At 37.8% G+C, this 72,089-nt stretch overlaps 1 long non-coding RNA gene across 1 annotated transcript; it reads left to right on the top strand.

Moving 5' to 3' along the window:
- The first annotated feature begins 8,385 nt into the window (after positions 1-8,385).
- On the top strand, positions 8,386-46,020 carry LOC122801885. The gene is made up of 3 exons (XR_006364814.1): positions 8,386-8,477; positions 8,716-8,792; positions 45,905-46,020. It is a non-coding gene; the product is annotated as an uncharacterized LOC122801885 (long non-coding RNA).
- The last annotated feature ends 26,069 nt before the right edge of the window (positions 46,021-72,089 follow it).

The raw sequence follows: 72,089 nt of genomic DNA on the forward strand, positions 1-72,089 counted from the left end.
GTAAAAGCTTTAACAAAATACTATGAACGGGTAATTGACAAAGAGGTGAATATAGTTTTGGGGTTGGTCATAGAAGTTAAACCATTTGAGGCTAAACCTTTTTTTGTTAAAAATCTTACCAAAGTTGCTTCTGACCTCAATAATTTAGAAGTACAACTGAAATCAAAGAAAATTAAAAAATTCAATAGAGACCAATCCGATTATTAGGGGAGCAACCCCTTTAGTACAATAAAACATGTTAAATTTCGTTCACAACCTAGTCATCCTTCCAAAAGGAAGAGACCAAAGTCAATATTGAGAAACCGTACCTCTGATACAGGCTCATCTCTGGATGAATTTTCATCCTGTTTTGAGAATGACTCACAGACTGCATCAGGGTCACCTTCTCCAAAAAGAACTTTGTCAAGTGTCCCTTTAGGCACAAATACCAAAGAGGGGGTAGGAAGCATAAAGCAAATAAACAGTATCCAGGGCCTGCTCAAATTGGCAGTGCAGAATTAGGGGTTTCATTTAATCAAAATGTCTTAAATTTATCAGACTATGTTTTAACACCAACTGAACTGAGTGTTCTCAATAAAGGACTAACATTTGTACCAGGCTTTTTTGTTCCTGAAGATTCTTTTGCACAAGATGTTGTGTCCTTTTGTAGACTGCTTAATTTAAGATTATTCTTTGGTCCAAATGACAATAATCGTGTTTTTGATAAATTTGTTTATCACAAATCACAATTCTCGCCTCCTATGCATCCTGTTGTTTTGCAATTTCAGAACAATATTCTCAAAGATCTACATTATGTTAGGTCAGATTCTCGTTTGAAATCTAATAATATTTCTATTCAAGAAAAATATGCTATACAAGATTTACAGAATAATCACAATATTGTCATTATTTCAGCTGACAAGGGTGGAGCTGTTGTGATCTTGAATTGGCTCTACTATGATCAAGAAGCCAAAAGACAACTATCAGACAGGAAATATTATGCTGAGATGGTTATCAATCCCACCATGAAGTTTAAAAAAGAAATTGAGGAGTTTTTGTTGCATGCCAGGGAAGCGTCTATCATTGATAATGAGGTTATACATCAACTTTTGGTTCAGGATCCTATGAACCAATACATTTACTTTTTGCCTAAGATTCACAAAGATCCCATTCATCCCCCAGGGAGGTCCATTGTGTCAGGTAGGGGCTACATTACCGAACCTTTGTCCCTTTTTCTCACCAAACAAATCAAACCTTTGCTGTCTTTGATACGCTCACGTTTACGTGACACAACTAATTTTTTACAAATTATTTCGGAAACACAACTTGAACGAGAATGGCGTATGTGTACCTTTGATGTTAGTGCCCTTTACACCAATATTCCTCAGTCTGGTGGTCTTGAGCCATTGTCTTACTGGCTGAATATTTCAGGTTTATATTCAATTGAATACAATGAATTTTCGCTTGATATGGCTGCTCATGTATTAACAAACAATGTCTTTTTTTATCAAGAAACTTGTTATTGGCAGACCAAAGGAACGGCTACGGGGTCATCATTTGCCCCCATTTATGCCGATTTATTTATGGCTCATGTTGAACAAGATCTTATTTACAATAATCACAATAATATTTATCTGAATCAATTGGACATCTGGAGATGCTACCTTGATGACTATTGGTCAGTATGGAGAGGGGAACTTGATGAATTGTTTGAATTTTTGGCATATTTAAACAATAATAAATGGGGTCTTCAGTTCACATTACATTATGATATTAATACTATTACTTTCTTGGATGTTTTAGTTACCAGATTACCTGATAATACCTTAGGGACTAAGGTTTATAGAAAACATCCAGAATATAATACCATTCTACATGCTTCAAGTTTCCACCCACCACATATTGCCAAGAATATACCCAAGTCACAATTTATCAGAATGAAAAGGATTTGTTCCAATGAGTCCTCATATCAGGAACAAAGTAGAGATCTCACCAATAGATTCAGAAGTAGGGGTTACAAAATGGGCCATGTTTTCGATGCCAGTAATAAGGTTGGTAAAATGAGCAGGGATGAGTTATTGTCCTACAAGGAACAGGACAACATGGTTTCACAACCAATCAGGTTTACCACTACTTTTGGTAGGAATTCTGATAACCTCATACAGAGTATACACAGGCATTGGAACATCTTGCAATATGATCATGAAATATCTGATATTATTCCTAACAAATGCCTTTTTTCTTTTAGAAAAGGCAGGAATTTAAGTAGTTGCTTTAATCATTATAAACATACGCATAAGCATGGCAATTTAGAACCGATCCAGACTACACTCACAGGTAGTATTCCTTTAGGCTGTTACCCCTGTGGTCATTGTGTTAGCTGTAACAAAATATGCAAAACAAAGCAATTTTCTAGCAAAAATTATCTTATAGTGTATGATATTAGGTTTTTTGCTAATTGCAGTTCAGATTGGGTTATTTACCTGGCTACATGCACATGTGGGGCATTTTATGTGGGACAAATGTCCAGACCATTAAGACTTAGGATCTCAGAACACATCAGTAATATTAAGAAGGGCAGAGTACATAATGCTCTATTCAAACATCAGGTAGTTCATCCAACTGCTAACTTTTTATTCACCATAATTGACATTATTAAGGGTAATAAACAAAATAAAACTGGCTGGCATTCTCTACTTAGTTCCAAAGAGAAAAAATGGATCATTAAGTTAGGTGGTTTATTTCCACCAGGATTAAATGAGCAGTTTTAGGCGTAACCAATCACATACTTTTGTTGGGTATTTAAATGACAGTTTTGGATTTATTTGTTTTACATTGAAAAAGGCTGTGTGTATTAACCAGCCAAAACCGGTCTGTGTGCTTTTGCTGTCTTTACTGGATGGATTTTATTCTACAATAAATGGATTTATTCACCAGGATTCTGTCTGCTGGCTTTCTTTGAATTTATGAGGATCTGTGATGTCATAAGGGATTTAATCCCCCTTAAAGTAGACAAAGACCGCTATGAACTACTGCTGGTCTGTGTGAGAATGAATGACCTGAAGCACTCTGTTCTGGAGGACATGCAGGAAGATATGTTGGAACTTACTATGCATATTTTAGAGGCAGAAAAGATTGTACTCTTGAATAGTATCCTGCCTTCACCTAGAATGATGCCGAGATACTGAGACAATATAATTAGCTTTAAAAACTGGTAAGTTATTGGTGTCCAGTACTCATTGGCCTGGGATGAGTTTGTAGACAGATTTCCTGTTTCACCAGGTGTGGTTTACACTTCTATTCCCAGAGTTTCTGCATACTATCTAAAACTTCTTCTGTCTCCATAGTGACTTCTTAGGCAGAGTCTCCTTATGGGATATTTCAACATAACAAACTCAGACTCAGATCTGGACAGCATTATAGTGGCAATAAAAGTTAGCAGCTTAAACGCATTCATATTTGACTAGTTGTTTGAATATGGTATAAATGCAATAAGAATATTCTCTCCATACTGGGGTTTAGCATTTATCACACTTTAATGCCCTCAGTTAAGTGTGGAGGAGGATCTGTATTTGTCAGAAATACTATCACTTTATGTCAGATTACCCATGTCACCAATTTGTAGGTCCTAGACATCCAAATCTTTCATAACAAATCCAACTATTACTTCATGGCTCACAATAGAGTGCAATCAATGTCCCCCAAAGATCATAGAAATGATCTTAGCACCATTGTGGTGTTAAATATCAAATCAAATTAGATATGCTCAGCTTTTCCTAGATTTTATTAATACCAATGCACTTGAGGAAATTGTAAAACTACCCAATAGAGGCTGTAATAATCTTTTTCTTGTCTTTTCCCAGCTATTTCATGCCTGACCCAACCCCACATCTCCTCAGCCCTGGTTAATTTGAATTAGAAAACAGTCACCTTTCTGTCTGGCCTACTGGTACCAGAGCATTACTAAATAAGACCATTGTTGGGAACTTCTCCAGGGCAAGACTACTTCAGTTTGTAAAAGGTCTAGGCAAAATCCCCTACCATCCTTTGCAAATGGACCCAACTGAGAAGGCTTACGTATTCACTTCTGACTTTTACCAGCACCTAAACAGCTGCATAGCAATATCAGTCCCCATCCATTCTAAATATAATAGTGAATTCAGGAATAACCCTCTCTAGTGGAATGTATGTATTAATAAATTGCACAATGAAGGAAAAATAATGAAAAGTTGTAAACTATCCCCACAACCTTACCTCAAGACCACATTTAAACATGCCAGCAAGTAATTAAGAGCACTATTAGAAAATGTAAAGCAGAGTATGAACTTGAGGTCACTACAGATACCATAAGAAACTACAATTCTTTCCTTACTTATGTCAGGAAATTAGGGAATAATGCTCAGTAATGCATTTTAATCCCAAGGATATAATGAATATAGCAGCAGAAAAAAAAATTTTCTAACTTTACCCCACTTATTCACATTGTTGCCCAACTATTTGTGAAACTTTAGTTTCCCTGAAATTGGTTTGGAAGAAGTATCAGAATCTATATCAAAGACTAAAAAGCAATATTTCCATGAGACCATACATCACAGAAGGCTGCATATTTTCCATCGCTAAGTATGCACTATCCAAGCCTCTACTTAAACAGTCCAACCTCAGTCTATGTACAAGGTTTGTGTCTAATGCCTGGAAAACAGCCACTGTGACTGCCTTACACAAGGCTGTCCCAGTGTGTCATAGGAGGACTTTGTAATTCTGTATATGTAACTTATCTGAGCTAGAACCCAGTCAGTTCAGTTTTATAATGGGCAGGTCCTGTCTCTTGAACCTAGTAAGCTTCTTTGAAAAAGTTACTCAGGATGTGGACAGTAGTCACTTAGTGCATACTTATCTCAACATGGCCATGGCTTTTGACACTATCTTCTATGTTGGTAATATTAAGAAATTCAACAAACTTAATGTAAACTGTTATGCTGTCCTTTGGATTTTAAGCTGGATAGCCAACAGATCCCATGTTGTGAAAATTGCTGGTACCCTCTCTGAACATAACAGTCCTCTCATCAGCAGCATTTATTTTTCAGTCACCCAAGTCAATTCCATGGGAGGGATCTATGTTTGGCTACCAAAAAAAAATATCCATGCCATGAACGGCTAAGTATCGAATGTAAAACATCGGAACATAACATTACCAAACACGGATAATTTTGAAAAATCATTAATTGAATGGCCATAGTCAGCCAACAACCAGGAAGTAATGTAATGCATAAGGTAAGTGAAGGAAACCTTTTAAATTTCCCCTTTTCCCCACTGTAGTGCAATCTCGGAATTGGTATATATATAGTTGGGGGGGGTGTGGGAAGTGAAACTCCCACCTTGGTTGGTTGCAATCTTGATGTTGGCCAACTATGGCTATTCAATGAATGATTTTCTGATGTTATTCACATTCAGTAATGTTACGTTTTGATGTTTTAATTTCACTATTTAGCTGTCTGTGGATATTTTTTTTGATAGTCAAACACAGACCCCCATGGAGAGGGGTTGAACAGATTTGATGCTGACTGCAAGCTGGGCATTATTATCATACACTGAAGTTAAACAGTTACAGCAAGGGCTAAAATAGGTACATACCCTACGAATCAAAACTAGTTTTAAACTAAATGTAAAAAAGTGCAGCATAGCAGCTTCAGCAGAAAAGCTATTCACATCTCATATGTTACAGATAGTACTCTCTTTGAACAGGCAGTGTTAGTTATGTGGATAGCCCTCTCAGTTCCACCATAGTCAGGAAATCTTCTATTTGGCTTAGTTAATTTCCATGGGAATATCCTCAAGATCCAAGGAAATCAGCATACTGCTGTATTCTTCTCTTAACATCCCCATGATCATCAAACATGACATCCCTTTTGGTATTTTCAGATCCAAACATATCACTCAGCTGGAAAAGGTTCCAAAGCTTTTTAACAAAGAAAATGAAAGAAAATCCTTCAGCTATCCTGAAAGATTAGCATGATTCTCCTTATACTCAATGTCCTACCGACTGCTCTGAGGTGACCCATGTTTTCCTTTCTGAACCATGAAAGGATCAATCCTATCTGACCTCCTATAATATTGAAAAAAAAAAAGTGTATTTCAAACTCCAGAACTACAGATATAAATCTACAATAAAAATAAACACAGTTTTCTAGAGGGATAGCCTCCTAACTCAATATATTCTTAAGCATTAGAATGTGACCCCTAAAGATTAAGGTCCATAGTACTTTGGCTATCTTTAAGGCTAGTCCTGAGGACAGTATGCATAGATCCAAACTTACCCCAAAGTTATCTTGTATGGTTATGCTCAAGCTGGGAGATGAGCACTATTAAGTGCCTGCAAAGTGTGTCTACTTAAAAGTGTACATGGCTAGGCATCTTCCTGTCCCATGATCTCTTGCCTGGTATTGTTCCTACTTAAAGGTGTACATAGCTAGGCATCTTCCTGTCCTGTGATCCCTTGCGTGGTATTGTTCCTACTTAAAGGTGTACATGGCTAGGCATCTTCCTGTCCCATGATCCCTTGCCTAGTATTGTTCTGTGTTCCTACATAGCTTGGATCCTCCATGCTTCTTAAATAATGAGTCCTTTTCTATATGAATTCCTAAGCATTTACAGGTTATGACTTGTTCTATGGGCCAAAGTTTCCTATATTTGTACTACCTGTGTTTGCAGCTGCAGTAAATAAGTGTCCTTACTTACAAAACAAATTATTTTTGCTTTCTTTTTATCCAGAATGAGTCTCTTATTGATTATCCATGTCATAATGACATCAGAGCCTAACTGCAACTTGCTTATCAATGTACTTTGTATAACTGCACTGTGAACAAGCATAAATTCATCTGAATATTGCAAGTGCTCAGTCATCATTCTATAGAGAAACATTTTATTGGTATAAATTAAGAATGGGAGAAGTCCAAGGATAAGTCCCTGGGAAACTGCTTTGTAAGACTGGAGAGACTGTTAGTCTATTCTACAGCTTGACTTCTTCCTGACAAGTAGCCATTTAGTGATATGGGCTTACATCTTTCATCTGTTCACCATTGGAGCAAGATAAAATTGTCAACAAAATTGAAGACTTTGGAAAAATCTAAGAAAATTGTAGTTTGTATGAGTTTATGTAAATTAATAGCTATGCTGTCATTCGGCTTTGTAGCAGCTGTTTGGGTACTACATGTTGTTCTAAAATTCATGTGAGTTAACATAATTTAGTAGGAAGAAAGGCTCAGAGATAGTCAAGTACTACTGGCGTCAGGATCTTTGCCAGTGGGCTGAGAATTCTGATAGAGTAATATTTCTGTTTTCTCTGTTCAGCTACTCTTCAAATTATGATATTATTTGTCTTTCCTGCAGGTATCCAGAACTATTCCATGTATTTATTTATTTACTTTATTTATCGGGGTAGTACATTGATCACAACAGACCATCTGCAGACACAGCCCAGGTAAAATGGTCGTGATAATCATCACGATAATAGGCATTACAAGGTCAATACGTTTAGGAGTATATGAGGCTTGCCCCCATGTGGTGCCGGGGAGAGCTCCCCACAGAACCATTTGTTATAAAGCCTTCCATTTGGTTGCATTTTATCAGCAGGTTTAGGGAATCTGTAATGCACCATTTATGATACAAGCACCAGTTCTTAGAGACTGTTTGAATAGGTACTATACTCTTATGACAGTTTCTAGGCATGGGTATGGAAAGCTCACCACTCCTCTCATTATTGTTTTTACATTGATTCTATCAAGTCAAGCGTCTGATAACTATAATAAAATGCAGTTATCATAGCCTCAGAAACCTGAAGTAAAAGGTAGGGCTGCTGGGCAGTGAATGAATACGTACAAATGAACTGATTATTTTGAACAATTTCTAGCACTAGACTTGATAAATACCCTCTTGACTGTTGTGTATTTTCTTGTTTGATATTTCATAGTACCAGATTGTATTTATTTATTACAATAAGGTGTGTCCTATTTTTTGTTTCTTTTGTATACCTAGTAGTGGCTGAATATGGCTTGGCCTTCGTACGTGGTTCAAAACAATAAAAAAGTCAATTGATGATCTGTCAGGCTGTTCTTACGTCCTTTGCTAGAAATACAGTTTCAGCATAAAACATTCAAAATAAGATACCTTAACTTCATTTCCTTGAGTATCTGTAATGGAAACAATAGCTCTAAGGTGATACTTATCTCTCTTGCTGTGAAATTTGTATCTGTCAGCTGTACTGAACAGACCTTATTTTCCTGTGCTAGGAGTTTTAGAAGGTTATCAGATTACATTACTTGTTTTCCCTGCACACCCACATGCATGACATAAAGTCTGTAAATACTAAGGAAAAACAAAATTTTCCTCCTCATTTCTTATATATAGTAGGCGAAAGAGAGTTCAATAGGTTACTCATCTTTTTTGTCAACGATTACTGCATCTGAAGTCAGAATTCCTCTCTCTATCTTCAGTCCTTATTTGTAAGTACTTTATTCTTGGGAGAATTAAACTTCCTTTTTTACGCATGATCAGACAATGTGGACAGTAGTAGTAGTATATAAGTATTTTACTTTTGTATTTAATTGCATTTTACTGTAATTCAGTGCCGGTTATTTTCTGTAAATATTCCATCTTAGTCTAGAGAAAATATATGTAATACGGTCACCTACCAGCTCAAGTGATGTTCACATATAATACATGTACACATTTGTGCCACAGATTCCTTCCTCAAGAACAGCTCTGGACAGTTATGGAAGGACTATGTAATAGCAGTCTCATAGGAAACGAGCAGTAAGGTAGGTGTATGGTTCAAGAAAGTTATATCATACTTAAGCTAAAATTCATACTTTGTAAACACTGTGTGCAGAACTTTTTCTACATTGATTAACTACTTATGTGACATCCAAGTAAAAGGCTGTGTCATGTTGTTGCTGAGTAACAAATACATTAAAATATACTTCTGGTTCCATAAAAAGGACCTTTTTATCCATGCTAACTGATGGAGTTAAAACACAGGGGGTTATGGGACTAGTAAGTGATGCTACTATAATTCTTGTAAAACTTACAAAGCTAGAATATGTGAAACTCATTTAAACAGCTTTTTCTGAAGCATATTCAGGTGACTTTTGGAAGGCATTGCCATTTCTTACCATAATTACAACAAAATCCAAGTCCTGTTATGCAAAGCAATAGCTTACACCACAAAGGCTATTTTAACTTCAGTTGCTTAATTCAAGTACATATGTCTTTATGACATTTGTGCTATAATGGTATGGGCTTCACTGCAGACTTTTGCAAGAAACTACAAGCTGGTTGTAACCTCTAGCTCTAGGTAGACCTTTGGAATGGTCCTTCTTCTTGGTTTTCTATCATGAATCCCCCCAGGACTTGCAGCTAGGGGCTTTCCACTAACACTGAAGTAGATGGACTGGATTATAGAAAGATAAATTTATCATGCAATGCCTTCCTCTTCTCAGGAATAAACTTCTCTGCAGGTGAAGCAACACAATTCAATATCTTCCTTCATACTTAATCTGGACAACAGGAAGGGTATTCTCAAATTTACCCAAGGACTAATTGGCTTCTCCATCTTGGTGAAAGAAGAAATAACATGACAAATGGTACCAACAAGGTGGACATGCCCATTGCACTCAGCCTTGAAACTCCAATGAATCCTATGTAAGATACTGAAAGGAATATACATTATATATTGCTGAAGGTCAGAAGGATCTGTTTGGAAACAAACTCATTTCATGCTGCCCACTTCCACCTAGTATCAGAAGAAATAAAGCTATGTACAACACTGAGAGTGACTGAGCCAGAGAAACTTCCTTCCAAAAGCAGGGAGCAGAAGATCATTAACATTGGATTAACACCAGAAGGATGGTATGATACTACTGTAAAGAAATAAAAAGAGCATTAAAGAGTGTAGTCATAAAGGTTGTAGTGAAGTACCATTTCACCCTCACATGATACACATAAAATGAAAACAAGCTGTTACATCAGCTGACATATATAGTGTTAGTTAACACCTACAGTAAGTGAGCTTAAAAACACCATTCAAATACACGATGAAAAAGTTAGTAACATCAGTCTGATGAAGTGGTCAGTGTGATCGTGAAAGCGCTTACTCATTTCCAGTACTTTTTGTGATAAAGTTGTGTTTGCTACAGCCGTGGTGGTTTGGCTCAGCTTTTTCACTTGGATATTTTGTTCTATAGCTGTGAGCCTTATCCTTTGTCTGGGACTCCGGTTTTGTTTTTATCTGCACAGTTATAAATGTCTTTGCAGTGCCATTAGCTGAAGCAACTGGGAAACAAGATAGGTTTTAACTCACCCCCTTCTATGGTAACGCACTGTGTATGGTTGTTGACTAAGAAAGGAAATAAGTTTAAATGAATACATGATTGTATGTTTGTGGCTTAAACCAATGAAACTCTGCAAACATTTTTCTCTTGGATTTTTTTTTTTAATTTTATCAGTGAAATTTTAAAAATACATATTAATTGCTCTCATATCCATGCAGGTAAATATTCATTTCCAATTTGATTATGTGACCTTAGAATTAAATGCAAAATTATAATGGAAATACTTCATTTTTTTATTTAAAAAAAATCTTTTCTCCTAGTCTTCTCAGTGCTGTTATTGCTTTCCTGCATACCTCTTGTACTAAAATGCAGTGTTGCATTTTGTAGTTTTTTTTATACTTTAATACATATATTTTTTTTAAAAGCTATTCTCTTTAAAATCAGTATACACTAGTCCTCTTCACGTGCAACTGATTCTTCTGAAAAAATGAAAAACAAATCTATAGCAAAATATATAGTCACAGGAGTTCTATACTTATTTCACAGATAATCCCTTAAAACATTCACTATATAACAAACATATTATGTAGGGAATGTAATTAAAAGAAGTTACGTTTCTAAAACTCCATTGTCTATATTTACTATATTTTTTTACTGGAAAGTCATTGGTAGTGTGGAAAAAGCTGAAGTATGTAACAGATATGTGTGTGTGTGTGTGTGTGTGTGTGTGTGTGTGTGTGTGTGTGTGTGTGTGTGTGTGTGTGTGTGTGTGTGTGTGTGTGTGTGTGTGTGTGTGTGTGTGTGTGTGTGCGTGTGTGCGTGTGTGTGTGTGATACAGACTTTCAGGTCTCTCTCTGTCTCTCTCCCTATCTGTCTGTCTCTCTCAGCCCCTCTGTCTTTCTGTCTATATATTGTAAGCATACATTTATATTTACCCTGCATATTGCACACAAACAACATTTTGTGTTAGGATTAAGGTTTCTTGTAGTATACTTTCCTGGAGAGTACTTTTAATGCTCAGGCTTATATTATATGATCATTAGAGTATTTCCTACTTTGTACAAACTGTGCTTGCTGTATACTCATAGATTCATGGATTGTTAGTAGGCTAATGACCCAGGGGCCTTTCTAAGCCTGTTCAAGTTTTCTGTATAATAATGAATAAAGAATAATGACATCCTGTATTTAAATAGGACATTGACGGCCAGGCATTTATAAGCTGCCTTAGTCCATAAGGGACATGGTTGACAGGGCTGGTGTAAATTTCCTGTGCCCCATCCACTGGTCTAAGTTGCACTTAAATTGGATACTAGATGAACTCAGCTTCACATGGATGGGAGGCAGATGCCCACAGTATGGCATTTCTTATTAAAATGCAAGATTTTTAGGGTAAATGATTTCAACAAATACCAAATATTTATTTTCACTTTATTACCAAAATAAAGGATAAATGGTGTAGAATGTCCACTGCTTCAGTTGTTTCACATCATACCAAGACTTTCATTTAAATTACTGTAATTTTTTCCAGCAGAAGCAGGAATGCTAGAAATATTTTTTCTTTTCTAATATCAGGAAGTTTCAAAATGTTCATGTTTTCATAGGACAAAACAGGCCAAATTAGAGATACACAATGACAAAAGGAACCATTCAGTAGGAAGATTAATATTTACTAACAGATGTGTGTTTATACGTTGGATTGCCGGTCATGTCATTCTAGTATGCCACTGTTTTCAGTCTAGTGACAATGTCATTATTTTTCTGGATCTCACAAGAAAATGTATTTTTCTTTGAGCTGTCCCCCCAACCACTTAACCAACCAGTTGATGTAGGGAACATGCAATGAATAATGACTTTTAACAAAGCAATTCTCCTTCTGAATGGCTGCATTTTACATTTGCAACTTTTAGAATGAGCCCAGAGAAATAGCATTTTAAAAAAGAAGGCTCACACTTACGCTACTGTGGAATGAAAGACCACAAGTTTGACAGCAAAAGAGTGACGAAACATACCCTCATGCAGACAGCCCTAATTATCAGACCTTCATAATGTTAATAATGATATCAGACACTGATGAACTCCTACGGTAACAAAGTGCTATATAAGTAATGTTTCAGCAGTTTTGGGATTTGTGCAATTAGCACTGATTGATGTTACTTTTCTGCAGTAAATATATCCCACATAAAATGAATTAGATATAACATTTTCAACTCACATTCATTTGTTTTATTTAAATGTTTGTCTAGCTGAACTTGTCAATGGATGGGAAAGTTCCCTGTAAATGCTATGGGAGTCGTGTTTTCTGCAAAATTAAAATGCTGGACTCAGTCAAATTCAAATTGTGGGATTTGAAAAAAAGTGCTTTCTCAAAATTTACCAGAGAATACAGAAAACTAAATGCTTGTTTTTCTGTGCGAAAATAAAAAAAACAAGGTTTGCCTTTTTCTGCAAGTGATCCTTACAACCACTGAAGTCCCAGCTGCTCGAATTCCACGACCTCGCAGCCAGGGGTTAGAGTAGCTGTTTCCCCATCCTCCTTTCTGACGAACAGCTTCTCAGACTTGAATATGATTTCAGGGGTGCAGCTGCCACAGTGGTCAAACATCATCAAGGTCTCATAGCAGAACTGGTAGGTGGGGAAGGAAAATGGGGAGGGAAATTTTGAGTTTAGGGAGTGATTGAGAGTTAACGCAGGCTTACAGCTAGGGAGGAGAGAGAGATTTTATGTTTAGGAAGTGCTTAGGAGTTAGTGCAGAGTTAGGATTAGGGAAGTGAAGGGGGATTTTCAGATTATGGAGATTAGGATTAGGGGGAGAAGTATATTTTAGGTTTAGGGAGTGATTGAGAGTTGTTTTTAGGATTAGGTCAGGATTCTGGGAGGGATAGTTAGCTTCGTGTTAGTGCACAGGAACTGGGATGGTGGGAGTTAGTACACTTGCCAACATGAGTGAGTGGCAGCAGGGAAGTGTGCGCAAGCTAATGGTATAGTAGACCCTTTCTTCAAGCAATTCCAACCTCTAAAGTGATTATATTAAACATTAGGGAGTATGAGGTCACATAACTCAACCCACATGGGGGTGTGGAAGGGCTTGCAGCCCATATAAAATGCTAATAAAGGACAAATGTCTATTCCAGTTTTCTAATCACAGTATATGTGCAGTCACAGCAAAATAATCACTATTCTTGGGAAGACCATTTGAAACCACAATGAATCTGCAGTACCTGGTCATATTCAGCAACAGTTACTTATAATGCTTGCTTGCATAAGCACAGTACAGCCTGAATAATAAAAAAAAAATCACTAGTGCACGTGATGCTGTGTTAGCCTTCCTCCATGTTGTGTCTTTTCGGCTTATCCCTGTTAGGGGTCGCCATAGCGGAATTCCGGTCCGCTAATGTTTGGTAGTGGATTTTTACGTGCCGAGTTACCAGCCCTGACGCACAACCTTCAATGAAGGCACACCCATTCACGCATGCCTCCACACAGAAGACGCTCTAGCTGAGAATCGAACGTGACAATGTCTTGCTGTGAGGCAACAACATTACTAATGATTGGCAAGACCCACTGAAACATATACGCATTTATGTTTAAGGTGACCAGGACCAGTTACAGAAAGAAAGATATTTATAAAAACTGACATTTATCATAAGGTTGTGGCAAAATATCAAATCCTTTCTGAAAGAACATGCTAATTTAAGATGTGTCTATGGGTAGTCAGATAGTCTGAATCTCAATTTAATAATCCAGTTTTACCGCAAATAGCCTTCACAGTTAATGATTAATTTCACTAACCACAGGACCCAGTTTGCAAACTGTAGAAAAGGAAAGTATTCCTGTATTTATGTTTGTGTGTGTGTGTGTGTGTGTGTGTGTGTGTGTGTGTGTGTGTGTGTGTGTGCAGCTGCTGATGTCTGTAAAGTAAAAACAGCAAGAGAGAGAGAGAGAGAGATAGGGAGGAGATGGGTGATTGTCTCAGTACTCCAAAGCTAACACAGTGGGAGAAGCTGTCCTTTTCATCCAAACATGCACTGACCTTGGGACTGGTTATATAAAGTAGGGGATGGAGAGATTAGAGCCTTGAAGAGGGGGAGGCTACATTGCAGCACTTTTCCGGTTTAATTACTGAAAGCAGTTGTTTAGTAAGGCAACTTTTGTTTTATTGATATGAGCATTACTGAATAATTGAAATGACTCACAATAATGCCTATACTAAAGCTTTAGTCACTCAGCTCATGCTCATTCATGATTGCTAGAGTTATGTAATTCTGCTGTCGTGGAGTTTAACACAGAAGCTGAATTATGTGCCCCTTCCTTTATACTACCTACAGTTTGGTGAACTTTCAATCAGATATAAAAGTTCTGCACTGTACCATTTCTTACATAGCTGCTATGTTTATCATAATGTCTACAGTTTGTCTTAGATGGTACAAGCATATTTTAGCCAATGCTAAAGATGGCTTTTGTCAATCAAAAGCTTAAAGCATGCCAGTGATGTCATAAAACCATGCCCTATATTTCTGGAGCCTCTAGCATCTTAAACGTACATTGCTTTACTTGTTTCAGAAAATGATTAGATAAGCATTTAATCATGAATTATTTAAACGCGTACAATGAAAAAATAAAAATTATAATTACAAGTATATTACTATTAAATGTACCTGGCAGTCTAGGTTACCAGGATTATGTAAAACAAGGTCTGTTAACGTGGTAAAATCATAAAAGATTGTGATCAGGTCTACTATCATAATCCACTTATTATGTGTTCAAGACATGCATGCCAAGAAATTTACTTTGTGAGCAAAGCTTGAGAGATTAATAGTGGCATCCTTATTAAGAACATTTAATAATAGTTATGATAGGAGACCTGGTCATAATTCTTTGTATGGTATAGCACTTTATATACTATATATACTACCAGTTACAGAAAAAAAAAAAGTAAGTGTAGAAGCACACAGTATTTCACTGGCTTTGAAAGCTGATAAAGCACTTAGCTCTGCCACTGTCAAACACACAGCAGAATACCTGTCAATGTTCTGCTTAAGAATTATGGAGAAATACAAAAATAATGGAGAAACAAGGGCTCAGACCAAAGGCATTTTTTAAATATTGTTGTAATTCAGTTAAAATATTAATAGAAAAACATGTTTTGCATCAATATGTATTTCCTGAACAATGAGAAGCATGAACTCTAATGCCTGACATTATTGCCTGACTGTAATTCTCAGTGACTTGCCAGAAAATCAAAGATATTATGAGGGACAGGTGCCAAAACGCAAACACCAAACTGTTAACATTCTGAGATAGTAATCCATTTGAATACAGCGTAAATTCATCATACAATCGTGCATTATCAGAATAAAAAAAATGTGTTGCTCTTCAGTATACCGTTTGTGTCCACTGCTAATACTCAGGTAGAAATATTAAGTGCTATAGTGTCTCATAAAACTAATACGCAGCTTCAAACTACTGACAGTCATACTGAACATCAGAATTAGTTTTACCTCCATTTTCTTTCTTCCAAAGGCTTATAGAAATGTCCCTGAAGAACCCTAACTGACATATCTGATACAGAATGATCAGACTAGCAAAAATGTGCTGCAACTGGCTCGTTAATCATTTTTTCATGTAACTGTGCATCTATGGGCATTCATCCTAGTTCTGAGTGTCTGCCCTGTTTCTCCTGTATAACCTGTCTCTGGACATGTCCTACAGTGCATTAGATAACCCACACTTTTAGAACTGCATGTAAAGAAACCTTGTATTTTGAAATTTCTTTTATGTGAAGCTGTTCTGTTGGAAGATGTACAAATCATGTGACATAGTATACATTTTGGATGCTTGCAGATTTTTATGCAGTTTTGGATTGTATTTTGTTCTGGTCTAAGTATGCTTCTCACAATAGATTTGGTGATTGCTTAAATGACAACAGTGGGAGTGCTTAAAAATGTTTCTCATCTTGTCATGCTGACTGAGTATTGGTTGGAGGTCCCATACAATTTTGCAGAGTTCTTTTTAAGTTCTGGCTGATATGTTGTCACTAATGGAACTCTGTCATGGGGGTTCCTCTCTTTATATGGGAGCAGCTGTCCTCATTGTAGCTGTAGTCTTCTATCTACTGCACTATCAAACTCCCTGTCTTGAGCAAGCATGGCATCTTTCAGTTGTGTGTCAGCTGTGTCTCTCTGCCTCACTAGAACAAATGCAATGATATTGAAGTGATTGATTATAAATAGATGACTTCTTTTGAGATTGGGATGATTACTGCATCTGTGCAGATACATCTCTCTGCTTGGAAGATGGTTGTCAAAGACATGTCTGTAATGCCCCATTCTATACAATAACCTTAATATCTTAAGTAGAGTACTCCAGGCAGTGTTTAAAAGACAAGTAGATTTTGTCGAGTCCTTGGTGGAATTCCTTGAGGGAGTCAAGATTGTGTTCAGACTATGAATACATTGTTAATAAAATGAAAATGAGAGAGGAATTCATCTTCTAGGTTTGTCATGAAAAGGTTTGCAAATTGTGGAGCTAGTCTGGTGCCCCCTGCAGTGCCCACAGTCTGGACATAATGTTTTCCATTAAATTAACTAAGTTGCTCCACTGTGTCTTGAGTAATGTTGTGATGATCTGTTTTCTCTTGTAAGTAACTGAGATGGACAGCAAAACTATTGTTTTGAGGGATGTTTGTGTAAAGTGTTGCAGCATCCATTGTGGCTAAAACAGTGTTAGGCAGTAGATCACAACAAAGTGACAGAATGTGGAGAGAATGGGTGGTGGATGTTTTGAATATTCCTGTCCATTTCATTGAATAGTAGTTTCAGAATTTTCTCCACAAACCCACAGATCCCTTCTGGAAGAGCTCCTTTGCTTGATACTAATTTGGTCCTTCTAGGTTTCTTGGTTTCTGGATTTTTTTGTAGCATGTAGAAAACTCCTGGCCTAGCTTGACTTGGAATGAAGTCAGTTAGTTTGTCCTGGTCATATCAAATGACTTTAAGAGATGGATGGGATTACTTAGAAACATAGCTAGTGGGAATCTGAAACCAAACACCACCACAGATTTGCATGCCAATCTAATTGGCTGATATTTTTATTTAAGGTAGCCTGAAGCCAAACACTAACATAGGTACATATGCTAATTTGGATGGCTAATTATGTAATCTCATTGGCTAATATTTGCGTTCAGGAATTGGCCACTTCCAAAAAATTAGGTGACCACTTGCATCTTTAGATTGCTCCAAGGCTTGCTCCAATCTTCTCACGAGGATAATGTGCGCATAAATTAAGCAGCAATGACAATTTCTTGTTAGATCTGATTAAGTCAACTGATAAAACATTTCATCCTTCAAACAAAACTACTTTAATCAAAGACTAAAAGGGTAGGAAAATTTTATTCTACTGCATACTTCTGAGAAACAATAAAATAATAACTCTCATCTGCTTAGAAAAACAAGAACTGTTAAAAGATGCAGCAGCTGTTTTAGCTGCTATGCATGTTTAAAACCAGTACAAGGCTCCAGCAGCTGTTGTAACAGCTAACTTGATATAAAGCAGATACAAGGATTCAACAACTGTTTTCACAGCTAAGGACATGAAAAAATAGTGCAACATCCTATGACTGGTAAGACAGTTAAATGTTGAAAAATCTAACCAAAATCTGTTATAACAGCCAACTTGAGTTGCTACCCTGACCTGTCCCTGAAGTTTGTTTGTCCTGGAAGTTATCCGGTAAGGAGTTAATAAGGTTCCTTAGCTCTTCTGTGTACTGCTCAATTGAATCATCAGTCAGCTACCTGTAGTGAGTGTGATCAGAAAACTGTGTATTAGTTTCAGCGACTGAGTTAACAGAGTTAAGGATAACCACAGCAGAACCTTTGTATCCTTTGTGACAATCTTGGGATTGAATTTCAATGACTTTATTGCTATTCTTTCAGAGGTTTTAATGGGTCTGTCTCTGTAAATACATAATTTGATGAATCACACTTTGAGGAAAACAGTCACTATAGCTATCCAGATTTATATTAAGTTAATTTGGAGCAGTGAAGATTTAAGATTTTTTAGTACCTGTTTCTGGATTTGCTTTATATGTGATCTAATATCATTCCCACAAAATAATTCCCTAAGCCTCAGTCTGCGAAAATATTCAAGTTCTCCACAAAACTGTATTCTGTCAAGTGGTTTAGTGAGGCAAAATATAAGGCCTCTTGAAGGGATTGATATTTCAGTGGGAACCAGTATGTACTTGGGAACAGGGGTCTAGCAAGCATATTTCATTTTGTACTCACAATCTCTTAGTGCTAAACCCCCCCCCCCCCTTGGACACCTATCACATAAAAATGGAGACATCTCTCAAAATGCTGCCCCCAAGCACTTAATAAATGTAAGTAACATTTTCAGCTGTCCCCCTAAAACTATTAAAGATATTGTTTTTAGATTAGCAATATTGCATCTGTTGTTAAAGGCATTCATTTAGACAATTGTAGACATAATATCACCTAAAAATAAAGCCATGTTGATGTGATGCTCAGAAAAAAAATGTACTCAGTCGAGTACAAATAGTATGCTTAGCTACATCACTGGTTGGGAAGGTTAATGACAGAAAACTGCCCTGCTGTTATGGATTCTAGTCATGTAAGGCTGTTAGCTACCTCTTGTTTGTTTGACAAAATGGCATGTTGAAGGATGCATAGTTTCTTCTTTTGGGGCAAAGAAATTCTAACAGCCTTATTAGGTCATGTTTATTTTTTGCAGAAAGACAGGCTCTGGCTTAGCAGATATCTTTTCTAGTGAATTCTTCCTGTAAGAAATCCTTCATTGCATAAATTGCATATATTGTGTAGTTCCACAGTTTCTCAAAGGCCTACTGCAGAATTACTCTGCATACAAGAATTTTTGATATTCCTGAAGGGATTCTTTGTAAATAATACATACACACACAAACACACACACACACACACACACACACACACACACACACACACACACATGCGCACACACACATGCATACACATGCACAGACACACGCACGCACACACGCATGCACGCACACATACATGCTTTGTCTGTCTCCTCTGAGATGCAACTGTCATACTAAGCATCTAAGCTGCACATTTTCTTTCCATCCTGGCATTTTTCAGTGTCCTTTTTTTAAGCCAAGAAGAAAGAAATTATGTACTTCTCTTTCTAGGCTCAAGTGGATATCTAAGCACTGTATCTGATATCAAGAATGTATTAACTTCCAATGAAGGGCTCAAGTTAGTCTGAAAGCTTGAGTAATTACAAAACCTATGTTGGTCTAATAAAAGGTATTACATCACCTCTATGTTCCAGTGTCTTTGTACTTTCTGTTAGTGGACCAGCATGTCATCTCTTAAATTTTTTCTTCTTGCATGGTTTAGAGGTACACTTTTAAGAATTTGAAAAAAGAATATCAGCTTTAGAAGACCATCATAACACTATACTTTGAAAAGTGAGCTGAGTAAATAATTTCGCTAAATATTATAAAGAGATTTCGATTCCTGGAAGGCAGATCAAGGAGAGACAACCACATTATTAGGGGCCTTGGTAAAGACTGCCAATTAAAAAATGGAAGAAGCAATTCAAGAAATGTTTACTCAATGAGCTGGTCCAGCTAAGGCATGACCTATTTGTGTTACAGATACAGAAGACAAAGTATTATATACCTTTACAAAATGACATCTCCTATAAAAAGTTATGTGAAACTTCTCTGTGCAGCATGTTTTTTAATGTCCTTCTTGTAACCAGGAAACAAAATCTGATATCTTGAAAAGGCTTTAATATCAAAATAATTGCTTGCCTATCTTAAGAATGGAATTGATTTAATACGGCATCAGACATTCAGCTTCTCATACAACGTGGTATCAGATTCAAAATGTGGACTTGGTATGTCTGTTGTAGGAAGGTCTGCGATTTCAAAGATAATAACAAAGAACAGCTCACACAATTCTGCAAAACAAAAACATTCTAAATGGTTATTATTTATTGATCAAGGACTAATGCATATCTATCTTGCTTTCTTTTTTCTTGATGTTTACGTGTCATTTCAGTGCTGGGTGTTACACCTGTATACCTGTTTACTGCTGTTTTAAAATGTCTTTGGAATGGGAGCCAGTATGGTTTATATGTTTCATATAGGTACTCTTTTTGTGGTCACAGGTGCAATTGCTAATGCACTCCCCTCCTGGATGTGCTTACCTATACGTGGTTGTTTCTAAAGTATAATGTCAGTAAACTAGCCTTAAAAATATAGCAATAAGTCCGGAAGCAGGTGGTATTTAACTAATTTATATGCCAATTACAGCTCAGATTTTGTCTCCTGGCCATACCTTAGACATTTATGTAAAATATATTTTCTAATGAAATAAATGATTCGAGGAATAGTGTCACTAATCCCTCAGTCGGCTGTACTAATTACTCATGTTTAATCTAATATTAATGTAAAGCAGTTGTTGTATATTTCTGCACTCTTCCTTTGTGTGTGGTAAACTCACAGTGGAATGTAATGTAGTAGGGGTTGTTTGGGCTATTTTAGAATGACTGTACGTTATTACAGGTACTAGACTTTCTGAGTTCAGATTAATGCTTTAATGTGTCTTACATATTGAACCAGTCTTGCCAAAATATATTTTCATTTTCCCTTTTTTCACTTTTTTGATTACTTGGACAAGACTCTTAGCAAAGTGGATATTTTTAAATCACCACATGGAAATTATGGTGAATCTAGGGAAAGTTAAACAATTGTAAGTTGTCCTTGAGAGAGTTGGTCAAATAATGAGTGCTACTTGTGAGAATGTGCATTATGTTAAATATGTGACATTGGATGGCTAGTCTATATTTGGTAGGTAGAAATAGCATTGGTTATATCTGTCCATGTCTGTCTAATTTCTAGTTTAAAAGTAAAAGTAACCATCTAATATTGCTGGCTCCTAGGCTACTGATAAAATCATAAGTGATGGTTTAATGATTTTTGGTCAGGATATTTCTAATTTAACTCAAATATCAGGGTCATCATTGATATGGCTTGGAGGAACAGACCAGGTTGATGTCTGAAAATATTTGACACACCACTCTTGCACTTTCTATTGTCAGGGTGCTAGTCCAGCTCAACAAGAAAAAATAATAACCTGATCTCAATTTATTCATTCAAATTAGGAGTTTCAGAATTGGTTATGCCATCAGTGAATCTTTATTTCTGTAGCTAAATTACCTAGTAGACAGTTGGTTTCTGTTTTTTTGTTTACTGGGATGACATCAACATCATCAGAATACATAACTTTAATACAGAGCATGTTACGTGTGTAAGGTAGTCTCTTTTCAGTCATTGGTCACTTCAACTAATTGAATATAGATCTTAAAGTTCTCTGGCTACAGGTTTAATCTGTTGGTAATATTTAATGACTATTATATAAAACAAGTATTAAGTGGGACGTGAAACAGTTGTCTAGCAAAGCCTAGTAGTTTCAGTTTTCACTAAGGATAGTCTACTGATGGCCTGGATCAGTAAATCTTTTCAGAGTTAACACTATTTAAATGCTCTGCAAAGCTGTTTTTATCTTCATTTGGGAATCACTTGTGTCTTTTGATATATCCATATGTGTACGTGTGTGTGTGTGCATGTGCGTGTGTGCATGTGTGTATACACACACACACAAACACACACACCTGCACACACATAAAATTAACACACCTGTGGGACTTGCCCATGATAACAGAACAACACAAGACATCTTTAAAATAGTGAAGATAACTGCGTCTTGACTTTCATTCTCTTAATTTAGTAAGGGGGAGGGGGGTTTCATTCCCATAACTGTGTATGAGTTCGACAAGTTTTCCTTACTCATATTTTTATTCACCTGAATGCTGCACCATTTATTGTTAACAGATTCTTTCTAAGTACTATAGATAAATGTCTGCTGCTTACAACGGTTACTATAGTCTACAGTTACAGTTACAGAGCAGAGCTGTGGTAAAGAGGGAATAAGCAGAACTGACACTTCTTTCTAACTGTATATGTTGCACTGTGTGCTGGTCCGTCTGAGCTGAGAAGCACAGAGGAAGGCTTTAAGTGAGTCTGTTGATTGGTCAGAAGGCTATTTGCTTTGTTTAGTCAGCCTTCTCTGCCTCTATAAATTCACAATGCTTGCACTGCTGTTAGCTCATTTTCAAAGAGCTCACAGACATTTGGGGTCCACTCCACTGTTCCATGAGTGTTTGGCTTATATCCAGTGCAATCTCGGCACAGATAAGTACATTAAACTGATTCTTTGCACTTTTCCAAAATATTTAAAACTACTGCTGCTGCATTTCTAAATTAGGTACTTACGTATTATCGCAACCAGATTTTCACGGTTGCGAAATGCGCATACCACCACAGATAGGAGTACATGAAGCAATTGAAACCGTCTTTGTAAATGTGTAGTAGTGCCCCAAAACTTTACATTTACCGTAAAGTGGTGTTCAGAGTGTGTTTTGCTGGGGAATAACTTCAGATTACCTTCGGGAACAGAGACAGTGGAGAAAACCATCTTCCTGTTTTTTTTTGCATGCATTACACAGGCACGCTACACTTTTCATGGCAGCTATCATACTATCGTTTGTCTCATTTTGAACCTGCAGAAGAAATTCTTCAAAAAAGTAAAACACAGACACTCAGAAATTGTTTAACCCACACTTGCTTACTTTTAACCATTATTATATTTAGAAATTGTTAAAAAAATAAATGTCACTAAAACCATCACTACTATGTCTGTGTTTTATTCTCTGAAGGATTCCTTCCACACAGTAAATGCAATCTGTCTATCACACTGACAGCAGGCATGACGATACAAGCATGCAAAAAACGGGAAGAGGGCTTTCTCCACTGTTTTTGTTCCCAAAGGTAATCCGAAATTATTCCCCAGCAATACACACACTCTGGATGCCAAGTTACACTGTTTCTTGGCCTCATTTCTACCGAAATTAGCGAAAGTCGCAACCGCGAAAATCTGGTTGCGATAATACGTAAGTACCCCAAATTATTTACTGCATTTGTCTGCATGTTATCATTGTAAAGTGCCATTGCTTTTCACTGACATTATTGCTGTTTTCTCTGCATTGCATTCATTTTAAAAGTGTATATTCTAGCTAGCTTGTTGATTGTCCTGTTAGAATTCACTTTGGGCGAACTGTAGTATGGTTTTACATTAAGAAGGCCTGGGATTGCATTTCTAGTGACAGTAAAAAGTAGCCTGGTCTGTGTTAACTGGGAATCACATAGGAAGGCTTTAAGTGAGACTGCTTGATTTGTCATAGGGCTATTTGCTTTGTTGGTCATTTTTCTTTGCCTCTATAAATTTGGCACATTTGCATGACTCTTCTCATCTCACTGTGGTGGTTAACAGTGCCATGCATATACACTGGCACATATTTACTTATGTATGTATGTATGTATATATTTATTTATTTATCCATTGTTGATCATGTTAGCCCCATTAGGCTAACAGCCTCTTTTCATGGGAGACCCAAGATGGTATTTATACTATCGGGAAATTTGTCCAGGGCATTGGGAAACTTCTACTCTTTTCAAAGGGTGCTGTGGGATGTTTTACATTCACCTAAACTACCACCATCTCTGGGCCTCTGTTTAATATGAAGGATGGTACATTCAGGAGTGAAGCACTCCCTTAAGCTGAACTCCAGTATCGGTAATTTATTTACCTGGTGAGGGAATAAAGCCAACAGCCTTCTGCACCAAAGGTGAGTGTGCAACTTTTTGTACCACTGACACTGCTCACAGAATTGAAATTTTCTATATAAAACTACCCCTGAAATTTCTGCAGTACTTAGTTGCACAAAGCAACTAGTCTGTGCAACAAGTTTGGTATTAGATAGTCCTGATTGCAGTTTCTACTCTTACAGCAACCCAGCTAGCCAGCTTTAAGCCCATCTTGTACCATCCACTTGTAGAACACGAAACAAGGATCTGTTGTCATGGACATGAACTTCCCTGCTATTTCTGCAGCCAGCCTGGTGGATATAGGCATCCTGTGGCAATTTTGCAAGTATTTCATGTGTACTGACAACCAGTTAATTCTCAAACAAACTGATACAGTGTGTGAGAGAGATGCAGTCACATAATGTTCTCTGGAGGCAAGGCTTTCACAAACAAGCACTTATAACAGTTTGTCAGAAACATACACACTACATCCATCTCACATAGACCAGACATATAAGGCCATTTATGCTGAGGTTGTTAAATGTAATCTCCCTAAACCACAAAGACCTTCCAGACATTGCACAAACAAAAAGTATCTTCAGCAGCCTCAAAAGCATTCTGCAAATTCAACACCCAACATTACATATACAGCCACATCCAAAAGTGTCTCAGCTTCTATGCCCATAAGGCACACTGCAACAAAACCCAATATTTTGATTAGAGGGGACTCCATTGTGAGACACACAGATGTCTCACTGACTAGGCTAAGTAAGGAGAGAGTCATGGTCAGCTGTCTGTCAGGGACTGGAATCCATTAGATCATGCATGCACTTAGGTCATTGAGCCACAAGTACAAGTCATAGTCCATGTGGGTGCAAATGGCCTGAGACATACCTCCCTGGACTACATGAAGAGGGACATGACAGAGCTCTCAGACTGTGTGTCCCAGGCCAGTATGAGCTTAGGACTGATTCTACCTTCTCCAAGGATGATGCCACAATATGAACAGAAAAAAATTGACTTTACAATTGGCTTAGAGTATGGTGTTATTTGAAGGGGATACAATATCTGCCAGCATAGGATTATATGGCTGACAAACCATTCTGCTTTGCCAGAGAGTCTGTACCTGTCTCCTCTAGGATTTCAAATACTGGCTAAAACTTTGTCCACCTCAAAACTGCCTTTTTTTTAGACATTGCCAACCCTTAGAAAAGCTACTGACATGTCTGAACCAGCTAAAAATCTGAAGGTGTTACTGCTCAGTGCCAGGATTCTAAACAAGAAACTCCTCTCTCTGCAAGCTCTTCTTACCCTGGAGACTGTAGACATCTATGCAGTTACTGAAACATGGTTTAAAGCCACAGAGAGCATCCTGTCAGTGCAGAGCTGCACTGTATTCCACACATTTATGCCAACTACTACTCAGGAAGGGAAAGATAGAGGTGTTTCTATTTACACTAAAAACAAACACATCTGAAGGCTGATCCGTAAGTATTACACACTTGACCTTCTACATTCCTACCATATCCTTGCAAGCTATAGGTCCCCCCTCTATGACCTAGGAAAATCATAATAAACATTTAAATGTACTAAAGATACTCCCCATTCAACCCAATGATATACTTATGGGTAATTTTAACTACCCCAATATAAACTGGGAATCATACTTGACCCTAACATGCAGGCCCAAGATTCCTGAAGGTCGTAAAATGCAATACCCTTGGGCCACTTCATCTGCACGGCAACTAGAGGTGCAAACATCCATGACCTAGTCCTCACTAACATGGGAGAATGTTGTGCCCTCCCCAGTGTAATGTTCTAGCTGATCAGGTAAGATCATAAAGCTGTCTCCTTTGAAGTAAAGTTAAATGAAGGGACACTGGCTAACCCTAGAACTTTTAGGAATTATTCCAAGGCAAACATCCCACTACCAAGTGGCAAAATTTCAAGTGACCCAAACACTGAAAGTATTGCTGATTATGCGGAATCATTCACAGAAATATTGTACAATTATATTAACACCTGCATAGAGACACCTGTTTCTACCCAGATTAAGAACAGGATCAATACAGCAAAGGACACATGTTGGTCAAAAGTTAGGTCACTGTCCACATAAGTTCCCAAATCTGAAATAGCTGGGTCATCTCTTAGGGGTGTATTGTCAATGTGGTAGTTCCCTGGAGTAGATGACTTCCCAAAGGATACAATATTGCTTTTTTTGGAATTTATCTTCAATTCTTGATTTTGTCACCAGTTATTTATTTGGGACAAACCTCCCTGCAGGATAGCTAAGTCATTTGGGGATTCAGTGACTGCTCCTAGCTTGCAGCTATCTGCAGACTTAGTCAGCCAGAGTCCTTTGGTATTGGCTTTTACTTCAGAAAAGTAGATGCCAAATACAAGTGGTCCCAGCACAGAACTCTGTTAGAAAATCTTGATATATAACTATAAATATGGTGATATATTATTATATACAGTTTATTATTCTACTTTATTGTTAATGCAATATTTATTGCACAATTTTATTCTAATATTATATTATTATAATCTCATTCTATTATAATAATTACAATTTATACACCATGTTCAGAATCATTTTTAGAATATAGTTGCCTTTGGTAGCCACAATTTATTTTTAAGGAGGATGGAATTTGGACCCACACTCACCACTGGATAAAACAAGCCTCTAACTATTCACAGGAGATGGAATACTTTACTGTTACAGGAATTTATGAATTCTTATGATGTTCTTGACACCTAAAGTGCTTTGCATGTACATGGACAGGACTTTGCTTCTTCTCTGCTTCTCACACGTCATGGTCAAGAACAAATATCTTCCTTATCTCTAACGTGGAGATCCCAAGGTGCTTAATGCAGTGTGAAAGTAATTATCAATTAACTAATGAAAACACTGCATCTTAAGTTGTGACCAATTAATAAACCCTACTGCAAAATGGCAGGCTCAGTAGTTAAAGATTGTTTTTTGCAATTGCAAACAGGAATACCATGGAGACAAGTGACAAGTAAGTAGTAAGTATGTATGTGCCTAAATGTATGCATGTGTTACATAAAGACTCTATGAGAATGTCAGGAAGCCATAGTAAATGAGTATTGTCAGTCTTTATATCTAGCTTTACTGCTTTAAACTGAGAAGGAGTGGGTGGAGTGGAGAGTAGGAATAGGGTTAGAACAAGCATATGATCATAAGCAAGAACACGGCTGAGGCAAGAGTGGCAGTGTGGAGGAGGAGAAAGGGTATTGAACGGTATATTTTTTAGGAGCTGGTGCCCATTTTTTTTTTTTTTTTTTAGAGAAGGGTAGATAGGGAAGGATGAAAGGGAAGGCAGGGGATGGAAAGGGATAGAAAAACAAACATAAAATATAGACAGAAAAGAGTGGGAAGTGCTGTCTCAAATGAGGGTTGATAATGGATATACTAACATACAGACAGAGTGAAGAGAAGTGGTGATGGGGTGGACTGGACAGCAAACTAGGGATGGAGGGGGCACACAAGGAAGAGGAACACAAAGATGGAGGATGAAGTGGGTATCCAACACTTCTTATAACACTGCCTGGGTTACACTCGCAGAGAGGTCAGTCTTCACCATGATTACCTCCTCACTGGGCCCTGTCTGAAATGGCGGTAGTGGCAGAACCAAGCAGTGGTGTCACTCTTAAAGTTATATGAGACCCCCCTCCAGGTTGCCAGTGTGGGCTTCCAGCTGCAAGTCCACCATCTCTCCTACCACCTCTGCCAACTCCCAGAGGATGACAAATTGTGTCCCCAAAGGAAAGAATGGAACTTCCCTCCCCTGACTGACTGCCAGAGGCTGCTTATGACACCTGGTGCCAGGAAGATTGTTGGTGGGAGAATGCTGGGTTGATGATTGGGTGGGGACTTGTGCCATGGCACTGGCACAGCTGTAGAAGATGCTGCAGAAAATGTTAACATAAATGGATTGGAATAAAACAGCAACATGAAATAAAATAGTAAAATGAAGGATAGCAACAAACAGAGAGGGAGAGATAAAACAAACAAACAGAAACATGACATTAACATTTGGTCTGTTAGATATAACCACTATAAGTGTTACCTAATGTTGTACTAGCCAGGTAATTCTGCCTTAATGTAGGATGTCCACGTAGGTGAGTAGAATTACTGTCCCCATTGCCTAGATTATCTGTAGTGATATAGATGCTACAGAGGTGACAGGGGGATGTTGAAAATGTAAGAGATCATGGACAGGTGATGGGAAGTGACCTGTGGGCATGGCTGAAGGAACATACCATGTGGACTTGCACAGTAATAACACATGCAACCCACATGCAACCCAGTATCCCTGTGAGGGTACTGTGTTGTAATACAGTCAGAGAAGCAATCATACAACTGACAAAACTTTCAGCAAGTACTTTGCAATGATCATAAAGTTATTTGCTATGTACCAGGCTGTACAACATGGATGTAGCAAATAAGACAGAGGTATGCCAAGCAGAGGTATGAAGAATGTTGGCATATGGTGGAGGAAGGCATGGGAAATATCCCACCGAGGGCCTCACAACAACCACCATACCAGACTTTACTTATACCTTACAAACTATGGCAGTGGCTATAACTAAAGTTACAGAACTATTACAAATTACATGTTCCATTGACATGCATACAAACTATCATAGTGGTAGTAATAGGTAACTTGCAACACTTTAACAAAATGCAACATATGATTTACTGATATTATACAAACTCTGGCAGTGATCACAGCTAAACTGCAATACTGTAACTAAATACTACAAAGGTTTATATGTACTTACTAGGCTATTAATCTATGAGGATTGTTAGAAGCCTAGCCGTGCATTCCCAAAAAAGTTTAAAGTTCTTGTATTATAAGTATGAGTAAGCGAGAGTCCTTGTATTTTTAGAACAAGTAGCCATGATCTCAGACATTCACATGTTACCTCTATCCATAAGTGACAAGGAATCCAGAGTCCAGATAATTACATTTTTGCCCTATCCTGAAGGGACAAATGGGCTAAACCAGGGGTAAATTTTTAGTTTCCCATCCATTTCTCCAGATTGCTTTTGAATAGAATAAGAGACAAACTTTAATTTATGTGGTGTTGAAGATGATTCCAGAGAATCAGGATTTGCTGACATACATATCTGTCCCTCCAATGTGTCCTATTTATATTGCAGAAGAGAATTAGATTTCTTGAGTGGCTGTTTATTCCACCACTGGACTTATGGATATGCAATATATCTGAAAGGATGGGATCATTTGCGACATTATTTACAAGTTAGAGCTCTCCCATCAGTAGCTGAAATGATACCTAGAAAATGGACTGGGCTTTCAGACCATCTGTGTAGCTTTTATGATTTAGGCCATTTAATTTCTTAGTGAGAAAGCATTGTGGTCATTCACATTGTATAAGGTGTTTATACAGGTATATACCAAAGGTGGCATAATGCATATATAATGATCATCCTTCTAAATGCCAAATAAAATAGAATGATCACATCCCTACACCTCAACCGCATACCATTACTGATAAGCTGCACAATTTAAAAGGACTTTCTTACAATAGTGGATACATGGTGATGAAGGACAATTCATTGTCTACATAGATTCTCAGGTCCCTAGCTACTGGATCAATTTTTCAGGGGTGTATTGTCAATATGATACTTACAGGAGATGGCATGCTTGCCAAAGGATACTGTTATAAATATTTTTGGCATTTACTTTTAGGACATGGTTTTAATGCCAGTTATTTGTTTGGGAAAGGCTCTTTTAGAAGATCTTGGAGTCTTCTGGAGAGTTTATGATGGAACCAAGTTTAAAGTCATCTGCAAACCTGGTCATCCATTAACCCTTAATGTTAGCTTTGACCTCCACAAAGTAAATGCCAAAGAGAAGAGGTCTGATGAATGAACATTGGGGAACACCTCTTTTGGAGGATGTAGATCCACGCACCCTAACTAGTTAGTGAGCCAGTTTGCTATCCAACAAGTTACATTTGGATTCACATTTAGCTAGGTGAATTTATCAACTATACTAGAGTGTGGGAGCGTGTTCAATGTTTTTGTGAGGTTTAGATATGCAGTTTGCACCAATTTTCCTTCTCCATTGCTTAGTCAACTGGGTTAAATAGGCAGGACCTACCCTTAACAAAACCAAACTGGCTTGAGTCTAGAGTTTGTTTCCTGTCTATGTCCATATTTTTAATTTTATAATGATCCTTTCCATAGCTTTACAAATGAGGATGGACATACTTATGGATCTTAAATTACATGGGCCCATTTATGCCTTGGCTTTGTGCAGAGGGATGACTGTTACTGTCCTTCATTCATCCAACAGAAAGCCTTTTTGGAGGCTGATACTGAATAGTCTCTATAGAGGTTAGATAGGTTCTGTTTCAGTTTGGCCAGGAGGCATCCTGGTATGTTATCTGGCCCCTTTAAAAGCAATGTACTCTGCCTTGGACAGTACTTTGAGGATTTGTTATCAGGAGATTTGAGGGTGTATGTGTATGCTGGTATGTGATATAGGAATGTTGGGCGAGGTGAAGTTTGAGATAAATCTATCCACTAGAAGATTGGCTATGTCCTCTGGATCTGAGTATGCAGTATCATTTACTAATAGCTCTGTAAACTTAGCATTGTTTCTGAAGTTTCTGACATAGTTAAGGAATGCTTTGTTATTGTCTTTAGCCTGTATGGTTAGTTTTACCTCATATCCAGCTTTGGTTGGTTTGATCAGGGACTGGAATTCCTTACTAACTTTAGTAAGAGTGTTTTTGGTAACAAGTGAGTTACTTTTATTTTTACATGCAAAGGGTTTTTTCTTTTATTGTAGAGCCTATTTATATTTTGGTTCCACCATAGGGTTTATCTTTAAATCTGGAATTGTTTTTCCTTTGAAGGGGGACAGATGTAGCTATTTACATGAACATAAAATTTGGCAGTAAATGATTCTGCATATGATGAGGTTATCAGGTAGGAGGGGGATGTGGAATCTAGCCAGGTCATTGTTCAGTTTTAGTAGTTTATCTTTAAGATAATCTATGAATAACAAGTTATTGGAGGATGCTTCCATCTTCAGACTTATAGTGAATGTGATTGATTTATGGTGTGATTTGAACAGGGAGAAAGTTACATCTGGTAGAAAACAGATCTGTCCCAAATGTGTGAGAACCGAGTAAAGGACTTTGCCACCCCTAACTGGGATGCAGATTAACTGGTCCAGCAAGTTTGTATTTATGAAATCCAGAAATCTCTGGGCATATAGGTTAGGGGATGTCTCACAGCTGATGGAGGGGTATTTGAATTCCTCTAGGAGAATGGTGTTTGGCATAATGCTTGGGGACTCCCAGCTAGTCAGATAGGAAGCATAGGCTAAGGGGACATGTATATATTTATTTATTTTGATGTTGTTTACTGGGATTGCCTGAATGGGTTTAGTCAAAAAAAAAAAAAAACACTTTTCAGTGGAGACCCAGGGAGAAAAGCTCCAACAACCAACATACTACACACATTTTTAAACAGATATTAAGTAACACACATCAACAATTACACATACATTTGCTAATTAGATTACAATCGCATGGAATAAAGAAACTATTACAGTATAGAAAAAACTTGTGTTTAGTAAATGTTGAACATTAAACACTTAACAAGGTGCATTGACGGGTTTGTCAACTTGATAATAAATCTTTGTGATTAGTGATTAGAAATTTAAAGAAATGAAAGTGAAGGAAGGAACTCTTTAGGCAGAAAATTTAATATTGATATTAAGATGTGGGATACTAAGTAGGTTCAGAAACAGTTATATATGGCTATTATAAGGTTTATTTTAGAAATATAGAATTGGACATGCAAGCAGTGTCATAAAGCTATATATAGGGCTGGGAGATGCTAGTAAAACTACTCAGGTATTGATGAAGACTAGCTGTGGGGTATTACATTCTGAGTGAAGAGAAATGGTTTGACAATGTGACAAGCAGAAGATTATAGTGGCATTTATCCTAGAGATATAAAGAAACAGACCATATAATACAATAAAATGTGCTAAGGAATTTTGTTAATAGGTATAATAAGGAGGTGTTTCAGGTTATTATTCTATTTAATGAGTCTGGAGTTAAAATTTTGTTTTGCCAATATAGAGACACCACTGCCTTTAGTGCTTTCATGTAGTATGGAGGGCATGAATATGTGATAAGCATGAAACCTTGCACTGATGGGGGTGCTCTCAATCATCTTGAATGAGGGCTCCATGACAATGCATAGATTGATGCATTCCAGTTTAAGGAGTGCTTGTAGGAACTGATTTTTTTTTTTTGTTAGGGCTCCTAGAGTTGAGCAGTAATAACCTTATGTTATCCAAATTATATTTTCTTATGCTGGGAGCTTTAGAAGACTGACATTGCCTAAAAATGGCACAATGGGGTTGGACAATTTTTTTGCCAGTATACAAAAACCTTGGGGAGTTAGGTGCAGGCCATCCTTGGCAAAGCAGTTAGGACTGTCTGTCATCTTTTCAAAGGTTGATATATATATATTTTATTATTTAGTAACATTTGTTCACTGCAAAAATCCAGTTCGGTCATCAGTGCCCATTTTCAGTGGAGGCCCAGGGAGGAAAAATACCAGAACAATGCAAATTTTATGAATTGTACAATACAAAATCAAGTGAATTAGATACATCAATGAGAAATAAACATAAATGAAAAAATAGAAACAATAGTCATGTATACAGCAATTTGGCATGAATCAAGAGCTGATACATTATACTGCAGTAAAGTATCAAATATTAATTATTTGAATTTTAATGACTAGAAGTACAATATGATTCTTTCATATTTGGAGCAGAGGAGTAATTATAAGTGGATAACAAGCAGACATGAAGAGTGAAGGGATTAGTATAGTAACAGGCAAGAGTTCACCCAGGAGTGGAATAGGAGCAGACGGAAGACTTATAGAGGAATTATTTTAGTGTGATTTTGAGGATGTGATGGTTTGAGTTAGTTCTAATGGATAATATTATGGAATTCCAGCTTCTGGATACATAGAAACAGTGTCCAGTGGACTTGTTTGGTTTGTGGATGGTGAGGAGCTGTTTGCCATCCAGATGCAGAGATTTATTAGCATGTTGAGAATAGTAATGAGGCAGAGCAAACTGATGATTTATAAATAATGTGTAGTAGGAAGTTGTAAGTTATGTGGTGGGGAAGTTTGAGATAATTTAGTGTCTTGAGTGCTGTGCAATGGTGGATATAATGGTTTGCATTCGTTGCAAAGTTAGCAACCTTATTGTACCATACTTTAAGTTTAGCTTTTAGCGAGGTTTGAATGTTGGTGAGCAGTGGGTGGCTTTAGTGGACTTGTTTAGAAAGTGGTTGCATCTATAGCGCATTCCTAGTTTTTGGTAATTTTTTTATATTATTTTGAACATTATGGTCGAATTTGAGATTGTTTTTTATTGCCATTCTTTTTGTGTGGGAGCATATTCCTATATCAGTATTGCTCGGTGAATCTATTTTAAATTTGGTTTTATCTTTAGTATGAGTTTTTGGGGTGAATAGGAGAAGCTTAATTTTCTTACAGTTGAGTAGAATTTGGGCATTAGTATAGTTAGCTGAAAATGTAACATGTTATTGGAGGAGCCTATAAATGAAAAGACATTTACATATTGAATAATAGAGGATTGACAGAAAGATGTGGGAAGACTGTTAGTGAAGGTCTTAAAGAGGAGGTGGCCAAGAATAAAGCCTTGATGAACACAAATGTTATTGGGTAGATATGGAGAGAAAGAGCCCATTTTATAGATTGAAGCCTATTAGACAGGTAGCTATAGAAGCAGTTAAATGTGGGAAGTGATAAACCAATCTTGGACAACTGTTGCAGGAGTTTGGAGTGGCAGACCATATTGAAAGCCTTAGACAGATAGAGGAATAGTGAGGAAACAAATTTGACTGAATCCGTAGCTTTATTTAAAGTGTCCATGAAGGATAGTAAGGCAGAGGTTGTGCTGTGGGCAGTCCAGAAACTGTGTTGAGTACAGGTTATGATTTGATTTTGAAAGAAGTAGTTGATAAGTTGCTTGTTGGTGCATATTTCTAGGAGTTTTGAGAGGGAAGACAGTATTTCAATGGGTATAAAATTAAATACATCAGTTGAATTACCAGAGAAAGGTGATGATGTGACTTTTTCCCACAAGGAAAGAACATAAACCTCAAGTATTGAGCTGTTAATTAGGATAATTACTGCCAACAGAGAGACATAGCAGAATTTGAGCTTAAGTAGAATTTTTATAGTGGCACTGGGGACAGGTGTTAGGGTAAAGGAGGTATGACTTGTGGTGATGGGTTATTTGTTTTCAGATTGTATAGAAGTTGAAGGCAGCCTGCTAGGGTTGTAAGTGTGGGGAGACAGGTAATGTATGATTATGAGAGAGGTGGGAATAGTAAGATGAGAATTTGTAGATGTTAGAGGTGATGGGCAGGTGGGCAGGGGTGAATATTTGGTTCAGGTTGGCAATGCTTCAGTAAAGTAAGTGTTGGCTATGGTTACAGTTTGTTGGGGGAGGCTATTATGAAATGGGTTAGGTTTGTTTTTTTTGAGACAGGATTTAGAAGAGAATTAATTGAGAACCAGAACTTTTTGGGCTTATGATCATGGATGGTTTGTAGGAGTAATTAAAAGTTCTTTTTGCTTTCAAATTGTTTTTAACCTAGTTACAAAGTTGCCTAAAGAAATGAAGTTGCTTTGTTATGTTGTGTTTTTGCGTTCTTTCGATGCTTTGTCTCTATTAACCATTAGGTTCTTGCTTTGCTTGGAAAACCAAGGAGAATGATTGGATTTTAGTCTTTTTCTTATGTAGAGGAGCAAGGTTATTTACGGTGTTTAGAGATATTGCACTGAAATTATTGACCACCTCATCTAATGGGATTGTTTTAATAAGGAACAATGTATGGGTTACAGTATATCAATAAGTGACTGTTGGTTGAATTTTGAAAAGTTTCTTGTCATTTTATATTCATGCATTTTGACCTGAAGTGTGGTAAGTCTATGAGTACATGCTGGAAGACAGTCACTTAGAGAGTAGGGAAGTGTTCTCACCGAATTAAATTTACTTGCATTAGAAATGATTATCCAGTTAAGAATGGTACTGTTGTCATTGATTTTATTGTTTCTAGTTGGAGTTTTTATAAGCTGCATAAACCAATGGATGTTTATGATTGAGGATGGGTAGTTGGGGGTCAGGTTCTGCCAGCTGATGTTAACATCACAAAGTATGATAGTTTTATTAGAGAATGTAGTAGATATCCAAGACAGCATGTCTTCCCTTATCAGTATAGTGTTACCAGTGGAATACAAAGAGCAATAATGCATAGGCTTTTAGTCTTTTTTTTAAGTTTAGAAAACAGAGTAATTTGGTATTATGTAATTTTGTGATACATGTGGGTGAGTATATATGAATTTGCAGTTAATATCATGTACTCAACTCATAGATGGTCGAATCCACCTGTGTGAGTCCCGCATTGCAAACATTTTAATGTCAAAAACCAATATTACTGACTGTCCAAACATGCCCCCTTCTGGACCCATTGTAATGACTGTTCTTGGGTCCAAAGCAGTAGAGAGTTTCAAGGTTTGGTATTTGTGTTGGTTATACTGGAATTTGGTATTCTGACTTTTATGGAATTGTTTTGAGCAAAAGAGGACTTGATCACCTGTAAGTTAAGTACATGATAGTAAACCATGAATTTGGATAACGTAGGGCTATTCCACGTGCTTTCTTTCGAAATTTATCAGCTGTAAGTTCTATATCTTTTATGCTAGGCTTGAGACAGATTTTAGTAATAGCTAAGATGCCTGGATTATATTGTGATATCCAGGCATGCAGTTCAGTGATTTTGTTACAGATACTATGTAGGTTTATTGTGTCAAGGTTCAGTTTTTTAGGTGGTCCTGAAAAAGTGAGCAAGGGTGAGTGAGGTGAAGTAGGGTTCAATTTTACAACAGAAGGGTTATGAGAGGTGAAATTATTAAGATGAGCAGATAGGTCTTGTAAGTTAGAAGTGGAGGAAGGGGTTGAGATAAGAATAGAAGGTGGCTGTGGCATCTTGTCTTAAATCTGGATTATGAGGTGGGTTAAGTGGACCTGGATATGGGTGGATGTCATCATAATGAGAGTTTTTAGAGGCATAGAATTTGGATATAATATCTGTTTTCATTTTTATTAGTGAGAGTTTTATTGTGTAGGCTGTGAGGTGGTAGTAAAATATTTTGTGTCTAAAGTAGAGGCAAGAAGCTAGGTTGTATAAGCAGGGAGGAATTTCATGGTAGCTGTTGGTGAAATTATGGCAGGACCTTGGGGCGGTAGTAGTGGAGATGTTGTTTGGTATTATTTGGAAATGTTAAGTTGTAGTATAGGCTAGCAGAAGGGGAATGATAACAAATGTGGCAGGTAGTAGCCTGATTAAGGCTGTGGGGTCAGATGTAGAAGGGGAAGCTTAGGTATAAGCTATAGAGATTATGCGGAATAGAAAGATTATGTAAGAGAACGATCTATGGTATATGCTGAAGATATGGATGGGAAGGGAGAATAGTAAATGTTTTAGAAGAAAAAAAAAGAAAATGGGAAACTAAAAAAAAGAGGTTGTGCCCTGTTTTGACAAAAAGAGATGATATTTAGGTGGTAAGAGGAGGTATTGACTAAATGGTAAGGAGCAATAAAGGATAGGCTAGGTAAGTCAAGCAGATAGTAACTACAGTAGTTTATGAATGAAAGAGATGTATAGTTAGGGTAGTGGTAGAAATATGGAGAAAGGAGACTTGTGTATACAGAGACTAAGGACTTAGAAGGGAGTATTGTAAAGGTACAGAATAGGAAGCACTTGAGTACTGGGGTTAGAGTTTGAGAAGTTGTTTAATGATAGGCTAATTGGATGGTGGTAGTGACAGGGATAGAGTTGACTGTGGGTGGAGTTGAGGCAAGTATAAAGGGCAGGTGAGAATTGGGGTGGGGTAAGGTAAGGGAGCAGAGTGAGCCAAGCATAGTGAAGGTGAGTGGAAGAGGGCCCATACAGCAAGGGTGGGATTGAAACTGTTTTAATAGGGCTATAGAAACAGTGAAATCAGGAGGACTCCTTCAAGTATCAGTTTAAACTCTCACAAAACAGTTTTGTTTTATATGAGTTATTTAAAAGAAGAGGGAAAATAACACTCATATAGAGCAGGGAATCAGAGATCCTATGGCTGTCAATAAAACTGTCAGTAATAAACAGGGAAATAGAACAAAGAAAAAGTTGAAGGAAGGAAAAAGGAAGGTGTAGAGATGGAAAAGGACAAAAGGTAATGGAATAAAGCAGGGGAAGGCAGTGAGTAAAGACTAAAGATGGAGAGACTTAGTATACACACATATATATATATATATATATATATATATATATATATATATATATATATATATATATATATATTTATACATGTGTGTGTGTGTGTTTGTGTACCACTAATAAGTGAAAATGCCTAAAGTCGACTATAAGAATATCAACAGCATGTGGTCGATAACATGGACACATCAACATGCATACTCTGAGAAATAGCCTCAGTATATGCAATCTTTAACTTTTTAAAAATGAATTATACTTTGCTGCACCCCAGCACACACATACATACCCACAAAACCACCTGCTAATACTAATTCCGAGATTGCACAAGCACAGGTTAAGGGCAAATTTCCCAACACTTGAATTTGTGTGATCTTTTATACCTGTTGATTAGCTGCCTAGTTGACCATATGCAGTTGACTAGACAGCTGTTGACCAAATGCTCATTTGACTGGATGTCTAGGGAACTGGCTACAGTACTTATAGGTTTGGCATATATTAAAAAATAAAGTAGTTCTGCTACATAAATTGGCTACAGTAGTGATAGGAATACAGAGTCTTAGCATGCAGTGGGGAGCTGATTAATTTAAGAAGCCATTGTGGTTTAGATGGTTTCTTTTAATAGCCTCAGCATATGTAGATTGTGTTTGGTCAGTATTGTGCGTGATGGGGATACTGTTGAACTGTGTGTTACTGACAGTTTATTTGCCATTTGTAGGGGGGTATAGTTGAGAGTTTTGCCACCAATAACATTAAGTAATTACATCTCTCACACACTTTATCAGTTTAAGTAGTAAGTGCCTGTCAGTTAGCATGAAATAAGTTCTACATTATCTCAGGATACCCATTTCGACTAGGTTGGCTATTGAAGTGGGCAAGCCAGAGCTTGTGTATAAGCTGGGACTGGACTTGTGATTTAGCAAGTTAAAGAGAAATGAATGATCTGAGCCACAATCTTAAGGTTATTTTTTGAGTAACTGCTTACTGTTGATTCAGGCCAGACTGGCAAGCTGCAAATGCTTCCCATTAATTCCAGTTTGTTTATCGAAGCATTGTGGTTACCTGGAATTCCAGAGAGCATGGTGCCACATGGTGAAAGAGAATAGTATTTAAACATTTTACACGGGAGAAGACTAATGCTCAACATTGCAGCTGGGCAATTCTTTTATAAAAAGATTTGCAGCTTATTTTTAGGATGAGAGTGCTTGTATACTTTTGTGGAGGGAAATTAGCCTGTTTCAGTGAGAGAAAGAGAGATGAGGGGATTGTGGGAGGTACAACCAATGCTAAGGACAGCATGGGCAGAATTCTTTTGTGTTTCTTTTTTGTTTTTTTTTACTGAGGTAAGCCCCAGTCTCTCAATTTTTCCTGATTGTACCTCAGTGCAGTGAATCTCCGAGAGATGCCTAGTGTATGTTTAGGGGTGAGTATATGCGCTTAAGAGTAACAGATTGAAATTGCTATATTATTATTATTGTAGTGTTTGTTTTCTTTTTGTTTTCTCACCTTACTCAAGCACCAGAGATTTGCATAAAATGGGCTGTCTTTTTGAAGGAGGAGGAGTATGGAAGCATTTTGTACATGAACGTACAAGGTCATCATATGATCTCTGCAGGGAAATAATGATCTTATGACTTGATGGGGGCAGTATATGTGTTTATCAACTCCAAGCTTAAATTGCAAAATGTTAACTGTAACTCTTACACTTTTTATTCTTTTTTCGGTGAGAAATTAGTACACAGAAAGCAGCTACCATTTTTGAGGGCATATAATACATAATAGTAAAGGGCAGTTATGGTTGATATGGTTTGCTGGAGGGGCAGTATCTATCAGAGAGCAACATTTGCCATTATATTTTGTAGCAACTTCACAGTCAGAGATTGTCAACCTTCTTAGAAGGGTCACAGCCTACTGAGACAGTTTGTGTATTTAGTAGCAAATAGTTTATTAAGAGTACTGATTTTTTTATTACTGTGGTCTGCCTTAAGGGAACTGAAATGTGATTTCTTACATAAAGCTAGCAAGCATTTCTCAATGCTCTAGTTGTTCCATTTAGCAGTGTATCTAGTTTTAAACTTGGAGCTGTTTGACCATTTCTAGCCGAGTTTTGAAATTATTTTGCAGTAAATCATCATTATACTAGAAGAGGAAATAAAGCCACGGTGGTACAGCAGTAGTGTTGTTGCCTCACAGCAAGAGGTTCTTCTGTTCGATTCGCAGCTGGAGTGCCCTCTCTGTGGAGTCTGCATTTCCTCCCCACAGTCGAGTGGCCTCCGAAAGACATGCGTGAATAGGTGTGCCTTCACTGAAGGTTGGGCATCGGGCTGGCAACTCGGCACCATAAAAATCTACTGCCAATCATTAACGGACTGGAATTCCGCTGTGGCGACCCCTAACCGGGAAAAGCCGAAAAGACAAACAACATACTAGAAGGGGAAATATTTTTTTTTTTTTTCCACTAACTGCATAGAGAGTGATATACTTATATGTTGTGCTTGTATTTTTTTTTCCTATTTTTCATTATCAGCAGACCTATACTTAGGGACAGTGAAAGGATAGCCGGGTGCAAGCAGTTAGGAAGTGCAATGAATGCATTCATTCATTTTAGGGAATGTTGGTAATGACAATGTGTGTTCGGCTGTGGATGTAGTTCTTTTTTTTTTTTTTCTTAAATCTGCTCTGGACTTCAGACATGGTTATTTTTAACCTAGCTACTGCTCTGACTAGCCTCTTAGTGGGCTCTAAGAGCCAAGCCAGGCCATTGGCTCAGCTTTGGGATGACTTTTCTTCAACAATCCCAGGCCTGCCGACCTTTAGCTGGTTCCAAAAGTTTATAAATTTAAGGTGCAAGGAGAGTGGCATCAATGGGGTTGGAGCTAATTTTCTGGAGTGCTATCTATCTAAAACAAACAATGTAAGTCAGCACACAATGAGCCAATGAGCAACATGTCTCTTTGTCCAAAGCAGTGACTCTCTAGTCAGCTACAGATATATGAGCACTAGGAACCTAAGAAGGTTACATAGGCAAAGTTTACGTTCTATGTCTCCCTGTCTGTGCAGTGCACGCTTAAATGCTGCACTGTGATGAGAAGCATTGCACAAATATGACTAACTTATACAGGCAGAGACATTTTAAAAACATTCAAAACAGCCCTCTGGCCAATAGCAGAAAAGCACACTCTCAGGTTCGTTTAGCAATCACAAGCTCAGAAATGACTCAGTTCCCCTCTTCTCCCACTCGAATGTAAACTCAAAGCTTTCCCAATTATAGATCACAAAAAAGCCTAAATAAGTGCAGATCTAACAAGTTATACTCTAGCACTGTGCAAATATGACTAACTTATGCAGGCAGAGAAATTAACAAAAATAGTGCAATATGATGACATGAAGTAATACCCACCACTTTGCCTGGAGACATGATCCATTCTGTTCTGGTACAAGATGGAATTTTCAGTAATTTCCTCCTGAGCTAAACAACAAAAACAAGAAATACAGTGCACATCACTTCAGTGTCCAGCTATGTTCCCTGACCTGTTCTTCCCATTGGCATAGAAGGTCTGAATGGTGCCTGCTCAGGTTACTGAAGTGTTACTGGCATTGCTCACCAGAGTGGTGTATACAGGTGGCATCAGACATTCCTGAGAACTATGGTAACGCTATCCTGATCACACACCTTGATGTTGCTAACACATGATGCACAACATCAAGTAACTATGTAGTATGACCAGTCAAGATGCCACCATTACACAGGGTGAAAATATATGGTATGGAACTTATGGTGTTGGGTTCTGTGCAAAGCCATGAAAACATTGGAGAAATATCATAATGCCTACATGTGTGTTAATACTTTCACTTTTTAGTGTCTACAGACTACACAACTGCAATATAGTCCCCCACTTCCCCACAGGGGTTACTAGCCCACCCACAAATGCAGCCTGTAGTTTGCAGCTGTCCATGTAAGTATTCAAAGTTGACAAATCCTCTTAAAATTATACTGGTTAAAATCATAACAAATTAAACATGAGACTCAGGAACATGAATTTTCATCAGGCACCTTAGCATACTAGAAACTTTGAAATTGACAAAAGCAACCCTGTGTGCTATAGACCTCATTGCACTACAGGAGATTGCCAGAGAACAAATTGTGGAGCACATATTTCATACATCTATATTTTGCTACAAACAAACAAACTCTTTTACAGAAAGTTAAGTGAATGAGAAATGGCATTTTACTCAATTGTGCTATAGTGTTACTGCTTTAATTGTGTGGTGTTTTATGATATCCATGGCACTGTGCTGCTACATAGTTGATTAGGTTGCTAGGTGTAAGTGACAACAATGCGTACTTACTAAGGGGCCTGTATACAGGAAAGGTCTACTGTCATGACATCTGGGTGGTAACCTGCTGCAATTCAATAAAAGTTATGAGGTTTCCATCCTGTTACGTGCCATAAACCTATGTTGATATGTGTACAATCATCCAGGATAGTAGTGTTTCTTAGTTATGTCTGTACACCCTCAACAAGTTCTGCACCCCCCCCCCCCCATTTATTACAGATGTTTGGGAAGTAGCTACAGTAGTCCTAAGCAGTTGGAGATGGAAGTCTCTCAGCTTCAGGCTATGGATCCCAAGTTCTTTGATGACTACATCTGACTAGCCTTAGTGCAGAATCAATGTAGGGACATGTATAGTCCATGGCCTAGGCAACAGCTTAGATCATCATGTTTGTACATCTGTGACAGGGTGTTATATATCAGTCCTGTGCTACTTCCATTAGGTTGAAGCAAAGGTCTTCACGTACTGATGTAGAGAGACATCTGTGTGCATTCTGACATGATCACAATCATATCTTGTAGAATGTCCTGTTATATGGCCATGTCTATCTGTGGAATGCACACACATACTCTCCTACTTCATATAAGGGTGATAGAGCTGTGAACATGCACACCATATACCACATAGGAGCACTATATATCACTGACAGGAAGGTTTCAAACAGTGTCACTCATAGCATGTGCTGGGCCTGTACCAACTTCACAGTAAGGAGGGTGTATCAAGTTGCTAATATAAAATGTTGTAGCATTCCAAAGAGTGTAGGGTGCCTTTATGTTTGATTTTGTGGCCAATGTACCTGCAGATGCCAGGAACTGTGCCACACATACACGCTTGTGTTCATCCTGTGTCTTATTCCAGGGTAGTTAGTCAGGCCTATCCTGTATGGATAACATACCCAGTTACACTACACACAAAAATCTCTGCATGAATCACAGATGCACATGTGGGTAATCCCCCATATTATTGCAAGGGCACATGGGTCTTGTCAAATTCTGCCCCATTGCATGTGAGGTGGTAACATTTCAGATGCATATTTCCTTGCAACTGCAGGTTTTCATCTGAAAAGTGCAAAAAATCAGAAAGCAAACTCCTACAAACAGAATGAAAACTTGCTACAGACCATTGGCATGACTGGGGGATGCTCCATCATGTGACACCTGACAGAGTATTTCATGCTCGTGTCTTTGGAACATGACAGATGATATCAATGCACTGAGTGGCCAAGACTGGAATGATGAGCAAGTCCAAAGAGGGGCAACCGACATGATTAATGCACACAGGCTCTAGGGCAACCCACCTGGCACAGCAGCAGAGGGTCATGGGAGGGTGTACAACAACTGATCCACCTTTGGTAGAGATGAAGAATTCCTGGCATCTGTGCATGGGTGTCTAGACAGGTTTGACATTCACAGTGTAATGACAGATATCAGTGATGGCACTGTGCATATCTTTTAGTGATGACCCAGGCGGGAATGTCTAAATATGGTGTAATATCTGCAATACTAATTCACTGCAAGGTAATATAATATAATATACAAGCAGGAATTCTTTGTTTCACAGGAACATCAAGCCTACATGTTTAAAGGCCACCTGCCCAAGGTATGCTAACCACAGTTTTCTTCAATGACTCTATTAAATTATAGCATTTTCACTAAGCTGCTGGTGTTGGTGTGGGCTTCTTACTTAACTTGGCAATTTCTTGGTGCTTTCACAGATGTTGCATCATCAGTGTCCTCTGCCATGGATAAAGGCCAGCCTGATGTTGGGAAGGTGTATGGCTCTGATGATGATGATGATGATGGCAGGCAAATCCCATCATGGTCAAAGTTCACAGTGTCACATCCAAGTAATCTTATGGCCATATCCCTACCCTATTCCATCGAAATAGATTCTATGCCTGTGCAACCCACTCCATAGACCCAAGATGACACCTATAGACAGGAAAGTGCTGACATATCTTAACACTTACTTAGCAGTGCCTGGCACTTATGTAGTATCGCAACCAGATTCCTAACCTATCATAATTTGTAATGTTTTCATGAAACAATTTATGTTAACCTAAAAAGGGGCATGTAAACTGTTAAGTAATATTCTGTCACATTGTTTATCACATAGGAAAAGGAATAACAGCAAAATTCCTCTTCCTGGGTAGCATCTTTTACTGACGTAAGTTTATGAAAAATAAAAGAAACATGAGTGCTGCTTCTGAGTCATTGTTAGTGTTACAACTGATGAAACTCACCAGGTTCCCAACAACACAAGCAGCCCATTTACAACCCCTTTACCTGCCGACACCGTAATCTGTGATTGTTACCAATTATTTCTTTTAATTTTAACAGCATCCTTGTAAAGAAAGCAGTGATATAACCGTTGCTTTACTACCATTAGCTGATTTTAACAGTGAAAGCAGTCAGTTTTTCAACACAGACCAAGAAACAGCCAAGCAATTGCTCCCTACAGCTACCATCACACTTTGTAACATTTTTACTGTACGACTTCCTTAAATGCCAATAAAAGTACACATTGCTGAATATATAGCATACATTTCATTTTGATAACATGTCCCACACAACTGGAATGTTCTTCCCTTGTAAAAGTAATGATAAATGTGAAGCAGCAGCCACATTTACTTTATGTTAAATTAAGTTATGTCAGAAATGTACGCCGCCCATGAAAAGAAAATGTGACTATAGGTCCTTTTCCTGCCTCATACCCAATGTGACAGACTACTGCTTTGTAGTTTACCCACCCCTTTTAAGGTTAATATAGATATTTTTGGCCAGCCATAACGAATTATGCCAGGTTGGAAATCTGGTTGCGATAATACGTAAGTACCCAGTGTGCCTTATGGTGTCCAACAACGGAATACTATTAGGTTTTTATTCCTGCTTATAGGTTTTATATTCACAGACAGGAGTATAACAATAAAATAACACGCTGCTGGGCAGCTGCTACTCATTGCAAACTTACTGTAGAGCATTAATTTGTAACTCATGGGGTGTGAGATCCATTGGTTATTGATTCCCATGTTTCTTTAAGTATTTCAGCTGATTCACCAAGATTAAAAGTGTGTAAATAAATGAAAAACATAATGATTCATAAAGAGAAGTGTATCTACTTTTTCAGGCAAATGAACTATGTGCTACAAGGAATGTACTTGCTGCTTCAGAATCTGGTGTTCCATACTGAAAGCAATATACTACATATTCTCAGAGTTTCAGATAAAACCTAAGGCATCATTCCATCAAGATGCCCAGAAGGTATTACGTCATTTGTATTTACTTTGCCCCATATAAGTGTTCAATTTGTTTTTTGTCTTTCCTTGAAGAAAAGTTGTTTACTTGGCAAGTCACAGATGACTGTATGACATAGACCTAATCTTTCTTTTATTTAATTAATTCTTCACTTACCCTCTTTGGCCAGTTCATCATCACAGGGGAGTCGGGGACTATTAAGAAACTTAGTGAGCAAAAAGCAGATAAAGAAATCCAGGATAAGATGACACTCAACTGCAGTATGCTAACAAACGCACATATACCAAAAGGAAATTTGAAGTATCAGAATATCTTTACAATGTGAATGGATGCTAGGGCACATGGTGAAAATCCACTCAGGTACAATTACAGGTAGGACGTGCACATCCTGTAGAGAAGATATCTCAACTGAGAATCAAACTGGAGGATCAGGTATTGTAAGGCAGCATTCCTAAACAGTGTGCTGTCCCATTTCCTTTGTTTGCTTTCCTTTAATTAATAAGACATGCTGTAACAATTTTTCCACTTCAGTACTGTCAACTACATGATTTCAGTAATGCACAGATAATAATAGTTATCCAAAGTATTTGCTGATATTTTGACATGCTGGTCTACTCTACAAGATAATTTTGACTTTTAATGAATATAACAACAGTTTTCCTGGACATCGTCCTAGTCTGCATTGCAAGTCAATCCTGACGTATTTATTGAATTTATACAGTCTCTCGCAACATTTAATTTCTTCCAGTGTCCATAAATCATATAGCAATGGTTTAGTACAGTGTCAAACAGGAATGAAAACTACCTAAAAGAGATTTGAAAAAAATTGTTTATTGAAGAAGAATGTGAAATCTTAGACTTAGTTAAATTATTTCAGTCATTGATTATTTTTTATTTTATCTTTCTGTTTAGTTTAACACTGTTGTTCGCAGCAATGACATTCAACAATACTGAGTTAGATTCTCTTCTGTGGGATTTTCTGCAGTCCTATGTGAAACATAACACAACTATATCTAACAGCACAGGAGTCAAAGAGAGTGATGAATCCAATGCATCGCTTTATATTCTAGCCATGGTTGGATTCTTTGGATTTGTTATTTTTTCTTTGATGGTCCACAACATATTCATCAACAAGAACAGGAAGTCAGCCGAGCCATACCATGAGTATTTCAAGTCCCAGAAAAAGGATGATGGCTTACTGTCTAAAGTTAAAAAGCAGTCAGTGTTGTTCTTTGAAAACAAAGCTGCTTCAGATATCTTCAAGGCACAGCAACGAGAAAGCAGCTAAAATACCCCCCTCCACACACTTCTGAAGTACAGTGCTGAATTCAACATCAGTGTTCTTTATGTCACAGCGGGTTGGAACTCAAAGCAGCTTCTGTTACATACTTTGCATTATTCTCACAAATGGCTGTCTCACACTGCCTCAATGTATTTTCTTCTCAGCCATGATCCACCTTAGATACTATATTCTTCATATGATGTTTTAATGAAGATTTTATACTTCTCATTAATTTTTAAATGGGACTAGAGAGTATAAGTGGATGGCAATCATGAAACCTCAGTTTAACAGGAAATACATTAATAAACCCCAAGACAATAGTTTCCCAAATGACGCACCAAAAGTTAAGTGTAACTGTATTGTTAATACCTTGTTTCTTTCTTATTTTGAGCTGATATAATATGTTATGCAGGAGATCATGTGGATGTGTTATTTTATACAAGTCAGAGCTATAATTTTCGTCATTGCTATTATATGACATTAAATAATTATCTGGTACTGTTCAGGGAAACAGCGCAGAATGTGATACTATAATTGAGTGTGCAAGTTACAGAGCCATAAATTAACTGCCATTAATGGCAGAGTACCATTAATAAATGTGAAGCATATCTACTGTACTTTTGCTATGACTACCACAGTGTCAATTTTATCAAGATGTGCAGCTACACTAAATTATTTAGGATTCATTTTTAGCTAAGTGCAACTTGTCTTGTTAAAATGGTGCTTCATGAGATTCACCTTGCAAAACTAAAGGCACGTAATCGTGAACAGTGACTGGCCAATCAATGCCATGGGCATTCCGCATTTAAAACAGAACCTTACTGCAGCATATTATGGCACATTTCAACTGAAATGACACTTTTTAACATTATATAACTGTAACCATCACTTTAAGCTGTGAGCTATAATGGATTTATATACTTTTCTTGTAGCCGAGTCACATATCGGTGACTTGTGACATCACTGATGTTGTAGATAACTCTTCAGTATCCATAACATTTCTTGCTTTGCTGCTCAGTGAAGATATTTGAGGTATAGTTGTGTGTACAAATATGTAAAACACGGAAAGTGGGATGTAAGTTGCTCTACATTTAATCAGTATTATGAAAAATGCATAAGCTGTCATAGAGTTAAATTTAAAAAATAGTTTTGATAAAGAACAATTTGAAGTAACACAAACTGTTAACAGACAGATACAGATATGTTGCGCTCAAATACTTGCTTTGCAATTTCGATTATCAGATTCCTTGGACATTCTGTATTTTCTCTTTGTTACTTTATTTTACAAACTGAAAACAATGATCAGACAACTGAAACAGTGGTCTTTCATTTCATTATTTTTTTATTTTGTGAAAAATGTTGCATTCACTGTCTTTATGAAAAAGACAACAGTTTACCTGTACTGTGAAAATGACTCAGGGGTTCTCATTATGATGAATGAGAGGGATCAGTTTCCACAAAAACAAACAGTTAAACTTTATATCTTAAGATAGTACCTCTGCAAGTCAGGTCATTTCTGAGTTTTGTTGCAAGGTCAAAAATTGTCTGATATTTAATAAAAATCTCTACTATGTGAATGTCTTGTCAATGAAATTATGATCAGTGCTAAAACCTCATCAAAAGACTGAGAACCACTGACTAATTATTTTATGATTCTTTTTCAAGTTTAGTATTAGCTTTATGCTTTGTTACATGGATTAATTGTTTACAATCCTATTGTTTGGACTAGTTACATTCTGCAAAGCTATCAAATGCATCTATGGTTCTCTAACTGGATTTTCCTATAGGGTAGAACAAGCCAAATAAAAGAAAAGAAATGACTCTGCAATTTACTAAGTCGGAATGACTTATAGAATAAAGGTATACAGAACATTATATACATCTTTAATTAAAAATAGTTGAAGCAAACCACCAAATATGCAAGCCAATTTATTATAAAAGTTGTTTCTTTCAGACTTCATATCCTAAACTGGTACAGTTCTGCTGTATCACTGTTACAGACCTTTTATGCAAATTTTGTATATAGGTTCATAGGTGTGTACTAGGCTAATGGCCCTGGAGCCTTTACAAACCTAGCCCATAGGATTACCCTGGCATTGTGCCACCTGACCTTAGTTCCCAATGCCTCTGTTGAGTAGAGCCACTGGAGTTATCCCCAGGGTGAATTTTCAATTTCCCATCCACTCATAAAGATTTCTCTTGAAGAGGGCCAGTGAGGTGTTCTGCTTGACTCTGAGCATGGGCAGTCTCTGGGTTATGAATCTGTCTTCCAGCATGTTTTGTTGACTGTGGTAATGAGGCTGAGGTCTCCGTTGCATGTGGTGTGGATGAATTGGGATTTCTTTAGATGTAGCATTTCTAACAGAGCTGGATCAGACATCACTTTGTTAGTCAAGCAGAGATCACCTTTGAGCAGGTGATACGAGACAGAGAATAGTTGGAGTTTTTTGAGTCTGTCCATATAGGACAAGTGTCTAAGGCCTAGGATCCTCTTTGTGAGGTACTTTTGTGGCCTCTCCAGTTGTTGCAGGTGTCTAGTGAGGTACATGCCAAATGAGGCATTGTACTTGATGACTGGCCTAATGAGTGAAGAGTAGAGGGAAACAATGACCTCTTTCTTCCTGCATGCAAAACCCTTAGTAACGATATATGCCACATAGAAGGACTTTCTGACCACAGTGGCAATGTGGTGGTCAAAAGAGAGGTTTCTCTCAACCTGTGTTCCCAGATCTCTTATAAATCCTTCTGTGTTCAGAGGACTACCATTGATGTGGTAATTCAAGGGAACTGGGTTTTTCTCAAGGGGGATGATGACACATTTTTTGGCACTGAGCTTAAGGCCATGGTTCTGACACCAGTCGTTGATCTCAAGTGAGGCCTTTCTGTAGGATCCAAGTACAGCTTCAGGGATGTTTGCCAATGAATATCCAAGAACCAAGTGGTAAAAACAGTAAAATAAACCTTCTTTATTAACGCTGTTAATTCCAACAAGTAAGACACGTTTTCGTTGCTGAATGCAACTTCTTCAGACCTGAAGAAGTTGCATTCAGCAACGAAAACGTGTCTTACTTGTTGGAATTAACAGCGTTAATAAAGAAGGTTTATTTTACTGTTTTTACCACTTGGTTCTTGGATATTCATTGGCAAACATCCCTGAAGCTGTACTTGGGTTCTTTGTTGTCATTTTCAGCTTCCCTCAATTTGGTTGTTTGGCCTTTCTGTAGGATGTCAACATCACTTGGGGAGTTAATAATAGCTCCCACCTTGCAAATCATCTGCGAACTTTGTCAGCCAGTGTCCCTTTGTGTTGGCCTGGACTTCAGAGAAGTAGATACCAAACAGGAGAGGACCCAGGACCAAACCCTGTGGGACACCACTCATGACTGGCCTGCAGTCCGACTTGTAGTCAGCTACTTTCACACTGTAGATTCTATCCTTGAGAGAGTTTGCAACCCACCTAGTGATATAGGGGTTGATGCCTAGCTTAGTGTGTTTTTCTATGATTCCTGAGTGGGGAATGGTATCAAAGGCCTTGTCCAGATCAAAGTAGGCTGTATGAACCACCTTGCCTTCATCCACAGCTCTGAGGACTGACTCAAAGAAGTCGACCAAGTTGAGCAGGCATGCCCTACCCTTTACAAAACCAAACTGTGTAGGATGCCAGAGTTTGGTGATTCCCTATATCCTTGTTTATTAGGTCCATGATGATGTGTTCCATAGCTTTGCATATCAAACTCATCAGGCTAATAGGGCGATAGTTCCCAGGGTCTGTAGTCACTCCTCCTTTGTGGAGAGGGATGACTGTAGCAGTGTGCCATTTGGTGGGGACAAAGCCTGAGATGAGGCTGTGATTGAACAGGGCACACAGGTGAGGTGCCAGTTCATGCTGTAGTTCATGTAGAACACAACCAGAGATACTGTCAGGTCCCATAGAAGCTGTATTCTTGGCCTTGGAAAGTGCTGTCTTAACCTGTGCAGCAGGGAGCCTGGCAATCTACTGGTATTGTGATTGGTCCTTTAGGAGGGGAGAGAGGGGTAAAGTTAGCACTGAATCTGTCGGCCAGTATATTGGCAGTATCTGTTGGGTTGGTATAGGAGGTACCATTGTGCAGTAGCGCAGAGCAAATCTGGGTATTGCCATGGAGATTCTTTACATAATTATAGAAGGCGTTGTGGATGTCTTTACTATCTGCTGCAATTCTGTTTTCATAGCTAGCTTTAGAAGATTTGATGAGGGATCTCAACTTTTTGTTGAGGCTGATAAGGGAGTTTTTCCAGTTTTGCGACTTCACCTTATTAAGCATCAGCTTCCTCCTTTTGTTGTAGAGTTTGTTTATGGCAGGGGACCACCCGATTGGCTTCCCTATTTTTGGAGGAGAGCGTCTTGGTTCTATTGGGTATTGCGAGATCGATGCATTTGTGTACGTGTTCGCACAGTGCATTGGTGTATGACTCGGCGGTCATGCAACTAATCTCCATTTGCATGGGTGTTGTGAAGTTAGCCACCTCTGTTTTTAGGAGCCCAAAGTTAGCTTTGGAGAAGTTTTTCATGGTGGTTACCTTTGCGGGGGAAGGGGGATATGGATTTCCAAGGTGATTAGTTTGTGGTTGGATCTAAACAGGAAGGAGTTGACTATTGGTGTAGAGCAGTGGTTGCCTATGTTAGTAATGGCCAGGTCAAAGATGTTGCTACCTCTAGTGAGGATAAGAATGAGCTTGTCCAGGGCATTAGAATTAATGAATTCCAGGAAACGTTGGGCAAGTGTATTGGTACATGAGAAGTTTTCCCAGTTAATGGCGAGATAGTTGAAGTCACCCAGTATGAGAGTGTTAGGCTGGACCCTAATATTCTCCAGGGTGCTTAGGAATGTAGAGTGAGAGTTTTGGGACATGGTTGGGCACCTATAGCAGGCTACGACCTGAATCGGTGTCTTACCCAATGTTAGCTGCACCTGAAGTATCTCAGATGCGTTATGTTGGGCCACCAGTCTAGAGGTGTGCGCATCTTTTATGAATATGGAACACCACCACCTTTGAAGCTTCAGTCCAAGTTCTGGGGCCGAAAAGTGTGGAATGAGTTACAGCCTGGTAGTGCAAGGATGTTTTTGCTGCCTTGAACCAGGTCTCTGTTACACCACAAATGTTGATGTTCTCCATTTTAAGGAGTGTTTCGAGTGAGTGCAGTTTGAGATTTAGACTTCTAGTGCTGAGCCGCATGACCCTCATATTGCATTTGTTTGTAGCTGTTACGGTAGTAATTTGGACTAAAAAAGGCACTACAAGAGTGACAAGAGCCTTGGTAAGTATCCAGAAGCCAAAGAGTGACAGATGCAGGTCATCTCTGGCAAAGCATTGAGGACTGTCAATCATGTCATCCCATGCACACAGATAATGGATCCCCTTAGAATGACACCAGAAACTTAGCCAATTGTTGAAATCAATCATTTTCTGGTTGTAGTGTGGTATCATTCTTGGTGATGGCAGGATGCTGCTCAGGGCTAGGGTCATTCCCACCTGGGCTTCATAATCCGAGAGCTCCTCCATGTCTTTTTTCATGTAGTCCAGGGAGTTATGTCTCAGGTCATTCACACCCACATGTACAATGATAGAGTCATATCTGTACCTGTTGTTGAGGGTCCTGAGTGCATGCATTATGTGGTGGATCCTGGCACCTGACAGGCAGCTGACTGTTACTTTCTCCTTATTCAACCTAGTGAGTGGGACATCTTTATGCCTCACTATTGAGTAGCCTATAACTAGTATGTTGGGCATGCTGTATTGCCTTAGGGGCTTTGGTTGAGTGGCACACTGTTTAGGAGAGTTATGTGTTTCTTGATTAGTGTTGTGTTGTGGTGGTCCAGTGCATTTCTGCCTTGGAGGTCTCTGCTGTTTGGTTAGATTTTTATTGACAGCCTCCGTGAAGGTCGGTGTGTGGTTTGCATTTTTATGTGAAGACAGTGCTAGTGTATGTTCTGGAGGGCTATGCATTCCATGTAGTGTGGTGTAAGTGTTGACCTTCTCCTCTTGACCAGCTATTCTGGTTTTGGCTGGGGAGTGCGTGGCTTCCAATTTGGATACATAAGTGCATCTCTTACAAGACTGGGTATTGGGAGGTAAGAGGAGAGGGCTGTCAGTGTACATGAGGCAGTTGCTACATTGCCTCAGGCTGCCCAAGTTCACCAGGTTAATAGAAGAAAGTACTGGGAACTTACATTTAGACATGCCTGGAGGGGTGGGCATTAATAATAAGTACTGGAGCTGTTTTCTTGTAGAACATCTAGTACTGGTAGCATTTGTGTGTGCTACAATAACTGCTATAAGAAGTCTGGTAAAATGGTAAACTAATAAGCTAGTAAAAGTGTAGAAGTGGAGAGAACTAGCATATCTAAGGAAAAAAAAATGAAGAGCAGACTTTGGCAACACTCAGAAGCTTACAAACAGTCCTGGATACAGCAAATCTGTATCTGGATTATACTAGTTACAGGAAAGGTGGGAAACAAGTGCAAATACTGGCTTTTAAACCAGAAAGTTGAAAGAGATGGAAAAACTGCCCAAATGGTTAATAAACTACAATTTCTGGGCGAGAGACCTCTTCTCTTGTGGTAGATAGGCTACCTAGTGTTTACCACTCCCACTGATAAGCTAGAAGGCTTCCCTCCAACACAGAAAGGCTTAGAAGCTTCCATACAGTCCTGGATACAGCAAATCTGTATCTGGACTAGACTAGTTGCAGGAAAGGTGGGAAAAGCGCAAATGCAGGCTTTTAAACCAGAAAGTTGAAATAGATGGAAAAAACTGCCCAAATGGCCAAAAGCTGCAATTCCAGGGCCAGAAACCACTCCTTTTGTGGTATATAGGTTATCTAGTGCTTACCACTCCCACTGATAAGCTAGGAGGCTTCCCTCCAACACAGAAAGGCTTAGGGGGCTCAGAAGCTTACCAAGAGTCCTGAATACAGCAAATCTGTACTGGGCCTAGACTAGTTACAGGAAAGGTGGGAAACGAGCGAAAATGTGGGCTTTTAAACCAAAAGTTGAAAGAGATGGAAAAACTGCCCATATGGTCAATAAACTACAATTTCTGGGCCAGAAACCAGTCCTCTTGTTGTAGATAGGCTACCTAGTGATTACCACTCTCACTGATAAGCTAGAAGGCTTCCCTCCAACACAGAAAGGCTTGGAGGTGCTCAGAAGATTACAAACAGTCCTGGATACAGCAAATCTGTATCTGGACTAGACTAGTTACAGGAAAGGTAGGAAACAACCTTAGGATTTTTTTTTCAGAAAGCAGATAAAACAGCACTAAAAACAATTTAAAGTGAGGTGCAAGCTAGTACACTTGCGTGTGTAGCAGTATGAAAGCAAATACAGTTTAAATAAATGCAATTTATTCAAAATGTATTCTGAACTGAATTCAGTTGTTGTTTTATTCAACTCTGAACAGTTAAAACGTGCAAAAAATATATACTTATCAGCTGAGAAGCACACTCATTCAGAACGCAAGGAGATTTTTTTCAGTAAAGTGAAATGGGAGAAAGGAGGAGCAGAAGATAATTCAAGGTTAAGAACCTAAGCGGGTTGGCCTTCTCAAATGTTCTCTCTGTATTTGGCAGAAAGAACACTAGACTGGGAGGAGTGTCCCAGATCAAATTTACAGTAGGAGCGGGCAACTGCAAAGCCACCAACAATAACAACACAGTTTCAGAACAGATCAGAGAACAGAAAAAATATATATATATGTATAAAACTATATGCCAGCAAATATGTCAGTCAAGCAAAAAGTGCCAAAAAATATATTTATCACTTTGTTTGAGAAGTACTCCAGTCAGAACACAAGCAGATTCTAAATGGCATGCAGGAATTTATTAACAGGGAACTATTTTTAAATCAGTAAGCCTTGAAACAATCAGATAACAGAAAAGCTATTAGACCAAGTTATACCAACTTTAAGAACACTACAGAGATAGGGGGGTAACCGGTTTCAGATCAGATCAGAAAAAATATATAACTATATATTGATTAACTGTTATATACAGAGCTATGTTGCTTGAAGTTGACTGGATCTACTTATTAAAGTATATGTTGTATATGCTATTTATTGTACAATTTATACCACTGACAACAGAGTGCACTTTGTAAATTTTACATGAAATTAGACTTTAAATAAAAGGCACTATGGGCTATAGAACAAAGGTGCCATATGATTTCTACTATCTTAATGCTATTTTACCTTGTAAAGCTTTATTATACCTTATCAGAATTTTGAAATAGACCTATGTAACTAATTTACCCAAACTATGTACTATGGAATTTGGTTACAAGTATAGTATGGAAATTGTCATTGAGAAGAAAATTAATAATACTGATAATAAAATTATGGAATAAGATTCACAGTACAGTCATCAGCATTCACTTGACAAATATTCTTCAAACCTTGTGTGAAATAATGCAGACATTGGAGGGTTCAGTCAGGTTCAACTAAGCAAAAGCAGGGATATATATATATATATATATATATATATATATATATATATATATATATATATATATGTTATAGGTTTTATGACAATAACAGAGGATTAAATATAAGAAAATTAGTACTGGGATTTCTTAAGGTTTGACGTCAGCATACACCTATTCAATATCAGGGACTCACACCGGAATATTCAGAGTACTATTTTCTTCTAAATTATTTGCATAGGAATATTGAAAAAGTATAGCTAAATGGAACTTTCTTTTAGGTTTTGTTACTTATAGTTAAAGCTTGGCCTTTTTTAAGTAAATGTTCTTTCTAAAACTTCTGGTTTCTTACATTAAAAGGAACTAGAAAGAACCTTTTTTAACAAACCTCTTTTTATATCTAATATCATCTGTTGCACCTTTCAGCAGTGTTGGGGTACTCGACTTGTTGTAAATAGAAATAATGAACTTCAGAATGAATTCTTGTTGAGGTAGTCCTAAAACGTCATTTACTGTACTTCAGGTACCTAAAATTAGGATAAGCACTGCAGTATGCAGAAACAGTAGCTGCCCTACACATAATGAGGGAATATGAATACATAAGAACATCAGATTTACATCACTGTAGTTATACTGTGCTAGCCAGTTATCTGTCTCTTTGTCCATATTATAAAAGGACGAACATCAGACTGATAAACAGCACATTTATATATCTTAATGTACATATCATGTAATGTCAGTAAAATGCAATGTAAAAAAAAAAAAAACATCTGCTTAAAAAGAACTGTTGATCTTGCAAAATATCTACAAGCTATCTTAAGTTTCAGAACTAGCTAACACAGCAAACTTTCTTAGATGCATTCCAAGTGCTAGTAGGGCCCTGCAGATCTTATGCATCCATATTCTAAGCAGTACTTACTTTATTATATTTATTCATTAATTTGTTGTTAGTACTCACTTATTCATTTCAGGGTCCCAAGGGTCTGAAGCCTATACCAGCAAGCAATGGGCTTTAGGTAGAAACTTTATCTTGAATTATATGCAAATCCATCTTCAACACTCTACCTGATGCATGTCAATGTGATGTCTGTGGGAAAAGACTTCAGCAAAATCCCAGTCGGATACAGGAAGAATATGCATATGTTGTAGAAAAGTCAACTAGGCCAATAACCAAGCTTGAGAGTCAGATTGCTTCGTTACAGTGTTAATTAAATACATTTCAGACATACCTAACTGCAAGTGGCAAGGAAGTAGTTCATTTTGTCTTGACTTGCTCAGATATGCTAGCACTACATTGGTTTGCCATACGGTGGTTTCTCCACTTATCAGATGGCACTGCCTGGTTTTCTTCAGCTCAGTTTTACTCTAAATGAGATCTGTTCAGATCAGCAAAGTAAATCTGATTTTTCCCATTAGATGGATGCATGTGTTTAGGTAGAAAAGACTATTTTTAAGAGCACAGTTGATCAGAAATGCAAACTATGAAAGACTAGGTGCCCATCCCACAAGTCACACTTTCTTTTAACAATATGCACAATCCTGACAAAAGAAAGAGGTGACATGATGGCAGGGATATAGGTTCAGAGGTGTGTACTAGGCTAATGGCCCTGGAACCTTTACAAGCAAAGCCCATAGATGTGTCCTGGCATTGTGCCGCCCAACGTTAGTTACCAGTTCCTCTATCAAGTAGAGCCACTGTAGTGATTCCCGGGATGTACTTTCTATTTCCCATCCATTCGTCAAGATTTCTCTTGAAGAGGGCCAATGAGGTGCTCTGGTTGACGTGTATGGGGAGCTTCTTCCAGAGCATGGGCAGTCTCCAGGTCATGAACCTGTCCCCCCAGCATGTTCTGTTGATTGTGGTAATGAGGTTTAGGTCTCTGGAACATGTGGTACGGAGGGATTAGGATTTCTTTAGAAGTAGCATTTCTAACAGAGATGGGTAAGACATGGCTTTGTAAGTCAAGCAGAGATCGCCTCCTAGTAGATGATATGAGACAGAGAATAGCTGGAGTTTTCTGAGTCTGTCCAAATGTTTAAGGCCTATGATCCTCTTTGTGAGGTACTTTTCTGGCCTCTCTAGCTATTGCAAGTGTCTAGTGAGGTACATGGCAAATGGAGCATTATATTCGATGATTAGTCTAATGAGGGAAGAGTAGAGAGAGAGATGATGACCTCTTTCTTCCAGGATGTAAAACCTTTTGTAATGAGATGTGCCACATAGAAGGACTTTCTGACTACAGTGGCAATGTGGTGGTTGAAGGAGAGGTTGGTATCAACCTGTGTCCCCAGATCTCTTATAACTCCTTCAGTGTTCAGTGGGTTCCCATCGATATGGTAATTTGTGGGAAATGAGTTTTTGACAATGGGGATGATGACACATTTTTCGGCATTAAGCTTAATGTCGTGGTTACGACACCAGTTATTTGTTTCAATGAGGCCTTTGTGAAGGATGTCTGCATCACTTGTGGAGTTAATAATGGACCCCAGCTTGCAGTTGTCTGCAAACCTGGTCAGCCAGAGTCCCTATTTGTTGGCCTGGACTTCTGAGAAGTAGATGCCAAACAGGAAAGGACCCAGGACTGATCCCTGTGGAACTCCACTCATAGCTGATCGGCAGTCTGACTTGGAATCTGCTAGTTTCATGCTGTGGGCTCTGTCTGCAAGCCAGTTTGCAACCCACCTAATGATATAGGGGTTGATGCCCAGTTTGGTAAGTTTATCAATAATTCCGAGTGAGATATGGTATCAAATTCCTTGGCTAGATTGAGGTAGGCTGTATGAACTGCCTTACCCTCATTCACAGCTTTGGTGACTGCCTCAAAGAAGTCAACCAGGTTGAGCAGGCATGATCTACCTTTAACAAGGGTCTATATTAGAACACCGAACATTTAAAATGTCGAGTCTTCTAATATCGACCCATTCAAAGAAGCAGAAAACCGAATTCTTGCCTAGGGAAAGAATTTGGTTGTCCATTTCTGTTGCTTCAGTATTTTCAGTGCTCTGTTGGAAAGTTACGGGTAGGGTTCAGATAAGTGTGCGATTGAGTGCGAGTTAGGTATGTGTGCGGTTGTGTGAACATGAGGGTTAAGTGAGTTAGGGTTAGGGCGCGGGTTAGGTATATGTGTGATTATGTGGACATGAGGGTTAGGGCGGGTTAGGTGAGTTAGGGTTAGGGTGCGGGTGAGGTGAGTGTGCGATAGTGACGGACCTTAGGGTTAGGGTTATGGTAAGTGGATAGTTAGTGGTGTGTGTGTAGTATAGTGTAGGGTTAGGTGTAAGATTTTAGGTGTATGTGTGTGGATTGCTGTTTGTTTCGTGTGCTCGTGTTGTGTGTATGTGTTTTGGAACAGCAAATTTTTTCCCTAGGAAAAAATTTGCTGTTCTGAAGTTTGATGTTTGGTATTTTCGATTGGTAGGGCTCGATATTAGAACACTCGACATTTTGAATGTTCGGTGTTCTAATATAGACCCCTTTAACAAAGCCAAATTGCATGGGATCTAGAGTTTTGTGAATCCCTATATCCTTGTTAACTAGGTCCATGATGAAGCGCTCCATAGCCTTCCATATCAGACTCGTCAGGCTAATGGGGCGATAATTCCCAGGGTCTGTAGTCGCTCCCCCTTTATATAGAGGGATGACCAGTGTGCCATTTGGTAGTGACAAAGCCAGAGGTGAGGCTGTGTGTGAACAGGGCACACAGATGGGGTGCCAGTTCGCTTTGTAGTTCATGTAGAACACAGCCAGGGATATTGTGTCACCTGATTTCAGGTAACTACTTTTGGTAAGCATCTCTTCTTATTTTATTCTGAAATAGCTACTAACTAAGCTAGCTTAGGAAGAATCCAAACAGGTATGAAAGCAACAATAATGCTGTTTTCAGCATTATCCTGATAAGTATGCCCATGATTATTTTAAAATAGCTGCAATCAGTCATGGCTAAAATGGAAATGCTTTAAAGTTAAGATCGCAACATTAATTAAGAAACTATTAATTAATAAAGTTTGGATTAGTAATTTAGCCTTAATAAGCTGTTCTTATATTATATATTTTGATTTGTTTCTAGCTTTTTAGTTTCAGTTCTAAGGAAGCACAATCTCAGTTCACACTATGGTGTTAACCGGGAATGGAGACTTGGTTAATGGAATGAATTTAGTGCTTTTATTGCCCTTAACAGAACAACCCTCTTAACTACTCCCTTGCTCCAAATAACCTGATTATATATAAATAATGAGTCTTTAATGCTTTTCATTATACTCAACTAAGATTGCTTGTTTGCGTTTCCAAAAAGGATATTCCATTTTTAACTCAACTGTGGATTAGTTATTATTATTTATTTTATTATTTTGTAGTACATATTTTACAGTTCGATTTTTATTAGTGAACTAGGTGCATATGAAATTTCAAGGAGATGAACTTTACACCTTCTGCATTGCAAAGTTTCTTCTGTTTTTTTTCTATTTAGTTCTTCCCAGTTTTCTTTATTCTTTTTCATTTTAGTTCTTATCCAGAGTCACTTCATTTTTTTCAGATTTTGCACTATACTTTTTTTCTGAATTACTTTTCATTAAATGCATAGAATAGAGATTTTGCGGCAACTAGATACTGCTTATCTCACCTTGTCTGTCCATTTCCACCTGCTGTTGTTTAGTCATTTAGTAGAGTGCAACTCTTCATGACCTCAAAAACTTTTACAGAGAAGGCCTGTCTGTCCACCACTGTTTCTTGAAGTTTTTGTAAACTCATATTAATTTCTTCAATAATACTAATCATCTTTTATCTGTTGCCATGTTCTACTTTTGCCTTTGATCTTTTGATGTTATATCCAGTAAATTCTGCCTTCATGTTATGTGGACACAATATCTGCATTTTACTATTATTAGCTGAGTGCCATCTCCTATGAATCCTGTCTTTGCACCATGTAGCCAGCACATCTGATTTTTAATTTTACAGTCAGATCTTTCATGGACAATCTATATTTATTTACTAAGCACTAATAAATGTGAACTATTTTATAGCCTACAGAATTCACAACAGTTTTCTCAAATGCCACAGTTCAAATGGATAAATTTGCTGTCCTGCAACCTTACTTAGAGTTGAGCTTTCAAAGCCATATGAAGAGATGAAAGTGAACACTAATAACCAAGAACAAGCAAAAGTTTGCTCTGGAGAACCAAATGAGGGTACAGACCTAGTACCAAGAGAAGGGTGAAGTAACAAGGCAGTTTTATTATACAAAAAAACAAACGCTTGTACACATAATACGTTTTCGAAAGTCTTCATCAAAGGCAAACAGCAATTCACCAAAATCCTCCACTTAAATAAATCCATCAGAGCAAGCATGGACCAATGATTTCATTGAAACAATTAAATATAAACGTTTCAATTAAAAAATATTTAAAAGCACAAACACTAGTCTTTCACTTAGTATAAATAGGACACAAGTTCCAAAAACCATATTAATGAATAAAAATAGATACATGATGTAATCTGTGTGTGTGTAACCATGAAAAAAACAACAAAGCCATATACTGAGAAAATCATAACTTGATTATATAGACTTTGATATCTTTTCTCTTTATTATCTTGTTTAGTTGTACCATACTTTTATTCTCACAAAGCAAGCATCTTTTAATTTCATGGCTTCGGTTACCATTTGCACAAATCTCTGAGCAAAAAAAAAAATAAAATATATTACTGCCTCCACTTATTCCCCATCATATCTGCAAAAGAATGATAAGGCTAAATAACACAATCTTAGTGTGCTTGAAATTAAACCGCAAATCAACTTTTGTACTGCCTACTGTCATCTTCAACAGACTCACTAAATTCTTTCTCATCTTCAACTATCACAGTGGTACTATCTGCTTATATAAGGCTGATAATATTTCTTCCCACAATCATGATGCAAGCATCTGATTTATCTAATCTAATATTTAACATGATGTATTCCATATATAAATTAAGCAGGGTGACAATATATAGCCTTGTCACACTTCTCTTGCAGGTCTGAACAAATCAGTTATTCCATATTCTATTCTATTATTTATGATCTGCATTTAATTTCCGCAAGGGCAAATATGGTAACCCAGCATCCATATTTCTCCAAGAAATTGTCAAATTTTGTTGAGTTCCACACAATGAAAGATTTCAGCATAGTCAATAAAGTAAAACTATTTTTTATGTTATTTTATCTTTTGTTGACCAGGTTAGTACAACTAGGCTAGTAGCCTCTTTTTAGTAGAGACCTGATGAGGTATTGATACTATTAAGAGATGTTTGACCACTGCATCAAGGACCTTCCCCTACTCATTAAGAGAGTGCTTGTTCTGCTCCTAGCACAGTGGTGGTATGGAGAACAGCATTCAAGGAGATCCAAGATGTCGGATAGCACAGAGGCAAATGTCAGTGCAGTATTTGAAGCTCTACAAGATTCTGGAAGCTGTTTCATCAGAATTTGTTTTGTTGGAAGTAAATGTTAATGATGGATGTGCTATTACAAACCTCTAGTTGGAAAGGTTGTAGGATGATATTTTGGGTGAACTGTTGTTGTACAGCAAGCCAGAGAATGGAAAGATGTTTCAGGGAATGAAATTATGGACAAAATTCAATCGAAGGAATTGGAAGCCATTTTGAAAGATTGCCAAAATAATCTTATGCTGAGACTGGTAAAGAAACTCTAGGAAAAGTGATGAGAGATGAACCAAGGAAAGGAATTATCAACAATCAAAGGAAATTTATGGTGAGAACTTAGAACAAAGAAGAAAAAGAAATGGACAGGTATGACATTTGAGATAATGTTTGAGATGGGAGTGAAGGCTCAGGAGGTAAGAGCTTTTATCTTTATTCATAGAGACACAATTGTTTTTACATTATTTTTGAGACTGATTCTGTTCTGGAAAGTTTTGGGGGGAGTGTGAGAAAAAGAACTGCAATCCATAGAATTGTTATGTTGCTAAAGCATTTCACAGAGAAACAAAAAATAAACACATGCTCAATTTCAAACTGAAGTTGAAAGAGAGATGTTAAAGACACATTTAGGCAAGTTTGTAAAGACATTGTGGACATTAGCCAAGTCTATGACAACAGAGGATTATGTACTGGAGGATAGGATTGTCATATTGTACTGAAATACTGTATTGTAGGATGTCAGGAATTATTGGGGATGATATTTTAAACAGGACTTATGAGACCAAAGTCATGATAGGAGATTTAAATAAAGCTTTTGTTACAGTACAACATAAACCTTTGTGGACAATAACATTAGTAAGTAAATTAAGAATGCATATTGTTCTACATACAATAAACATAAAGTAAGAATTTTCATGACTGGATGATTAAGCAAAGAAATAAATATAAAGAATGCCATATGTCAGGGGTGTCCTATGAGTAGTATATTATTTGCATTAGTGATGAATGTATGAGATGTAAATTTGCACATGAGAAGTGCTACTTATATTACTAATAAAGGGATTAAATCTCCACTCATGTTTACTTGTGCAGATGATATATTGATTAGAAAAAAATATCTGGATGAAAGAAGTTATGTGTTATGCACATCAATGTTTAAATATAATAGGCATGACTTTAAATAAAGAAAAAAAGTAAAAGACTGGGTGATAAAGTAAAGATAGGAGTATCATTCTTGATTAAATACATTATGTGTTAGAAATAAGATTTGGGGGTAAAAATGTAAGTGAGGAACAATGGAATATAATACTAGAATTTCATGGAGCTTTGTTGTTTTTGGAAAACATACAAGCTATTGTTTAATAAATTCAATTATACTGGGAAAGACTGCATATTTAGCTAGTGGCTGTATGTTGCCAATAATCTATGAAAAAAAAACACTACAAGCATTTTTTTTCTTTTATATGGGGTTCAAGATTGAGTCCAGTAAAAAGAGGAGTCTTATACATGCTCAAGGAAGATGGAAGTTTAGGATTAATACACCAAATTATTTATGCTGCTTCTTTGAATCTGTATGAAGTTTTGTTTTGGATAAATGAAAAGTTTCTTACTATCCAGTCTGCATCTTTGTTATTTTCCACAGAGTCTTCATAGATATTGCTCCAAAATGTGTCCATTTCTTTTTTTTTTTGTGATGTGTATACTCCTTTTGCTTTTTTCCTAATTGTCTATAAATTTTTTTGATCATCAATGAATTCCTTACTTTGTAATTTTCCTTTTTATTTATCTGCATATGCCTGTGCTGAAATCTTTAGTTTATTATTTGCAATAGTGTACAACAGATCCTAGTCTGTCCTAATACTACATATTGCTTTTATCACGTCTATCTTTCTAAGTATTTTTGTTGATTTGTTCCCCTTCTATACTCTCCTAACAGTGACACTTCTTAATTGCTTTATAGTTTTCTCTATTCAATACTTCCATTATGGCATTTGGTTTATTCCCTTCCTTTCCCTTATTGCCCTGTAATTTTATTGTAAAACTTTATCTGTTATTAATTTAGCTGCGCAGTAATATGCCCTATTTGCTTCTGTTATAGCACATGAATTTATGCTAATAGCCTTGATTACTGTGTAAATTTATTTTATCAGACTTGTAACATTTTTGGGTCTTATTGACTTTCTGTAATCTATATCTGTGGTGGTGCAGCGGTAGCATTGTTGCCTCACAGCAAGAGGTTCTCCCGTTCAATTCTTGGCTGGAGTGTGGGGAGTGCCTTCTGTGTGGAGCCTGCATGCCCTCCCCGCCGTTGAGTGGGTGTTCGAAAGACATGCGTGAATGGGCGTGCCTTCGCTGAAGGTTGGGTGCCGGGCTGGAAACTCAGCACCATAAAAAATCTACTGCCAATCATTAGCTGACCGGAGATCAGCTGTGGCGACCCCTAACCATAAAAAGCCAAAAGACAACAACATTGACTTTCTGTAATCTATTTCTTTTGTCAGTCTTAATATGTCTATCCATCTCTAATAAATCAAGCAGCTCTTCACTTAGATATTTTTCTTCTAAACTGAGAGCACATTCTTTATTCTCTATTTCCCTTGAGCATCCTACAGAGAGTTTTAGAATGATGTCTTCTGACATAGTCTCTTCAGCTACATCCTGCATTGTCCATTGGTCTTTCTTATGGGAACTCACTGGCCTATCACTGCACAACATTGATTGTGTCACAGTTGCCCACCATTTCCAGGTCCTTCCCTTCCTGTGCAACTGCAAATTATGTTTTGTACTGGTTTCCTACTGAAGACTCCAGAGTATCCTCATGTGGTAACTACAGACACTTCATGTTCCACTTGTTTCTCCTTAATTTGGGGACTAACTGCTCTATCATGTTGTGACGTTTCTAGTGTCAGAATTTCTACACTAATCCATAATTTCAGTTTCCATTTCTTTAACTTCTCAGTTACTAATCCTCTTTTCTACTCCCCCCTTTGTTTTCGTACTTTTTGTATTATAAAAATGTCCATGTCTGGATGCCTTTGCCTGTACTTCTCTTCAAATCTCTTTACTGTTGCTTTTTTTGTATTGATTAGTTTTGCTTTCTTGTTTGCATAAACATTGCACCATATCAAGTCTCTTCTTCTTTCCAATGTCCATATTTATTCTTCAGATGTCTCCTGCTCTAACACTTTCTCCTTACTTTGGGTACCCATTGTTCCATCATGCTGTGACATAAGCCATGTTAGAATTCTACACAAAATCCTTCACTTTGCAGATATTCCATAACGTCAGCTTCTGTTTGTTTAACTACTACTTTACTAACCTTCTGCTTTACATTCCGCCTTTGTGATCTTATTTTTTTGCATTGTAAAATTTTCCAAATCTGGGTGTCTTTGCTTGTATTTTTCTTCAAATATCTTTATAGCTGCTTTTTTATAATATTAATTAGTTTGGCTTTCTACTTTGCATAAATATTACACAATATCAGATCTCACTTTCTTTCCCATGTCCGTTTCTTTTTTATACCTTTCCAAAAATCTCTTAAGTTTTGTTCTTTATATTTTCACGTTTCTTCAGTTGCTTCTTTTTCCAAATGACCCAATGTTTCTTGGTCTGTATAATTTTGATGATTCTGTTGTATTAATGAATACAAATTTGCATTCAAAACTTTCCAGAGTTTTTTTTGTCCAAGTATTTTTCTTCCCTCTAATTTCTCTTAATCTTTTTGAACATCTTCTATCTGGAAATTCTGGGCATATTACGTAGCAGTAACGTTACATAATTTCTTTATTATCCTCAGTACTCATCTCTATCATCTTTATGACTCTCATTTGGCCTGTCAATTTTTGTGTTTTTGTGGACAACTATTTCCTTTTACAGCAAGGGTGTATCCTCTCCCTCAGTCTAACTTTACCCAATTGTAGAATGTGTCCATGTCTTGAGGATTCTACACTGTCATTTTTTCCATTTCTGGCACCAATGCACCTATCAGAACTGGGCACTTTTTTATCCTGGGACTTGTGCACCCAGCTATCTTTTTTATTTTCTTAACCTACTTCTGTCCATGATATATGCTATATAAAATACAGTATAAATATCTGTCATCTTGGTAAGATTTTGTAAAAACAGGGCCCACCCTTTGAGGGTACTCACCAAGACTTGAGGATGAATTCAGTTCCAGCAACACTACTCTCATTTGCTTGCTGATTTTGTCATCTCTTTATCCAGACCCTGAAACCCATAATTCTACAATAGTCAAAATGACTAGTGAACAAATCAATCTAACTGACATCAGCTGTACAGACATAAACTCCTGATGTACCAAGTACTGAAATGTTATTTAGCTGACTGTCATGGTTTAATTTCTTCAAGTGTTTTTTGTTTCTAATACTATGAAGAGGATGTACCTAATTCCTAAGTCACAAAGTCACAACATGATTAAAATTCATAAAATCTGTATGGTTTTAGACTTTGATGATTGCCAAGAGTGATCTTCTCAGCACTCAAATTTTACCCAGAATAGCCTCCTTCTGCAGTTTATATGGGGTTACATGTATTGGTGGCATATTTAAGTATGGTTGTAAATTTATTTTTATTAGTCCTGCCACTGCTACTATTATTGCGACTGTATGGGCATCTTCCATCCACACTGCACTCATTTCTGCTAGCAAATCCTGGTATTTTATGACTTTGTGTCCCTCTGTAGGTAAGATACTATAATCACTGGGAGTAGAAATTTCAATACTACTCTTGTCCTTTTTGTTCCTGAACTACTCTATCTGCTTTTCTTGCATCTATTTTTGAACTGTTGGTAATGGGCGACCCCCATATGATATAAACTTCATTATTCTCTGTAATGCTTTGTGAAACATGTTTTCAATGCTTTTCAGGTACTTCTATAGTATAGTGTTTGCATAATCCCCAATGCAACAATCTTGTCACATTCTTGTGTCTTTGAGTGTGCAGACCCTCAGCTATAAGTGTATCGCACCCTGCAATTAGTTGTGCAACTGTTTCTACTTGTCTTTTACAGAACATACATTTATTTGTTTCTCCAACTTGTTTTATAGACTTTGTAAACCAATGTGTAAATAGTCCACTATCTTGGGCAGCCAGTCATATTACAGAAACAAAGTATTTGCATTTAGCCCCATGACATAATTTTCCTAATGAACATGATTGTCATGTGCAGCCCACTTGTGTACAAATGTATCCATAAGGAAACTTAAGAAACTGATACCAGTGCAACAAAAAATACAGCATTATGTAACACTGCCTACCTTAATACCTGCATATACATAAATATACGTGAATACTCTGTGGATAACAGTGGATCATGCTTGTGCTGTTTTAATCTGTATGTTTTAGCAACTGTAAGTATGACAAATAAAAATAAATTATTTTGTTGTTGAGCTTACCCTTTTTAGGGATCTTTAAATAAGTATCAGCTAGTAGGCAAATGCAGACAACATAACATAAATAAATACATGAATAGGTAATAGATAGATAAGCATTGCTTCCTAATAGCTCCCAGGCTCTTTCAACTTTCATCTTCCAGTCATGTTCTCTCATTCTTCCATATCTTTAATTAAAGGCAGTAACACTTGAGGCTCTGTTAATACATTTGGGACTTAAAAAGTTCCTGTTGTGCCCCCTCTGCCTTCTTTCTTCAAACATGTACATTGTAACCTTTTTTGTTTTTTTTTCCTTGCCCCTCCCATGTACCCTGCAGAGTGGCTGCTCTGCCTTCACCCAGTTGGTCCATTTGTTCAAAGAAATGGGAACCAGGTATTCCCAAGGGAGGTGCAAGCCCTACTGCCCATTCATTCCTGCCTGAGAATTCCTATCAGCCTTCCATTTCCCAGTGATAGGGGTAGACAGAGGTAAAGCTTTGTAGTCCTGGGGGTGGTATACCCTCTCCCTTTGGCAGCACCCCATTCTCCAGTCAGCAACTCCTATGAGCTCACAACAGTTGAATCCCCCTCAAACACATTGTGTTGATGTACTAATGACAGTGTGGCCTTGGCTAACTTGGTAAGGCCACTAGGTGAACACTTTATGGTCCAGCTCGGTGTAATCTGTGCGATGAGCCAAAGCCACCCTACCCCACCGGATGGGTGATCTGGGAGTGGCCACTTCTCCCATATTTCCTATATTGTTTCTATAGACACATGTGTTGGCAATCAAATTTGGGGAGCCTGTGGTGTAGTTAAGGTTTTCCCCTCAATGCTCTTCAGAGCTGTCCACCTTGCAATCTGTTTTTATGCCATTTCTTGTGTAAGCTATAAAACATTTTTGTCCTCCTCCTCTGAAGACAGTCTATGAAGTCTGCCTGCTTACAATGATGGTGGTGTCTTCAGAAGTGCACACAATACAGATAAGATTCATCATCATCATCATCTTCTTTCGTCTGTTCCCATTAGGGGTCACCACAGTGTATCATCTTGTTTCCAATTTCTTCCTGTCCTCTGCATCATGCTCTTTCACACCAACTGCCTGCATGTCCTCTCTCACCACATCCATAAACCTCATCTTAGGCCTTCCGCTTTTCCTCTTACCTGGCTGCTCCATCCTTAGCATCCTTTTCCCAATATATCCAGCATCCCTCCTCAGCACATGTCCAAACCAACGCAATCTCACCTCTCTTGCTTTGTCTCCAAACTGTCCAACCTGAGCTGACCCTCTAATATACTGATTCCTAATCCTGTCCATCCTAGTCACACCCAGTGCAAATCTTAACATCTTTAACTCTGCCACATCCAGCTCTGACTCCTGCCTTTTCGACAATGCTACTGTCTCCAACCCATATAACATAGCTGGTCTCACTACCCTCTTGTAGACCTTCCCTTTCACTCTTATTGGTGCCCGTCTGTCACAAATCACTCCTGACACTCTTCTACACTCATTCCACCTTGCCTGTACTCTCTTCTTCACCTCTCTTCCACACTCACCATTACTCTGAACTGTTGATCCCAAGTACTTAAACTCATCCACCTTTACCAACTCTACTCCCTGCATCCTCACCATTCCTCTACCCTCCCTCTCATTTACACACATATATTCTGTTTTAGCCCTGCTGACCTTCATTCCTCTCTTCTCTAAAGCATATCTCCACCTCTCCATGGTCTCCTCAACCTGGTCCCTACTCTCACTACATATCACAATGTCATCTGCAAACATCATAGTCCACAGGGCCTCCTGTCTAATCTCATCTGTCAACCTGTCGATAAGATTCTCTTCTAATATTTTCATGAAGGAATAATAATTCTTATTTTCAACTGCTGATGGCACGTGCTAAACATCCCACTGTTGCCTTATTTTGCATCTTTACCTTTAAATTAGCTGATATGGCTACTCCTGGCCAAGGTCTTAATTTGTCATTGATAATTCCCCTTTAGCTGTGTTTGTGCTTCACAAATGCATTATCTTTCATTTTGCCTACAAAGGTTAAGCTGCCAATTTCTTGACAATTTCTGCATTTTTGTTGTTTCTTAACATACTTTCTATATCTTCCTGTACATCAGTGCTTTTGAATAATCTTGCATCATCAATAAAAATGTAAATATTCTTTGGCATCCTTCATCAGCGTCTGTTATAGAGACACTAAGAAAGGATCAGCCTCACAATGACGTGATAGTCACTTGTTACCATCCTTTCAGGTGAGTGGACTCCATTTATAAATAGACTCTTTTTGCCTTCCCAGTTTCTTATTTAAGCCACCTAAAGGAAATGAGGAAGATGTCTGCAGATGTGTGTGATTTATCAAAAAAGCTAGTTAGGTGTAATATCAGTGTTTCCTTCAGTTCTTTAACAATTGTAAGGTAATGGCAGTAAGAAAGCCACAAAAGCTGTAAAATAACTCATAAAAAAACAGTGATGTGACTGGAGATGCTGCATGGCACACAAAACCTTGGCAGTAAAGACAGAGCAGATGAGAAGGCTTAAGGTGATGGAGATGAAGTGCTTGAGACATATGATAAGATGCACAAAGTGGGACAGATGAGTAAATAGAGACATCAGTGAAGATGTCAAAGTAGCCCCACTTGTAGAGAAGATAAAAGAAAACAGATTATGGTGGTTGTGCAGGGAATCCATACACAGTTTGGTAAAGCAGATTTGGGAGAGACAGGAAGAAGGCAATATAAAATGAAAATTCCCAGTCGAGTGGGGAATGGATTGTATGAAAAACAACCTGTCAAAGTCAGGATTGACTGTCGAAGATGGTAGGAGAATTGGCTTGAATCAAGAAGGGTAGTGACAGCGGACAAAATAGGAAAAAGGGATTGATGATGCCATGATATCTTGTTGTAATTTTCCCAGGTAGAGCACATTGTTCTGTAGCACCATTAACTCCAGCCTGCATCTGGAAAGCATCTCCTGTTTAGGCATGACAAAATGTTTTCTCAGACAGCTCAATTTAGCAGCTCTTCACAAAGAGCAAACTGTCTTTGAGCAGTTAAACTGGATAAAGACAGACAAGATATTCTGCTATATTACTTTTGGACTGCTGATTACCCAACCTCACAAAAGAGTACAGAGTTTGAAAAAAGTCAGATAACAGCATGTGCACTGTACTTGATGTGCATTGTCACACTAGTGTGCAAATGAATTGGTTAGTTAGTAAGCTCTAGTTGTGATTGCTATTACATGTGCTAACGGTAGGGACTTTGACAAATTGCTGTGACATAAAGAGTGCTGTTTTATCCCAAACCACCCTTCTTACCCTCTTCTTCTTTTCTACTCCATAGTTAGCTCTGCCATGTTTGCTTCACTGCCAAAAATATTATTACTTCCACACATAGATTTTTTTTCCTCAGTTATTAAAGCATGCTCCTACTATATGATTAACAACTGGGTAGTTGCATTGTTTAAGTCTGTCTGTCTGTCTCTTGTGATACTTGGGCATCTTCACATTCAGGACAAGTTACATTTTCAGTGATTTTTGCCTGTCAAGTGACTATACATTTACTGTATCAGTGCTTGGTGATACATTACAGAAATGCCTAATTCTGGTTTTACAGTTAAAGTCTACTTTGCTTTTTCTATAGTTTGCAAAATATTTGCAGTACTTTGTGTAAAACTAAACCTGGCTTTCTTATTTTCTTTCTCATCTTTTTACAAAGTCTTACTCGTATCCTTTGTTGTCACTCTCTTACTAAACAGCATTTCCTTCTCATACCTTTTTAGTACTGTCAGTGCTACTTAATTGACTTCAGCTGTATATTCCTCTGCTACCCCTAATTCTCACTGAAAAAGATTTTCATATATATTAAGGCATCCCATTCACTCCCTCTCTGCTTGCTACTGCCCTCTAACTTCCCGCTCTACTTAATAGGTCTCCAAAAGAAGCTGTCCTTAATATTACAGCTGTCTTACCTTTTTGCTTACCTTCCGATGAACTATAACAGAGAACAAGAATCTAGAAGGAAAGATAGATGGCGCTCGTATAGTACTGACAACTTCTGTAGTGCTGATAATGATGCCTGCTAGTCTCATTTCATGATATAACCTGCTCTTTTCCATATAAAGTAACACATATACCTCTGTATGTCAATCCATTTTTTAACCTGATGAAGAAATAACTATGTAAACTTACATTGCTATGGTATACTGCTGTGTTAAAATGCTCTAGGCCTGGGGACATGGAAACTATGCTTGTCACTGTCATCTCCTACCCTTTCTTTTTTTTTTTTCCCCTTCAGCACCTCTTATTCTCTGGGTCAGCCAGACCCACCTTAGCCTCTCCTGGACACAAACTGACCCATGTCTTGCACTCACGAGGAAAACAAGGACTACAACATGTACAAACTGTGTTTTTTCTACTAGCTGGGTGACCTAAGGTTCAACACACTCAAAATCATATTTACTGAACTCCATACTGCTGCTATGATACTACTGGACAGTTCTATGCTGCCACCTACTGATTTCTAAAAAGAAGTTCACAAGCAAAAGTGCAGAAAAAATATTATCTAAATTTTTGCTTCATGCAAGTTTATGCAATACATCAGATAGAAAAAGTCGAATGGTGAGTGCTTCTATTAAAAAAATTGAGCATCTTTGTCAGAGCATAACCAGATGTCTTAGTATAGACTTTTGTCTATGAAACTTGTTGATAGTAAAACTGTTTTACATGCAGGGAGTACTTATTCCAGAGGTGATCAAAAAATTCCTAAAGCACAATTTCTAACAGAAAAATCTGTTCTGATGCATAGACAAGATGACAAAAAAAAAAAAAAATGTTTGTAGAAAACAGCTAGTAAGGATTAGTGCAATATCATAGAAATGATGTGGAGAGGATGACCAGAAGTGGCTTGTTTATATATAAAGAGGAGAATGATACAAGCAATAAAACAATAAGGTTTATTACAAAATACATTAGGAGGTATAATCTGCGGTGGTGCAGCAATAGCTTTGTTGCCTCACAGCAAGAAGTTCTCCCGTTCTATTCTCGGCTGGAGTGCGGGGAGTGCCTTCTGTGTAGAGTCTGCATGTCCTCCCCACGGTTGGGTGAGCATTCGAAAGACATGCGTGAATGGGCATGCCTTCATTGAAGGTTGAACATCGAGCTGGCACCTCGGCATTCGTCAAAATCTACTGCCAATCATTAGTGGACCGGAGTTCCGCTGTGGCATCCCCTAACCAGGAAAAGCTGAAAGACAACAACATTAGGAGGTATAACGCGGACACTAAAGTCCTGGGAAGACATCGGATTGTTACTGTTAGACAATAGGATATCAAAACTAGTTTGCCTCTCTAACAACATAACTGACCGAGATGGGAGGAATATCAATAGCCTAGTTATGCATAATCACAGCATAGCTATCAAAGATTGCAAGTTGTCATTCACAGGTTGCCATTCATTTGGACACTATGCCCCTTTTAAAAAGTTTTAGTATGAAGGCAGAGTTTATGATATGGGAGGTGACACTTTAAAAACTGTAACATTTG

The sequence above is a fragment of the Protopterus annectens genome, chromosome 5.part0 (genome assembly GCF_019279795.1).
Source record: "Protopterus annectens isolate FY-2018-M chromosome 5.part0, PAN1.0, whole genome shotgun sequence".
NCBI lineage: Eukaryota > Metazoa > Chordata > Ceratodontiformes > Protopteridae > Protopterus > Protopterus annectens.